At 54.3% G+C, this 68,405-nt stretch overlaps 4 protein-coding genes across 13 annotated transcripts; all 4 read right to left on the reverse strand.

The window, feature by feature from the left end:
• Nucleotides 1-4,027: 4,027 nt before the first annotated feature.
• Nucleotides 4,028-16,176, reverse strand: LOC135977681 (fibrinogen-like protein 1-like protein). 6 transcript variants are annotated; one of them, XM_065578917.1, is made up of 3 exons: nucleotides 15,113-16,176; nucleotides 6,549-6,659; nucleotides 4,028-5,180 (listed from the first exon to the last, which is right to left on the reverse strand). In XM_065578917.1, exons 2-3 carry the CDS (start codon nucleotides 6,616-6,618, stop codon nucleotides 4,483-4,485), a joined length of 768 nt encoding a protein of 255 aa, XP_065434989.1. In that variant the 5' UTR covers nucleotides 6,619-6,659; nucleotides 15,113-16,176; the 3' UTR covers nucleotides 4,028-4,482. The 6 variants fall into 6 exon arrangements, with proteins under 6 accessions (XP_065434989.1, XP_065434988.1, XP_065434987.1 ...); XM_065578916.1 differs by lacking the exon at nucleotides 15,113-16,176 and adding an exon at nucleotides 9,224-10,020; XM_065578915.1 differs by lacking the exon at nucleotides 15,113-16,176 and adding an exon at nucleotides 8,146-8,645.
• Nucleotides 16,177-20,215: 4,039 nt separating this feature from the next.
• Nucleotides 20,216-23,726, reverse strand: LOC135977680 (maestro heat-like repeat-containing protein family member 1). Its single transcript, XM_065578913.1, has 5 exons — nucleotides 23,584-23,726; nucleotides 23,056-23,161; nucleotides 22,752-22,847; nucleotides 22,514-22,618; nucleotides 20,216-22,077 (listed from the first exon to the last, which is right to left on the reverse strand). Exons 2-5 carry the CDS (start codon nucleotides 23,155-23,157, stop codon nucleotides 21,850-21,852), a joined length of 531 nt encoding a protein of 176 aa, XP_065434985.1. The 5' UTR covers nucleotides 23,158-23,161; nucleotides 23,584-23,726; the 3' UTR covers nucleotides 20,216-21,849.
• Nucleotides 23,727-30,209: 6,483 nt separating this feature from the next.
• Nucleotides 30,210-37,862, reverse strand: LOC135977677 (fibrinogen-like protein 1-like protein). Of its 5 annotated transcripts, XR_010595108.1 has the most exons (3): nucleotides 37,285-37,862; nucleotides 31,599-34,720; nucleotides 30,210-30,521 (listed from the first exon to the last, which is right to left on the reverse strand). XR_010595108.1 is itself a non-coding variant. In XM_065578906.1 (2 exons), exon 2 carries the CDS (start codon nucleotides 34,239-34,241, stop codon nucleotides 33,642-33,644), a length of 600 nt encoding a protein of 199 aa, XP_065434978.1. In that variant the 5' UTR covers nucleotides 34,242-34,720; nucleotides 37,285-37,862; the 3' UTR covers nucleotides 30,210-33,641. The 5 variants fall into 5 exon arrangements, 4 of the variants coding, with proteins under 4 accessions (XP_065434978.1, XP_065434980.1, XP_065434982.1 ...); XM_065578906.1 differs by having other exon boundaries at nucleotides 30,210-34,720; XM_065578908.1 differs by lacking the exon at nucleotides 37,285-37,862 and adding an exon at nucleotides 35,894-35,963 and having other exon boundaries at nucleotides 30,210-34,720.
• Nucleotides 37,863-48,649: 10,787 nt separating this feature from the next.
• LOC135977659 (maestro heat-like repeat-containing protein family member 1) lies at nucleotides 48,650-54,350 on the reverse strand. The gene is made up of 6 exons (XM_065578857.1): nucleotides 54,331-54,350; nucleotides 52,224-52,303; nucleotides 51,696-51,801; nucleotides 51,392-51,487; nucleotides 51,154-51,258; nucleotides 48,650-50,717 (listed from the first exon to the last, which is right to left on the reverse strand). Exons 3-6 carry the CDS (start codon nucleotides 51,795-51,797, stop codon nucleotides 50,490-50,492), a joined length of 531 nt encoding a protein of 176 aa, XP_065434929.1. The 5' UTR covers nucleotides 51,798-51,801; nucleotides 52,224-52,303; nucleotides 54,331-54,350; the 3' UTR covers nucleotides 48,650-50,489.
• Between the last annotated feature and the right edge of the window lie 14,055 nt (nucleotides 54,351-68,405).

Here is a 68,405-nt window from a genome sequence, read left to right on the forward strand (position 1 = left end):
TCCTTGCCTCCCCAAACTGCTGACTAGATAAAGCCATCAGCTCACAAGACTGCCTAGGCTCATCCAAAATCTCCTTGTTCTCCTCTCCCTTCGCTTGATCTAATTCCAGATTTACTTCTGAGACATTAGATAGACATTCAGAAACTTCATTCACAGCCAAACAGCTACTTTCCAAAGACAAACTTTTGGAGAAACCCTCCCTAGGCACAACCTTAGGATCAATCCTCTCTTGTGCTTGGTTTGTATTAACTTGACTGACCATAGCTTTAATATCATTTCCAATCATAATATCCTTAGGGATTATGTCTTTTACTCCCACAACCATGGTGCCCTCCAATCCCTTCCATTTCAGGTGGATTTTAGCCAAAGGCACCCTGACAAAATACTTAGATAAGGCTACAACAGTTACATCTTCACCTGGCAAATAATCTTCCTTCCTGACAAGACTTGCTTTAACCAGAGTAATATCTGCTGCGGTGTCCCTCCATGCCATACACCTCACTCCATTCACTTCTGCACTGCTAATAAACTCTGCATTATTTCCCCCATATTTAGCTTTAATGTGAGTTTTAAGGTCAAATTCTTCCGAGACCACAGAAACAGCATTTGCACACAGGGCACCAATGCTGGGCTCTGTGTGGCTTGCCTGTGAGTTTACAACAACAGGGTTAGCATTGGCCAGGGCATTTGGGGTTGCTGGTTTTGGGCTGCCCTTCAGTGTCGGGCAGTCTGGTCTCATGTGGCCCAGGATACCACAGTGATAGCATGTAACCTGTTCTGTCCTGGGATGTGAGTTCCTACCCTCCGGGCCCCCTTGAACTCCTTTAGAAGAGTCAGGTTTATTTTTAAATCCTTCCCTCCTCTTGAACTGGGGAGAATGGTGATCAGTTTTCCCCGGGGTTTTACACCCTTCTCGAGCCCTGTTTTGGGTATGGGCATCCGCAATCTCTGCTGCCCGTAGGACTGACTCAGGGTCCCTGTCACACACAGCTGCTCTCACATTGTCAGGCACAATATCTAAGAACTGTTCCAAAGTTATTAAATCCAGCAGTTTTTCAAAACTCCCATGCGCCTTGGCTCCCATAACCCACTTTTTAACAAAACCCATCAGCTTATGAGCACATTCTACAAAAGTACAATCCTTAGACATTTTAAACTCTCTAAACTTAACTCTATAAGATTCAGGAGTAACCTTGAACCGCCTTAACACAGAATCCTTAAACCGCTCATAATCTAAGGCTTCTTGTTCCCCCAAGTCATTGAATACCTCCCTGGCTTTTCCAGTCAGTCTGGTCAGCAGGACAGGCATTCGCTGACCCTCGGGGATCTGGTACAGATTGCAGAGGCGTTCAAAGGTAGACAAAAACATCTCTATATCCTCAGTATCATTGTAAATGGGACACATCCTTTCCCAGTTTTTCTCATGGCGGGGGGGAAGTGGAGTACCAGGTGGGGATGACTTTCTCCGCTCTTCCATTACTTGGAGCTGAAGTCTGGCCGTCTCCTGTTCCATCTTGTGAGTCTCCTGTTCCATCCTGTGAGTCTCCTGCTCAGCAGCGAGCAGCTCTAGACGCCCCTTACGCGCTCTCTCTTCTCTCTCATCAGCCTCCTTCTTTCTTTGATCGGCTTCTTTCTCTCTCTCTCAGCAGCCTCCTTCTCTAATTCTGCTATTTTTTGCTTCTCCAGCAATCGAAGATCTGCTAGCTTCTGTTCATGCTCAAATTGCAGTTTACTTGTCACCCTTTGCATCCTAATTTTTTCTGCATCTTCTGCAGCCTCAGGTAAGGGCTGTGCTCTTGCCCCCTGATCACTGGCTATTAACAGATTTCTCAGTTCTTGATTTGTAGCTTTCTTTCTAAAACTTATCCTCTTTTCTGAACACAAATTTTCCAGGGCTTTTTTGCCAAGTCCCTCATATGCTCTTTGCTCAGCCATTGCAGCAGCTCTTTAACCAACAAAACTCTCAATTCCAAAATTCAAATTTGGATAGCGTGGGGTTCTGACCCAAAGCTTAATTGACCTGGTTCTGTGGATCCTGCCGACTACGCCACTGTGACAATGCGGTTCTGGCGGAACCCAACTGAGAGTGCCAACTCAGGACAAATTGCTTAAACAGGGCAGTTGCAGCCCAAGGCTGGGGTATTTTCCACCTCTAAGGCAAACCAAACCAGCCAGATTAAGGGAACTTCGGTCTCACCCCACTGGCTAACCGCAAGTCTCTCAAGCAATCTCCTTAGACACTCCAGTTTCCCAGTATAACCACCAGTGCCACTCGTACGGGGACAAATGGTTATGAAAACCAGTACCCAAGTAAAAGAAAAAGGTTCTCCTGATCCCAAAGGACCAAGCCCCAGACCCAGGTCAATATACAAATCAGATCTTTCCCACAAATCACGCTGTTGCCAATCCTTTAGAATCTAAAATCTAAAGGTTTATTTATAAAAGGAAAAAGATAGAGATGAGAGTTAGAATTGGTTAAATGGAATCAATTACATACAGTAATGGCACAGTTCTTGGTTCAGGCTTGCAGCAGCGATGGAATAAACTGCAGGTTCAAATCAAGTCTCTGGAATACATCCCCCGCTGGGATGGGTCCTCAGTCCTTTGTTCAGAGCTTCAGTTTGTAGCAAAGTTCCTCCAGAGGTATGAAGCAGGATTGAAGACCAGATGGAGATGAGGCATCCGCCTTATATAGTCTTTTCCAGGTGTCAGAATACCTCTTTGTTCTTACCATGGAAAATTACAGCAAAATGGAGTCTGGAGTCACATGGGCCAGTCCCTGCATACTTTGCTGAGTTACAAGGCGTATCTGCCTTCTCTCAATGGGTCCATTGTATAGCTGATGGTCCTTAATGGGCCATCAAGCAGGCTAGGCAGAGCTAATCTCAGCTTGTCTGGGATGTCACCCAGAAGCATAGCATAAGTTTGCCATACAGACAGTATAGAGCCAATATTCATAACTTCGACCACAAAACTGATACACACATATAGACAGCATAATCATAACCAGCAAACCATAACCTTGTCCTAGACACCCCATTTGACCCCCTTTATACCAGATTTGGGTGCCACTACAGGACCTTGGTTGCAACAATGATCTATACGGTCCCAGTTTATGTCAATAACGTCACACCCAGATACGTCCGTAATTGGTGAGAAGGGCTGACTTTACAAGGGGAGAGGGATAGCTCAGTGGTTTGAACATTGGCCTGCTAAACCCAGGGTTGTGAGTTGAATCCTTGAGGGAGCCATTTAGGGATCTGGGGCAAAAATCTGTCTGGGGATTGGCCCTGCTTTGAGCAGGGGGTGGGACTAGATGACCTCCTGAGGTCCCTTCCAATCCTGATATTCTATGATAAGATTTCCAGACCACCCACATCCTACTTATCTTGAGACAAGTACCAACAGTTTGGACGCCTGTCCCAGCTGAACCTCTGCACTATGGAAATTCAGCACCAGTAGGGCTCCCAGCTTCCCTCCCCCTGAAAAAATCCCTCTTTCCAAACCTGCCCCCCAAACTCCCCCCTACGCACGCTCTCCATGCAGGTTCTGTCAGGAAGGCCAATTGGACAGGGCCTTGTGTCCTGGGGATGCACTGAAGGGCCATGGTCAGGAGGGGAATGGAAAGATGCAGTTTGGGGGGGGGCAACGCCCCTTCACATTCCCCCCCATCTTCACCCCTGCCAGTGGACCAGCCAGGACTACATCTTGGGAGGAGCATAGAGAGCTTTTGGGCCAGGTGCTGGCTAAAGAGGCTTGGAGCTGAGAGCAGGGAGGCTAATCCCTGCTGTTGGCTCCTGCTGTGTTTGGAGAAGCAGGACTCTGTATGTTCCTTGTAAATAAACAAGACATCAAAAAATTACCAGACTCCACTGCCAATTTCTGCTCCCCACTGGAACATCCCCAGGGCCCCAAACTTTGACTAGCCCCTTGGGTTGAAGAGGGACACCAATATCTTTATTGTGTGGTTTCGTTGCACGTCTATCTAATCTCAGTGGTTTATCAGCAACTAATTACTGTTGCAATGTTTTCTCATGTAATAACCATATTTATTAAAAACACAGAGGCCAGGTTTTTGAACCCAAACTCACCACAGCTAATACATGCAGGATTCAGATGTAAAGTCCTGGCTTTGAGTCATCCCCCATTTAAATGCTCAATGACAGTTGCTAGAAATCCAGTGTCATGATTCATTGATCACTAATGCCAAGGGGCAGTGGCAGGGCTGGGAGAAGCAGAGGTTAATGTGGGTCTAAAGTCGTAGTGAGTGACATGGCTTCCAGCGAGGCAGAGTGGAAGTGGGGGTCCAGTTATACACACCAATCACACTCTTTGTGTCATTCGAACGCACCGGCGGGGTCAGCTCTCAGCATTTATTCCAGGGGATTTACCGTGCAGAAGCCAACAGGGAAGGGGGTGAGCAGAGTGGAGGCATTGCAGGGACTGCACTGATTAGGTGGGGGATGGCGCGCCGTGTCTGATCTAATATTGTCTCCCCTTCTCAGCGGCGCTGCTCCCAAGGAGGATGGGCTCCTCCTGCCGGACCCAGCACACGTCTGTTGGCTTAACCAGGATGAGGGAAGACTTGCACTCCCCACTCTTACAGAACCCTGCCCAGTAGATGTAGCCTTTCCTATTGAGCAGGACGTTCTGACACTTGTCGTACCACCAGCCTCCATAGCTACTTGCGCAGTTCCCACTGGTCTGGTCCTGATCCTTGTCACTTGTGCTGAACTTCATGTTGTCGTGTATGCCCCCCAGGCCGGAGTGGTAGGTGGTGAGATAGTCCTCGCCGTCCCCAGAGTACCTGCCCAGCCTCAGAGGGTACCCGCTGGGCTCATCCTCGACACTGAAGATGTCGTACTCTGCGTAGCGGGTGTTGTTGGATTTGTCCTCCACGACAAAGCGGACCTTGTAGATGTTCTGCCGCGTGAGCAGGGACAGGTACTCGTTGCCCAGCCAGTAATCCTGCTGCACGTTCCCAAAGCCGTACTTGTAGGTGCTCCAGGACTCCTTCCAGGTGATCTCTGTGTTGTAAGAATTTCTCTGGACAACGGTCCAGCCCTTGCCTTCGGTGTCCATGTCACACCACACCACTCGAGGGGGAGAGCCTGCTGGCTGGATGACCTGGACCCCGCTGGGGCTGTCCCTGGGAATGTTGCTGCAGTCTTTGGGGAACCCTGAAATGCCACGAACATCAGGTTAAGGGGGCAGGTGGGGAGGGGGGGAGAGAGCGCTAGCTAGCTCGATCAAATCAGCCTGGGGTAACTGGAGGCTGGGTTTTTAGAGGCAGGTCCTGTGTATTTCACAATACTACAGCCACAGAATCCGCCCCGGCCATTCCTGGCCACAGAATCCCGCTCCAGATCTTACACTTTCATTTTACCAATAAAATAAAATAAGAATAGTTTCTTGCTCTGCTGGTTTTGAAGAAACCTTGAAGAGATGAATCAACTGTAAACCAAGGCTCTGTATCCTTCCTGAGTCCGTACTGCTGAAGAAATCGTTTGGCGAGGGTGGGGGAGACGCTGCCAGATCCATCTCAGCGAATGTTAATTATGAAACCCATCGGTGACAATTTAAATGGGAGTTTTCAAAGAGCCTAAGGGAGTTTGACACCCGACTGTGATTGGAATTCAGTGGGATTTAGGCACCCAACTCCCTGTGGTGCCTTTGAAAATTGCAGACATCCTATCGAGGGGCTTGTCTTTGGAGCGGAAATTGTCCCGAACTATCCTGGTAGAATGAGAGCACTGTGGTTATACTGCCCCTCCCCTCCCCAGGGTCCTCCCTCGAGCCTGAGCCCCCCAGCTCCCCTACCCCCCAGACAATCCCCCTGTGTGCCCCTCCCCCATAGCTGAGCCGAGGGGGAGGAGCTGCTGAGCACTGCGGGGGCAGGGGCTCAGGGCCACCTCTGGAGCTGGCTCGGCCCCTGGCCTGCCTGGGCAAGCCCCTGAGCAGCTCCCAGAGCCGCTGGAGGTGTGGGGAGAAGGGAATGAAAACCCCTGACAAGGAGCAACTGGCTCTCCCTGCTGCCTGGACTCTGGGGGCAAGGCTTCTAGGCATGAGCGAGAGATCCCCAGCTGTTAGCCGGGGCTAGCCCTAGTATAGGAGTTGGTGAGATGGAAGGGTAGAACTCCCAGCCAATTTGGGGGGGGTGCCTGGTTCTCACACGCTGCCCTGCGGTTGGCACCAGCGCTCTTCAGTCACTGCCGGGGGCTTGGCAGCCGTTACCGGAGAAAGGGATAACGAAGCTGTGTAAAGCAAACAGGCAATCGAGCAGCACCTCCCCCACCCCGGCGGGCCCATTCCCAGGCGCTGGAGGCCTGCGAATGGGAGTAGTGGGCTCACTAGCGCAGACCGGCCTTGCGATCCCTTCGGAGAACTCAGCGTTTCTTTGGGCCCAGCGCTGGCGGGGGGGCTGGAAGGTGCATTCAGTGGATAAGTGGATCTAGGGGTGACCCCGGCATGGGGGAGAGGAGCAGAATCAGGCCCATGATCTCGGATATGGCAGATGATAGAAGCTCTCCGACGGGTTCTCTACTCACCCCTCTCGACCTTCTTGTGGGCCAGGGTCCCGTTGCCCTGCACGGGGGCTACGCAAAGGAGCACCATCATGGACAGCGCAGACAGAAGCAGGAGAGAGCTGGACTGGAACCCTGCAGGGGACAGAAACCGCTGGACATGAGACCAGGAGAGAGTTTCACAAGTGCCTAAATCCCACTAGACGTCACTGGGATTTAGGCACTTAAGTGACTTAGCCACTCTTGAAAATGTTACCCTTAGACGCTAAGGCCAGAGTTTTCAGAGGGCTCAACTACTGGGCCAGATTTTCAGAAGAGCTCAGCTCCCAGGTAGGCACCGCAGGACATGGCTGCATGTTCAAAGGGGCTCAGCATGGGCGGGGTGGGCCCAAGTCTCTGGAGACGGGGTGAAGCCCACCATTCACCTCTCCCCCGGCCCGGCCACTGTCTCCATCTCTGCAGCCGGCCCGATTAGCACACAGCTGGGACCCAGCTGCATGGTAAAAACCATTCAAAGATTGCGGCTCCGATGGCCTGGCTCCCGGGTCCCGGGCGGGTCAGGGCCGGCTGGAGCGCTCCCTGTGGTGAGGAAGGAGCTGCCGCCTCTCTCCCCGCGCTGCACCGCTGCAAGGGGAGTGCTGCTCGGAGCAACTCCCTCTGTCCCAGCTCCCCCCGTCCACAGTCACTACCACCAGCCGGAGGGCAGTGCCCGCTCACCCACACAGAGACAGCAGCTGGGCAGCCTCCGGCAGGGCTCTGCCCCCCTCAGATGAGTGCCAGGTGAGAGGGGCCCAGGGCACAGAGCTGCTGTGTGCCCCACGCCAGGCATGCTGCCCCCTGCACTGCAGCCCAGCAGCCCAGAGGGGGACACGCTGCTGACACTGCAGCTGTTCTGTGGGCCCAGCTCAGGCCAGGCTTAAAGTGGGCAGAGTCGCCAGGGGCCACAGTCCTGGCCAAAAAAGAGTTCAAAATGGAGCCGGGTCCCTGAGGGGTGCACTGTAAGCGCTGCCCTAGCAAGGGCATGGCCATTTATTTCAGCCGGGATTAACATAGACACCCCTCCCCCGCCCCACACATGCTTTTCCCAGGCCACCTTCAGCACTCAGCGCAGGGATTCACAATGACCTTGCCGGGATCAGCAGCCCAGAGCAATCCAGACTCTTGGACAGAAACCGGCTCATTCACCCCCGGCCCCGCCCCCAGGTATATCTATCCTGGCCCTGGTATTACATCTTGTGTAGCTACAGCCCACATAACGCAGAGCACGGCATATGCAGCCCCCAATGGTAAATAGGTTGAGAACCCTACAGCAGAGGCTCACGTGTGAAGCTCCAGAGGTCCCAAGTTTGATTATAGCTGCTGCCGGCCCGTGACAGGTGCAAAATGGCAGCTTTTTGTGGGGTGAGGCGGGGTGGGGCAGGCAGGGTGTGTGTGTGTGTGTGTCAAACCAGAACAGGCTAAAGCCGCACTGGAGTCCGGCACCGTGCTTTCTGTCAGCCATCATTGTATTCATATGGTGTTGCAAAGTTAGAAAGTCCACAACTAACCCCAAAAGTGACCGTGATACAAACGTGCAAATGAATTAGAGAGAGCGAGAGAGAACACCGTGTAAACGACACACCGAAACACACTGTTGCAATGGAAACACTTTGCCCAGACATCATCCCCAGACAGATTTCATTGGAAACACCTTCTTTTTGGAGCTGCCTGGACCCCAAATTCTTCAGACAATGTCACAGCCCAAGTAACTGTGACACGCTGCCAGCAATCTCAGGTATCCTTGTGAGAGAGAGGAGAGAGGCGTAACCCCATGGCAGGCAAAGGGTTAAAGCTTTAAAGGAGAAGGATTTCAGTGAGTCTGACAAGCCAGAACTACAATGTTTGGAACTGAAGTGAAATACCAATCTGGAGTCACTCATCCTTGAAAACACGCCTCCCCTTCTCCTGACGCCCCAGAGGAGCGGGGACGCTGCCAGCTAGCAGCCGTTCACACACTCTAATAGTCTAAGACACAGAGGGCCTGAGTTCGACCTGTGACCTTGGAAAACTCATTACACTGCACCATACCTCAGTTTCCCCATTTTTAAAACATGGTTTATGCTAGTTCCTTTGTGTTCTAAAGTGCTTTGGCCCCAATGCCTAAAGGAACCTGGGGCAGGGCGGGAGGATTCCTGCCTAGGGTCCAGCAGAGCGCTGGGCAGGGGATCCCCGCCAGGCTCCTGGTACCCCATGGCCCCGGGGGCACTCTTTACCCACCAGGAGGCACTGCCAGACTCCTAGCTAGCCAGGCTCATGCTGCAGCATGCACTTGCTGGGGGAAATGCTGCTCCGTTTCAAAGGAAAAGCAGCATGTACCTCACTGCGCCCCCATCCCTTGTGCCTCGGCCAGGCAGGGTCGGGAAAGCAGAGGATGCACCAGGGCTCCCCTCCCCCTTGTGCACCTGCCCGGGCTGAGGGGCGGCACTGAGAGGAGTGCAGGCTGCCCCTCTCTATGCGGTAGTTACTGCATCTGTCTGGGCACGTTCCTTCCTGTGCCCGGGCACTCAGGGCACATGGTGTCCCACAGGGGCCACATAGCATGCCCTGCCACTGCACCTCCCCCACGTGCCCACACCGCCTGGGGCTCTGGTGCCCACCACCAGGCTCTGGCCCTACATCTCCAGGCTGTGTGAAATACTGGGCATTTCAATAAAACTCACCCATCCCGACGCTGCAGCTGAGCGGGCGAGTTAGCAACCTGAAGCGTCCCCCACTTCCACATCAGAAACCAGAGCCGGGGCTCCATGCCTTTATGGACATTGTCCCGACAGGTCACGGCCGGGTGAGGAGATACCTGAGTGGGATGGGCTGGAGCGAGACTGCGCTGCTGCTGCATCTGTCCCACAGGGAAGAGGATCAAACTGGATTCATTCAGCGACTGTCAAGGCAGCTGCTCTCTGTGTCCCAGCTCTCCGGCTGGGATACAGGGGGCAGGAACTGGTGCATTAGAGGGAACAGCTCCACGTCCGTATAGTTCTGGAAAAGAGCACCCAGGCCATCGAAATGTGCAACAAAGGACACGAGATGGGACCTGTTTATTTTGTTGAACGTGGCACCAGTTTGCTTAGTGTGATGTGCTCCAGTCTGCTCATTTGGGGACCAGGTTTTGGGATGAGGGGGAGTTTGTGCTGTCACACAAACAACGAATGAATCTCCCACATGCAATTCATGCTGCCTCCTCCCTCCCGCCCGCACACCCCGAATGCCAGCTGCAGCCGGCCCCATAAGTCTGGCTGCCCTGGTAAAGCAGCTTCCAGTGGATTCTGGCTGATTCTGGCTATGCATCTGTGACGAACTGGGACTGTTCTTACTGTGGTCTTTGAATGCTGGCAGGGGAGTGTGGCTAGGATAGTCTGCATTGGGGGATGGGAGACTGACCGGAGAATACCTGAGCATGTAACATGAGAACCCAGGAAGGGGTTAGAGGCCAGGTGACACCTTTGCCCGGGAAACTGAACAAAGGCTGTGGGAGGGGTCGCTAAAGGGAGAGTTTCAGGAGCTGGCTGGTGGAATGGCTGGGAGGCAGACAGGGCTCTGTACTCCCAAGGGGCTGGGGTGCCCGAGGACCCCAAGATGGACCTAACTGAGGGGGTCCTGTTTTCTGTGCCTGCGGGACCTGTCTTGAACTGTGTTCCTGTCGTCTAAATAAACCTTCTGCTTTACTGGCTGGCTGAGAGTCATGGTGAATCGCAGGAAGCCGGGGGTGCAGGACCCTGAGTCCCCCCACACTCCGTGACAGGATCACCCCCATCAGCTGGGCGTGCTGGGCCGACCCCATGCACAACAGGGGCAGCAGCGCGGCCGCCCTCGCGCTCTGATTGTGACTCGGGATTGCGGGGGCTTCTCACCTGTCCCATGGAAACGTGGCCAAAGGCGCCAATTGTCCCTTCATCAAAATGGCGCCATCTCCCACTGCTGCCAGCGGGGCTGAGGCCTGCGCGAGGGCCGCCCCGTCCCCACGCTCTGTCTGCATGTGGCAGGCAGGCTGCCCTCCTGACGCTGGCTGCCACCTCCCGCTGGGCTCCAGGAGGCTGAAGCCGAGCCCACAGGCAGACTGGCTGAGGCCATGGTTCAGGGCCTGGACAGCGCATGGGGACTGTGAGGGGATGTGGGGGGAAGGCTGAGCGGGTTGCAGGGGGGTGTGGGGGCAGGGATAGGGGGCAGGCTGAGGGGGACAGAGGGATATGGGCATGAGGGAGACAGAGTGTGCAGGGGGAACGCTGACAGGGGTAGTAGGTGTGGAGGGCAGGAAGAAGGCTGAGGGGGCCAGGGAGTGTGGGGGGCAGGGGGAAGGCTGAGGGGGGCATGGGGATGGGGCAGAGGGGAGGCTGTGGGGGTTGGAGGTGATCATGTGGGATATAAGAGCGGCTGAGGGAGGTGCAGGGCATGTGGGGGCAGGGGGCAGAAGAATGTGCGGGAAGGTTAAGGGGGCCGGGGTGTGGGGAGCCGAGGGAGGCTGAGGGGGGTACAGGGGGATGGGGACAGGAAGGAGGCTAAGGGAGGCAGGAGGGAGGCTCAGGGAGATGTGGGGGGCAGGGGAGAGGCTAGGGTTTGTGCGCAGAGGACAGTCGTAGAATCATAGAATCATAGAATATCAGGGTTGGAAGAGACCTCAGGAGGTCATCTAGTCCAACCCCCTGCTCAAAGCAGGACCAATTCCCAACTAAATCATCCCAGCCAGGGCTTTGTCAAGCCGGGACTTAAAAACCTCCAAGGAAGGAGACTCCACCACCTCCCTAGGTAATGCATTTCGGTAGGGCTTAGGGGCCACAAACGAGACCAGGGCCCCCTGGTGCTAGGCGCTGTCCAAACACATGATGAGAGATTGGCCCCACCCCAGAGAGCCTACAGTCTACACAGACAAAAAGTGGGTGGGGAAACAGAGGCACGGAGAAATGAAGTGACCAAAGCTAAAGAGCAGGTCAGGAATAGAACCCAGGTGTCCTGACGCCCAGGCCTGTGCCCTCAACCAAACCTATACGGCTATCCTGAGGTCAGCACATCCTTCAAACGGGGACCTGTGCTCGGAACCAAATACAGGGCACGTTCCTTTTGGCTTCTTTCTGATGAATAAAGGGTAGTTGTTTTTAAAGCCCTGTGGGGTTTGATTTGCTTTTACATTAGAAATGCAGATCTTGTCCACCCTTCTTTTTTCGTGGCTGGCTCTATGGGTGACGACAGAACTACTGGGTTGACGAGGTCGGTTTATTATTATTTAACATTTCTCTCGTGGTAGTGCTGAAAGACCATTATCAGCTGGGCCCTACTTTTGCTGGGGCTGTACAGACATACCTCAAGTGTCACTCCCGTGCTATTCTGTTGTGTGCAGGTCATTATACCACGTTCACCACCACAGTATCACAGCACCTTCCAGTGGTGCATTACGCTACATGACTAACACCCATCACGTATTTGTTCCCTTGTCCTCTCCCAAGGGTGAGAAGTGTGCCCGATCAAGAGGGCTTTTTAATAATACACACACACACGTTGCTGTGTGTGTATATCAGAGAAGGCGCTGTAAAGAAATGCCTTGCATTGGAGCGGATGGTGGGGCGGTTTGGGATGGTCCTTAGTGGCACCTTAGAGACTAACAGGTATATACATAGCACATGAAAAGATGGGAGTTGTCTTACCAAGTGGGAGGTCAGTCTAATGAAGTCATCTGATGAAGTGGGTTCTAGCCCACTGTGACAATGCGGTTCTGGCGGAACCCAACTGAGAGTGCCAACTCAGGACAAATTGCTCAAATAGGGCAGTTACAGCCCAAGGCTGGGGTTTTCTCCACCTCTAAGGCAAACCAAACCAGCCAGACTAAGAGGACTCCAGTCTCACCCCACTGGCTAACTGCAAGTCTCACAAGCAATCTCCTTAGACACTCCAGTTTCCCAGTATTACCACCAGTACCACTCGTTATGGGGACAAATGGTTATGAAAACCAATACCCCAGTAAAAGAAAAAGGTTCTCCTGATCCCAAAGGACCAAGCCCCAGACCCAGGTCAATATACAAATCAGATCTTACCCACAAATCACGCTGTTGCCAATCCTTTAGAATCTAAAATCTAAAGGTTTATTCATAAAAGGAAAAAGATAGAGATGAGAGTTAGAATTGGTTAAATGGAATCAATTACATACAGTAATGGCAAAGTTCTTGGTTCAGGCTTGCAGCAGCGATGGAATAAACTGCAGGTTCAAATCAAGTCTCTGGAATACATCCCCCGCTGGGATGGGTCCTCAGTCCTTTGTTCAAAGCTTCAGCTTGTAGCAAAGTTCCTCAAGAGGTATGAAGCAGGATTGAAGACAAGATGGAGATGAGGCATCAGCCTTATATAGTCTTTTCCAGGTGTAAGAACACCTCTTTGTTCTTACTGTGGAAAATTACAGCAAAATGGAGTCTGGAGTCACATGGGCCAGTCCCTGCATACTTTGCTGAGTTACAAGGCGTGTCTGCCTTCTCTCAATGGGTCCATTGTATAGCTGATGGTCCTTAATGGGCCATCAAGCAGGCTAGGCAGAGCTAACACCAGTTTGTCTGGGATGTCACCCAGCAGCATAGCATAAGTTTGAAATACAGACAGTATAGAGCCAATATTCATAACTTCAACTACAAAAGTGATACACACATATAGACAGCATAATCATAACCAGTAAACCATAACCTTGTCTTAGACACCCCATTTGACCCCCTTTATACAAGATTTGCGTGCCACTACAGGACCTTGGTTGCAACAATGATCTATATGGTCCCAGATTATATCAATAACGTCACACCCACGAAAGCTTATGCCCAAATATATTTGTTAATCTCTAAGGTGCCACAAGGACTCCTCGTTGTTTTTGCTGATACAGACTAACATGGCTACCACACTGAAACCTGTCTCTTGCTATAGCGTCCTACTGTGCCAGAGAAGCAAAACTATCACCCACAGTCTGTGCCCCAGAGAACTTACAGTCCAAACAGGGTGACAGAGAAGTATACTAAGACGTGCACAGTACACTCAGTGTGATCACAGATTTGCACAGCTTTCTCACAAGTACCAAGGATATGAAACCTGAGTGATCAAGGGAGGAAGGAAGGGGGTTTTGATCAGGCTGCTTGAAACAGGTGCATGGGGAGGAGGTCGGTTGTTCTGGTTGGCACCCATTTCACTCAAATGCCGAACACACAGTAGGGAGAAAAGCTCTCTTTGCTAAATATTCAGTGGTCATGCTCCTTTGGTTTGAGGCATTAGAAAACTCCCTCTGGAGCCCACCAGCAGAAACAGGGAAGCTAAGACTGGGTATGTCTAAAGTGAAAAACAAGAAAGAAACAATTTAAAAATAAAAAGCCTTTTCATGCTTTCTTTATCCACCATAAAGTAGAAAAAAATAAGAGCTCAAACCCAATTGTTTAGCATGTCACCTTTAATGAGCGGAGGTGAACTTTGTTGAGATCCTAGGAACAGAGTGATGCACTGTATGATTATAGATGTATCACTGTGTGTTTGTGTGTGAGTGCACCTTTGCTTACTCACCTATATCCACGCACATTTCAGAGGAGAGGGGAGGGGAAGGCAAAGCCGCCTCGGAAAGGTGAGCGGCGTCTGATATGGATTTTATTTGTGTGAACAGTTTGGGTGGCCGGCGCTCTCTTCCTTTCAGGCAGTATTTGCTAAATTAATGAGATGTCTCTGAGATGAATCACCGTGCAGCCTGGTGGCAGTACCTGCATTGCCGGCCGGCTTTGAACATTACTAGCGCACCTTTCACAGGAGTTTTACCTTCTAATACATCAGGGCTCAATAGAGAGAGAAGAACATTACTGTTCTGAGAACTCGGCCGTGGACGGATCAGCTTTGCATGCTTGTCAGGGAGGGGAACGTGCGCACACACTCATGAGAACATTGTTCCTGCCGAGGAAATCAAGGAGCCTAACGCATCTTTAAATTCATAGGGAACAACTGGGGCTGGCAGATGGGGGGATCATGGCAGCTCTCCCAGCCAGGGAGGTGGGGTGGCCTTCCTCTCCCAGCAGCCGGGGCTGGGCTGTGCTGCAAAGTTCCCAACTCTCAGGCAGGGCTGGCTCTAATTTTTTTGCCGCCCCAAGCAAAAAAAAAAGAGTGCCGCCCTCCATAGCGCCACCATAACACACGCCCTCAGCACCGCGACGCCACCCCACCTCCGCGGAGCGCCGCGGAGCCGAACACCCCCCCTCACGGAGCACCGCCAAATGCCGTGCCGTCGAACCCCCCCACCGAGCGCCACCGAACACCCCCCCGCGGAGCGCCGCGCCGTGCTGCTGAACCCTCCCACCGCCACACATATCTCCCACTGAGCGCCGCGCCACCAAACACCCCACCGTTGAGCCGTGCTGCCAAACAGCGCCCCCGCCCCCGCGGAGCGCCCTGCCGTGCCGCCACCCCCCCCACGGAGCACTGCTGCCGAATCCCACCCCCCAGTGACACCTACACGCCCAGCCGACGAAACAAAAACAACCCACCCCACCCCCAGCGACCAAACTCCCTCCCCCCCAAAAAAAATCCCCACCACCCCAAGATTGGCCGCCCCTTACCAGGTGCCGCCCCAAGCACGTGCTTGGTCGGCTGGTGCCTGGAGCCGGCCCTGCTTTCAGGGGCTGAGTGCGAGTCCCGGGCTTTGGGCACCAACAGGAGGGGCTGCCGTGATAGTGGGAGAAGCTCCTCTGACGCCGTGATGTTCAGGGCTGGGCCTGCGGGCAGAGCTCTGTGTGAGAGCCCCGGGGCTCTGCTGAGGCTACAGGACAGAGGCCTCTTCAGTTTGCAGAAAGAAAGAAATCTCTGGGGTGAGCACACAGCAGATGTCTGTTTTCCCAGGGCCAGATGCTGCCACCTTGTCACTGGAAGGGCCCGTGTGAGCTCTGACCACAGATGAGGGAGGACGCCCAGCCTGGATAGACAGATTCCTTAATGCCATGGCTGGGGACAGAAGCCTGCAGCCAAAGCTCACACTGCAGGAAACAACCTGCAGAGGCCTTTCATCTCCCCAGGGTCAGACGTCACCACTAGGAGAATGTGAGTGCCGGAGCACTGGGGGAGCTGGCCTGAGATGGCATCCCAGGGCACAACCACCTGTGTCAAGTCCATTCTGTTTCCATGCTCAGCAAAGATGCAGGGAGCTATGCGGTCAGGAGAGGCGCTGGTCAGAATTTGCCAGTGGAACTGTTTTTCCATCAGAAATTGCCAGCTTGTCAAAATCCAAACGTTTCATGGGAACACGTCGATTTGGACAAACCTTCCGACAGAAAGCAGGCAGGTTTTGCACGGAAAGCTGCTTGGCTCCCTGCCAGCTCGCCCGCCTGCCCACCTGCTTGACAGGCTGATGGGGGGCCTGGGCTTCCAGGCTGCAGAGAGAAGGCCCTGGCTCCCAAGATCCCAGGGTCCCCGAAATCCTCTCCTTGCAGGGGTAATGTTCTGGTTACTGCACAGCTCTAGGAGGAGGGGAGGTATCCGATGCCCCACAAGCCACCAATCCTCCCTGCCAAGGTCCCAGTAACTACGATAGCCTGTGAGAACATCCTAACCTTTAGGTCACTTTCCCTGCCAGGTAAAAGGGTGTGACCTGGACCCCTCCCTGCCACCGGAGTCCAGCACTGCCGAGAAAGCCAAGTGTGGACTAAACTAAGCCCCTGGTTAACCCTTTCCCAGAGGAATCCAGAAGCCACTGATAATTGCAGGCTACATGGTGACCTCTCTCTCAGGTTACTCCCCCATCCTGGAATAGAGGTTGGTGAGTCCTGGACGAACGCCGTTCAGCTGGGAACATGCTCCCCCTTCTCGTGCCGAGGACTACATGAGATGGGTGTAGTGGGCACTCCCGATAAAGGGGACAGTGTGACAGCTGCCTTTCAAATAGGCCCCAGGCATGGGTGGGCCACAGCACCCAATTCCTCTGCCCCCGCAACTTTCTTTGCTGCTTTAACGTACAATCACAACCTGCTCCGCTGACACCTCTGACTCCTGAAAGCCCTAATGCTCCTGGGGAGCAGGCCATGCCCTGCCCTGCCCTGGCTGCCCCGGGTGTTACCTCGGAGGGAATCGTTCTAGATTCCAATGAGTGGCAGGTCCAGGGAAGAGCCTTATCTGGGGGGAGGCTGTACCAGACCCCCCCCGACCCAGGCAGGCTCCCAGGTACTCTCTGCTCGGGGCTGATAAGGCTCCTTAGCAGTTTCTCTCCAAACAAATTCCAGTTCAAGACACCTGAGAGCTCCACAGCAGGGCAGCATCCCCAGAGCGCAGCAGGACGCGGGTTAGGGGGAGCAGTCGGTAGCAGCACCTGCCCCTCGTACGGCAGGAGCGAGAAGTGCCAGCCTCTCTGCACAGAGCAGCAGTGTTCAGCCTGGGCCAGACGTGCTGCGGTGATGGGTAAGAGCGGGCTCGGAGAGCCAGAGGGTCTGTGGGGCAGCGCTGGGCCCTTCTGCTCCGCACTAGGGCTGAGTGGGCATGTTCAGCTGGGATTGGAACCCACCAGCACTTGTGGGTGCGAATGTGGGGCTGGAACGCAACGTGGGGCGCTCCCACCTCGCCCGGGGACGACTGGGGGGAAGGGCAGAGAGTCACCTGGGCTGAGACCCCAGCTCCAGGGAGACAGTCACCCCGGCCCAGCCGGGTTAAATTGCCCAGCTGTGTGACAGCCCCCCCATCCCCGAGGGGTTCCCGCCCCCCCGGTATGTCACAGCAGGGTACGGTGTACCGGCAAGAGCCGGTGCGCTGTACCAGGGTGGCCCAGCTTCCCCAGGGGGCAATTTAAAGGACCTAGGGCTCCCAGCAGGGGCCGGAGCCCCAGGCCCTTTAAATTGCCACCAGACCCCCACTGCTGGAGCTCTGGGATAGGGCTGCGGGGCTCTGGGGGCTATTTAAAAAGTCCGGGGCTCCCGTTGCCTCTACCGCCCTGGCCCTTTAAATAGCCACTGGAGCCCCGCTGCTTCCCCAGGGCTCCCGCGGCTATTTAAAGGGCAGGGGCGGTAGAAGCAGGGGAGCCCTGGGCCCTTTAAATAGCCCCCAGAGCCCTGGGATAGCGGGGGACTTGGGGGCTATTTAAAGGGCCGGGGCTCCAGCTGCCTCTGCTGCACCCCGTCCCCGCACCAGCCCCGCACCCCCTGCTCTGCCCGCAGCCAGCCCCGTCTCCAGCCAGCCCTGCACCCCCTGTCCGCAGCCAGCCCCTGCTGCACCCCTGCCCTACCTCCAGCCCCGCCCCCCTGCCCTGCTTGCAGCCAGCCCTGCACCTCCTGCCCACAGCCAGCCTCTGCCGCACCCCCTGCCCTGTCTCCAGGCAACCCCTGCCGCACCCCCCTGCGGCCCTGCGCAAAGCCAGCCAGTCCCACACACCCCTGTCTCCAGCCAGCCCCGCACCCCTTGCCCTGCCTGCAGCCAGACCCTACCTCCAGTGAGCCCCTGCCCTGCCTCCAGCCAGCCCCATGTCCACTGGTGCCCTGCAGTTCCCAGGGCAGTAACCCTGCACACCTGCTTCAATGAGGGGGGCAGGGAGCAGCTGGGACCCACACATGTGCACACCACTAGGGTGACCAGACAGCAAGTGTCAAAAATCGGGACAGCGGGTGGGGGATAATAGGATCCTATAAGAAAAAGACCCCAAAATCGGGACTGTCCCTATAAAATCAGGACATCTGGTCACCCTAGCACACCCCCAGGGAATGGCGGGGACCCACACACGTGAAATGGAGCTCATTAATAACCGATCAACAGCATATATGATGCAATGTACATAATATATAATTTTATTATTTATATAGTTATGAAAAGTAAATAATACATGGAAGAAATGAAAGGCTTTTTTTTACATTATTTTTTTTGTTAGTCATCCCTGCTGGGGCCCCGCCAAAAATGTTCGAATTGGGCCCCGCCCTTCCTAAAGCCGGCCCTGCTGGAGAGAACAGGAGGATTCAGTCAGCAGGGGCTGCCGATCCGTCCCATTCACCAGGGCTGCCATCCTGCGGCTTCAGCATTAGTGGCTGGGGTGACTTGGGGAAAGGTCTCAACCTCCCCACATCCCACTTCACTGCTGCCAGAATCCCTCCTGCCCCCCCGCTACAGTCCCCTCCCTACCCAACCTGGGTGGGGCTGGAGGAGAGGGGTCTGAGAACTTGAGCTGTGGATTGGAGGTGGAACAGCTGTCAGGGGCACTGAGGGGGAGGTGGCAGGAGCTCCCCGTACAAGGAGGGGGGTTGCCACTGGAGGTCACTAGGAAGGACAAAAAGACTCCATCCTGGGGGTCAGGAGGGGTAATCCATCCCTCAGAGGTGGGCAGGGGCTGGGTGGAAATGCTGCTGGTTCCAGGGGCCGTTAATCCCCCCTGATTCCTCGGAGGTGTCTGAGTCTCAGACAGGTTCTCGTTCCCTTGCAGCAGGAGGACGTCACGGCCAATGTGATGCGCCAGCTCCGTATCATGCGGCACTTGCGCCAGGTGCCCGAGGTGCTGCAGGGCCTGTGCCTCTGAGGCCACCAGCAACTCCTGCTCCCTGCTGCGGGTACTGCTCTGGCTCTCTGTAAATGGGGAGCTAGTGGAAGGAGAAATGGAGCCCCCTGGCACTCACAGAAAGCTGATTACAGAATGAGCCCGAAGTGAGAGGCACCATATCCGCCCCCCTAAATAGCCAGACTTCAGTGGTGATACACCCCAGCTGGGGTAGCAACAGGATTGAGAACGAGGTAGGAAATTCAGAGCAGCAAGGAAAGCCTGGAGGGGAACTTGAGAAGAGAGGTTGGAAAAGTGCAGCAAAGAGAAAGGTGCAGACCTAGCTGTTGGGTCCAGGGCCCTGAGCTGCTATCAATGTCAGGGTGGGACTGGGTTCCCCTACCGGCCCCAGAGGAGGCGGCGTACACGCACCTGGAGAGGGTTCCCAAGCCCAGCAAGGGGGCTACAGGCTGAGCAAGTGCCCCAGCGATGGCAGAAGGACTTCTGTCTGTGGAAAGATCCCTTTGGACTTTTAGTGTGAGGCAAGCTGGGCCCCAGAAGGGTGGACTAAAGGTGGTGACCTGGCCGGAGTTACCAGGCAGAGAAACTGCCGTGGTGCTGGAGCGACCATGGATGGGGGACGCTAGCCCAGCAAGAGGGCTGTGACGCTGCTCCCAATGCTACACTCAGTTTCTCAGAAATGAGTAGACTTTATGGGCAGAAGAGACAGTTAGAGCATCTAATCTAACCCCCTGCATATCACAGGCCTTTCTGCACCATATGGGGCAGGCAGAGCTCTGCCTGGGCGCAGGGGGAATGGGATGGGGGTAGATCAAGGAAAGCGGGGAGGGGAATGGGTGAGAGGGAAAGAGCTCCTGTCCCAGATGAAGGAATTTGGGGGCAGAGGAAAGGACCCTGCTCCACAGAGAGGGGAGAGAGTTTCTGTGAGTGCCAGGGGGCTCCATTTCCCCTTCCACTAGCTCCCCATTTACAGAGAGCCAGAGCAGTACCTGCAGCAGAGAGCGGGAGTTGCCGGTGGCCTCAGAGGCACAGGCCCTGCAGCGCCTCGGTCACCTGGTGCAAGTGCCGCATGATACGGAGCTGGCGCATCACATTGGCCGTGACGTCCTCCTGCTGCAAGGGAACGAGAACCTGTCTGAGACTCAGACGCCTCCGAGGAATCAGGGGGGATTAACGGCCCCTGGAACCAGCAGCATTTCCACCCAGCCCCTGCCCACCTCTGAGGGATGGATTCCCCCTCCTGACCCCCAGGATGGAGTCTTGTTGTCCTTCCTAGGGACCTCCAGTGGCAACCCCCCTCCTTGTACAGGGAGCTCCTGCCACTTCCCCCTCAGTGCCCCTGACAGCTGTTCCACCTCCAATCCACAGCTCAAGTTCTCAGACCCCTCTCCTCCAGCCCCACCCAGGTTGGGTAGGGAGGGGACTGGAGCGGGGGGGCAAGAGGGATTCTGGCAGCAGTGAAGTGGGATGTGGGGAGGTTGAGACCTTTCCCCAAGTCACCCCAGCCACTAATGCTGAAGCCGCAGGATGGCAGCCCTGGTGAATGGGACGGATCGGCAGCCCCTGCTGACTAGGGTTACCATACGTCACGTTTTTCCCGGACATGTCCTGCTTTTCGGCAATCAAACCCCCGTCTGGGGGGAATTGCCGAAAAGCCAAACATGTCCGGCAAAATGCCGGCCAGGCACTTCCCCTCCCGCAGCTGCTCTGCTCCGCTCCTTCCCTCTCAGACTTTAAGAGCCGAGCTGCCCGAGCCAGCGCTACCGGCTTCCGGCAGCCCCCCCGCCTCCGGACCCCGAGCAACGGGCCAGGCACTTCCCTTCCCGGGCTCCAGCTGAGCTGCTCCGCTCCTCCCCTCTCAGACTTTAAGGCTCTAGCTGCGCTGGGGAAGCGCCGGCCGGGGGCGCAGGGTCTGGGGGCTGCCCGGCAAACCGTGAAGCCGGTAGCGCTGGGGCAGCCCTTTCCCCATGGCTGGGAGTGGGAGGGAGCGGAGTTAGGGCGGGGAAGGAGCGGAGTTGGGGCGGGGCTAGGGGTGAGGAAATGGGCGGGGCCAGGGCCCGTGGAGGGTCCTCTTTTTTTATTTATTAGACATGGCAACCCTACTGCTGACTGAATCCTCCTGTTCTCTCCAGAACAGGTCCAGCCTTGCCAGCAGCAGGACAAGCGTCCCCTGCCCATGTGCCTCAGCCCTGCCTGGTCAGACGCCATCACCCATCAGTCCTTGGCCTCCCAGGCTGCCAGTGATGGGAGCAACTCTGGGTGGTGGCTCGGGTGACACAGACACCAGACCACTAGGAATTGGGTGCGGCCCTGTGGGACAGGAGAGTCTCGCAGGGGGCACTTGGGGGACTCTCCTGCCCTTCCCAAGAGCGATAGCACCCTGTCCTAAGAACGTAAGTCTGGGATGAGGCAAAGCTTGTCATTAATTAGCCTGGCTAAAGAGCTGGGTGGAGCTGCTCCGCGGACAAGCTGGCTCGCTCCTGCTCATGGAGGTGAATTCATCTCCCTTCCCAGGAGCACCTGCTCTCCCTTTCATTCGACACCAGGCTCCTTGTGCCAGGCCAGCGAATGGCCACAGGATGGGAATGAGGCCTGGGCCCCGCCCCAATCTCCTGAGTCTAATGCAGCTGCTCACCTTGTCCCCCATCAGCTGCTGGGTTTCCCCCAGGAGGGAGTAGGTGACAGGGAGAGAGACGCACACACATTTGTCCTTCTGGTTGCAGGGCTTGTGTCCTTCCAATCCCATTGGTGGCTGCACAGTGGGCAGAGTCCTCGCTGCGTGCCCGGCCCAACAGAATTGCAGGGCATGGTGTGGAACACAGAAAGAGATAGAGAGACTCATCCTCCAGCCGGCGTCAGTCTGAGAGAAATTGGCTGGGGTCCCAGTCTCAGTCTTCTAGCGGGTGCCATTTCCCAGCTGGGTTCCTTACCCCTCTGGTGCAGCAGCAGCTGGTAGAGCCGGTAAACCCCCTCCCTGGCCTGCCAGCTGATGTCCTTGGCTGGGTCACTGACGGAAAGAGCCAGCTGTGCCATGTGGTGACCCATCCTGGGGAATTCCGCTGAGTTCTAATGGACGGGAGAGGGAGAGGGGACTCCATCAGCATTTTCATGTCAGCTCCCAGTCCCCCCCCGGGCCAGGACTCTCCTTCCCCTCAGCCCCTCTGCAGGAGCTGCTAGAGCCAGACCCTTAATTTCCTCTGCCCCCAAGGAAGCCTGGAGCACAGGGCTGTGGGCAGGGCCCTCCATGAGAACTTGCTTCCCCAGCTGCTCCAGGATGACAGGGAGCCATGAACCTGGAGCACAGTCCCCTTAAAAGCCCAGAGTCACCACTTAACTAGGACAAGAAGAACTTGACTCAAGCCAGGCTCACTCTCTGCTCTGACTCTGCCTCCCCAAGAGGAACACTCCTAACCCACAGCCCCTGCAGCAGCAGATCCTACAGCCCGTCGGAGCCAGCCCACCTACCCCTGGAGTCAGGAAGCTGGGGTCAGAGGTCACTTACGTCAAACTCAGGGAGGGTGATGGTGGATCTGAGCAGGGCCGTGCTGCTCTTAACGGCCCTGGCTCTCTCTCGCGGCACCCTGGACACGATCCAGTAGTTAATGTGCTGTGGGGAAAGGAGGCATTGCACTGACTGCCCTGACCAAGGACGCCCACTGGGGGCCCGGCTAGGAGGACTGACTGGAAAATGGATCTAAGAGTGAAGGTAAAATTGCCCCCACCCCTCTCATCGGGCTCACCTCCAAGATGTACTGGAGCCTGTCGGTGTCTGGGGACTCTGCCAGCAGGTTCCCCAGCATGGCGTCCAGGAGGTCTGGCAAGACCCTAGGCAGATCCTGAAAGCAAGGGAGAGCCATGGGTCAGAGTTAGGGAAACTGGGGCTACATCTGCCACAGGATGGGAAGTGGGGTCTCTGGGAAGCACTGGTGAGACCCCAAACACATATCCTGGCCTCTCTCATTCACATCCCACTGCAGGCAATTAGCAAGGATTCATGGCAGGATGACAGCTGGCTCTTCAATCCATGACTTTAGCATGATCTACCTGCACTTGGGTGGTGTCCTTCTCCATGCCCAGGGTGAAGACGGCGTGCAGGGCAGCTCGGAGGAGGTGGGTCTCCAGCTCTGGCTCCAGGGCAGGCGTCATGGTGCTGGCAAGAGAGAGGAGCCGATATTAGACTGTGCAGTGCGGGGATGGGACTGGCACCAACACGCAGGTGAAACTGCAGCAAAATAGGCACAGGCTGGCAAGAATGGAAACAGAGGCACCGAGCCAGGGAATGACAAGGCCAAGGTTTCTCAGAAAGACAGTGGCAGGGCAGGAATAGCACCTGTTCCCTGGACCCTGCTGCCCCTCCTGTATCTGATCCTGGGAGTGAGCCTCTCCCCAAAGCCGTTGCAATGTTACTGGAGTGAAAAGAACAGCCCAGCCAGGAGAGAGTGACCTTTCCCCGCACCTCTGCCAGAGGAGCCACCCTTGGGCGGTGACCTGGGAGTGGGAGGGGCAGTGACTCCCAGCCCTGGGCCTGAGCAGCACTGGGGTTAGGGGAACCGGGTCGGAGGGTCTCGGTACCTGAGGTTGCCCACAGCAATCAGGGAGTTAGCGAGGACGGCGCCGGGTGGAGAGTTATCAGGCAGCTCCTCAATGAGCTCCTGTGAGACCCAAAGGAGACAAAGGAGCGTGTGAGATTCGGGCCTCACTGACACTTCCCAGTGAGGAGATTACACAGCCAGGGCCCCACACAGCCAGCAGGATCCCCCCCACCTGCCTCCCGCTCCTCCGATTCCTGCCCAATAGTGACCACTCTCCGAATTTCTCCCATCTCTTCGCCCCGACCATTTCTGGTTTCTGCAGACTAGATGTTTTAGCAAAGTTTAGAATTCCTTGGTGCTCAACACCGTGAAACTCCCCTTTCTCCTTCACAAAGGGTTTTAACGCCCCTTATCTCACCCAGGCTCTCGACTGCCCAAAGTTGGAGAATTGTCCCTGTTCCCACTGCAGAGCACCCCCCACGACACACACACAGAGTCCTCCTGGTGGTGGGAGGGGAACAGAGGAAAGGACAAAAGAAGTAAGAGATGAAGAGAAAGGAGGGAGGGATGGAGGAAAAGGTAAAAGAAAAAGGACAAACCCTAATGTCCCCAGTGATTCTAAGGGACAAAATCCCAGGTGGGGAATAAAATTCGACCACCTTAAGCTAGTGTTTTCCAGGCCTAGAATTCAGCTGGCGCCAGATGCATCAGACTGAACAGGTTCCAAACCTCTCGGAGGCTCTTACCTTCTAAACAGGGACGTCTGTTTTCCAGTAAAATCAGGAAAAAGAAAAGAGAAAACTCAAAAGAGGTTCCTCCTGGCGCTCATGTACGTGAACCTAAATACTCTCTCAGTCCTCAAAGAGAGACCTCGAGAAGGAGACTTGCTGAAGCAAAGCTACAGGGGTCTCTGAGGTTTCCCTGGCCCTGCGCCCCTGTCCTGCCTGGCTGATGTCAGCATCTCTCTGTGAGGTCACCACCTCCCCAGCACCTTTGACCAATAGGCGGAGGTCCTGCAAAAGGCCTTTGTGATGTCACTGCCACACCCACCCCTCCCCTGCAGTGCTAATGTCCTGCCACAGGGCAGACACTTTGGAGGTTTGAGCTACTCCCTGTGGATCTTTTTTCAGAGTAACAGCCGTGTTAGTCTGTACCACACTCAGTGTTCATTCTAGGAACTAAGCCGGCTAGACAGTAAAACATCACGAGTTGCTCCCAATGCTACACTCGGTTTCTCAGAAATGAGTAGACTTTATGGCCAGAAGAGACAGTTAGAGCATCTAATCTAACCCCCTGCATATCACAGGCCTCCTGTCTACCACAATAGCTACTTTTGGGGCAAACACATTCCGGAAAGGCATCTAGTCTTTATTAATGACATCAAGAGATGGAGAATCCACCACTTTCCTTGGTAGCTTCTTCCTGTGTTCAATCATCCTTGGTGTTGAATATTTGTGACTTATTTGTCATAGGAATTTGTCTCTTTTCACCTTCCAGCCATTGGGTCTTGTTCTGCCTTTCTCTGCTCGATTAAAGAGCCCTTTAATACCCAATATTTTCTCTCCATTAAGGCATTTCAACACTTCAGTGAAGTCCCCTTTCAATCTTCTTTTGATAAGCTAAACAGGTTGAGCTCTTTCAATAGCTCACTAGAAGGCATTTTTCTCCAGCCCTCAGAACATTTGGTGGCTCTTTGCTGCCCCAGCTCCAATTTCTAGGACCATCTTTTTCAAAGGAGGACACCAAGACTGGAGGCAGTATTCCAATAGCAGTCTCACTGCTGCTGTGTCACCTCCCTATCCTACTCACGGCTCTGCTCCTACGTCTAATGATGGCTTTAGCCCTGTTCACCACAGCATCACACTGGGAGCTCATGTTGAGTGGCTTCTCCACTCTGGCCCCTAAATCCTTTTCAGACTCACGGCTTTCCTGGATCCACGTCCCCATTCTGGAGGTGTGGCCGGCGTGCCTTGTGGCTACGTATAGGACCTTGCATTGGGCTCTGCTCAAACTTGTTTTCTTTGAATGGGTCCAGCTGGCCGAATGAGCCAGATCGCTCTGTATCACTGCCCTCTCCCCATCAGGAATTACCACTCTGCCTGTATTTTGTCACCCCCCAATCTTATCCGCAGTGATTTTATGGTTTTCTCCCAAGTCATTGATAACAATTATTTTAAAAAATTAGTCCTTGAGAGCTTCTTCAGACCCTTAGTACCCAGGACCTGCTCCCCACATCACAGTGAGAAATGCTGTCCAGCCCTGCTGGTACATAGGGGATAAACACAGAACAAACGTACCTTTAGGAGCTGTGTTGTCCATAGGCTCTGAACAACATGTGGGGGTCATCAGATTACAAACGCACGACAGACCTGTAGTGTAGACAGGTCCCAACTGTGTCTCGCTTTCCCACCCTGTAAAATGGGGAGAAGAAACAAAACCTTGATTAGCTCCATTTGATAGCTGGGGAAACCGAGGCACCCAGCGGTGCAGAGACTCGCTCATGGTCCCAAAGCCAGGAATAGAAAACAGCAGATCTGATAGCCAGGCCTGGGACCTAACCCTGGTTTTCCTGGCCTTGCTGCTCTAAATTTAGTCACAGCCTCCATGTCTTTTCCCCCGTGTCCCTTAACCCCACGTCACTGCAGAAGAGAGATTTTCTGGTAGCCAGCTGGCTCTCCTGCATGTGGATGTCGTTCCAAAAGACATGCTCTGGCTCAGTCCCATGCTATGGTTGGCTGAAGGAACCACTTGGTCACATTCTAGGCCCTGAGTTATACAGGAGGGGTGACTAGATGCACATAATGGTCCTTTCTGACCTGAACCTCTATCAATCGCTACATTTTCTGCTGCTAGGAAGAGAACTCTGGACCTATTTTCTCTCATTCACTTTCAGTCGGAATAATTTCAATCCAGGCCAAAGGATTTCCTCTTCCATTGTGTCTTCAGCACCTTTGCGAGCAACCAGTTACTGTTACCCACAGGTTACCAGTTTCAACCTGTCCCTGGGTGAGATGGCCAGGAAAGGGGTTGGAGCTCAACTGCACCTGGCCCAGGTGATGCAGCTCCCTAGGGTGAAGGGAATAAGTGTGGGGGTCACGTGACAAGACGCAGCCTGTGACTAGGACCCCGGCCTGCTGAGAGATAGAAGGGCAGCCTGTGCTCCGCCAGGAGAGAGACCCCAAAGGAAGCAGGCATGGGAGGGGCTTGGAGAGTCCTTTAAAGGTCAGGGACAAGCTGGGAAGGGGCCAGGCTGAGCACTAAGGACCAGGCCCTAGGAGGGAAAGACAGGGCATTTTAGGAGATGGGGCAGATAGTCCAGTTGGTTTCGGCTCCCAGGACCAGACACCCAGAGGTGAAGGTGATTGTCGGGGCTTCTGTCCTTCTTCCCCAGTGTAGATTTGATAGTGGAGAAGACTGATGCCGTAAGGGGGAAGTGAGTTACCCCAAGGTCACCCAGTGAGTTTATATCACGAATGCATACTCGGAAGGATCCAATAGAAACATGGATTTTCCAGTCTCTTCTTTCTAGGAGTCCCCAGGGCTAAGGTAAAACCCCTGCGGCCCCTCCCCATTCTGCTCACCTCCAAGATGTGCTGGAGTTTGTCTGTGCTGGGGGGTGCTGTCAGCAGGATCGAGAGCTCGTCATCCATGTTCTCTGGGCAGGCCTTGCTCAGAGCCTGCCAGCGGAGGGAGAGCAGGGGTCAGGAGCCTGCATTAGCACCGGTGTGCCATTGACCAGGAGCTGGCTGAGGTAAGCGCCGCCTGGCCGGAGCTCGCACCCAGAAACCCTGCCCCAGGTCGGAACCCCCTCCCACACCCAAATTCCCTCCCAAACCTCACACCTGGCACCCCAACCCCCTACCCCAGGTCAGAACCCCCTCCTGTACCTTAATCCCTCCCAGACCCCACACCCCCACCCGCACCCCAATCCCCTACCCCAGCCCTGAGCCCCCTCCCGCACCCAAGCTCCCCCCAGAGTCCGCACCCCAACCCTCTGCCCCAGCCCGGATCCCCCTCTGGCACCCCAAACCCCTAATCTCCAGCCCAATCCCAGAGCCCGCATCCCCACCGGAGCCCTCACCCCTCCCTGCACTCCAACCCCCAGCCCCAGCCCAGTGAAAGTGAGTGAGGGTGTGAGAGCAAGCGACTGAGGGAGGTGGGCTGGGCTGGAGTGAGTGGGGGTGGGGCCTTGGGGAAGGGCATGAAAGGGGTTGGGTCAAGGGCGTTTGGTTTTGTGCAAGTAGAAAGTTGACAACCCTACTTAAGGACTTTTGAAAAGCAGCCTCCTTAGCACCGCTCCTGATACCAGGGCCAAGGCGCCCCCGGACATGAGAACCACAATAGGCCAGAGCAAAACGCTGCGTTAGAAATCGGAGCTCAGGCTGCCAAGCGAACGATAGCTGACAGACAGGAGATGCGGGAATTAAGGTTGTGCCTTCAGCCAGCAACTGGTGTTCATCCATTTGCACCACACACACACCTGTAGGCAGGGCCACTATTTCCTTGTCTGTCTGCCTGCCTGTTTAGCATCTCTCGGTCCTTACTGTGCCCATCACCGTGGTGTCTGAGTGGCAAACCAAGGGTTTGACGTGTGCATATGAAACTGCCTGACTGGAAGGACGTGGTTTGGTGTGGATCAGTGACTGCTGGGGCGATTGGTGGCAGAAGGCTCTGAGGGCCTGGCTCATTCCGACCTGGGTCATTCCAATGGCTTCTACAGCTGAGAGCAGCCCAGTCTCCTGCCTGGGTCCGACGCAAACCAGGAAGTACAGGACCACGGTTAATAAGAGCAGCTCAAAAGATCATTTTCGCTGAGCCCAGCCCTGCACAGATTTCCAGCTTAGGTTTGCATTTTCAGCAAAAGTTCTTCTTGATTATTTTCTCCCAACCCCTTTGTGCCTCCATAATAGCCAGCCACCCCGTCAGTCGAATCCTGGGGCGCTCCAGGGACAGCGTGTGTGCGTGTATGTGTACGTCTATATATATATGTGTACGTGTACATGTGTGTGTACGTGTATGTGCACGAGTGTGTGCACGTGAGTGTGCGTGTGTACATGTACCCCAGTCAGATGTATACATCTGGATTTCCTTTGAAAGAATTTTCAAATTGAGCTGATCAAGTGCAATGGCAAAGCACCCAATTCCTCTGCCCCCCAACTGCCTTCGCTGCTTTAACGTACAACCTGCTCTGCTGGCACCTCTGACTCCTGAAAGCCCTAACGCTCCCGGGGAGCAGGCCGTGCCCTGCCCTGCCCTGGCTGCCCCGGGTGTTACCTCGGAGGGAATCATTCCAGATTCCAATGGGTGGCAGGTCCAGGGAAGAGCCTTATCTGGGGGGAGGCTGTACCAGACCCGCCCGACCCAGGCAGGCTCCCAGGTACTCTCTGCTCGGGGCTGATAAGGCTCCTTAGCAGTTTCTCTCCAAACAAATTCCAGTTCAAGACACCTGAGAGCTCCACAGCAGGGCAGCATCCCCAGAGCGCAGCAGGGCGGGGGTTAGGGGGAGCAGTCGGTAGCAGCACCTGCCCCTCGTACGGCAGGAGCGAGAAGTGCCAGCCACGTGCTGCCTCCATCCCCAGAGGCCAGGTGAGAGTGAATTCCCACGTCCCCGCACGATTGGTTCCGTCACTCTTCTACACTTATATGGATTTCCAATGTCAATGTTTCTAACATCAGCTTTGCCAGCTCTCCTTACACCTTTGTCTGCTAGAGCAAAAACCTGAAATGCAGCTACCTCCTCCTGCTGGGTGACTATAGACCTTAATGACAGAGCTCGGAACTGCTTAGTCAAGCTGACTAGCTGCAGCCCCTCGGGTTGCCTGCTCGAAGGTGTGCTGGCCAGGCCACAAGTCGTTTCTGTGCCTCTTCCCTGCTCCTTCTCAGCATTTGAACATCATTTGACTAGTGTGAACAAGAGTCTATACTGGGGAGAGCCCAGGGTGAGAGAGTCACTAGACCCTGGTTATACAGTGCTCTGTCACGGCTCTGAGGTGCAGTTAACTTCACTTGCTGCACAAGGAACCAGTCCCAGAATCTGAACCAATTGTCCATCAGCGAGTATTTGACTCCCTCTGTCCGGGATGGATGAATTGGGATTCTTGGCCCCTGCATTTGTGTTTCAAGCTTCACTCCAGCTCATCCCTTTTCAGCTGCCCCATGCGCTCATCTCCTGCTCCTCACCCAGGAGAGCCGCCAGCTTTTTTGCCGCCCTAGGCGGCGGAAGGTCCCGCCCCCTAAATGCCACCCCCGACAGAGGCGGCGGAAAGTCTCGCCCCCGAAATACTGCCGACGACCGGGGCGGCCTGTAACGATGCTGGTTCTGGTGGGACCCAACTGAGAGTGCCAATTCAGGACAAATTGCTCAAACAGGGCAGTTACAGCCCAAGGCTGGGGGTTTTCCACCTCTAAGGCAAACCAAACCAGCCAAACAGTGAAGTCTTGGGTCTCACCCCACTGGCTAACCACAAGTCACACAAGCAATTCCCTTAGACACTCCAGTTTCCCAGTATCACCACCAGTGCCACTCGATATGGGGACAAATGGTTATGAAAACCAATACCCCAGTAAAAGGGAAAAAAAGGTTCTCTCGATCCCGAAGGACCAAGCCCCAGACCCAGGTCAATATACAAATTAGATCTTACCCACAAATCAAGCTGTTGCCAATCCTTTAGAATCTAAAGGTTTATTCATAAAAGGAAAAGATATAGATGAGAGTTAGAATTGGTTAAATGGAATCAATTACATACAGTAATGGCAAAGTTCTTGGTTCAGGCTTGCAGCAGCGATAGAATAAACTGCAGGTTCAAATCAAGTCTCTGGAACATCCCCAGCTGGGATGGGTCATCAGTCCTTTGTTCAGAGCTTCAGTTTGTAGCAAAGTCCCTCCAGAGGTAAGAAGCAGGATTGAAGACAAAATGGAGATGAGGCATCGGCCCTTTTATAGTCTTTTCCAGGTGTAAGAACACCTCTTTGTTCTTACTGTGGAAAATTACAGCAAAATGGAGTCTGGAGTCACATGGGCACGTTCCTGCATACTTTACTGAGTTACAAGTCGTATCTGCCTTCTCTCCATGGGTCAGTTGTATAGCTGATGGTCCTTAATGGGCCATCAAGCAGGCCAGGCAGAGCTAACACCAACTTGTCTGGGATGTTTCCCAGAAGCATAGCATAAGTTTGAAATACAGACAGTACAGAGCCAATATTCATAACTTCAACTACAAAATTGATACACACATATAGACAACATAATCATAACTAGTAAACCATAACCTTGTCTTAGACACCTCATTTGACCCCCTTTATAGAAGATTTGGTGTCACTACCGGACCTTGGTTGCAACCATGTTCTATATGGTCCCAGATTATATAAAAAACATCACACGGCCGAAGATCCAGCTGCCGCAGTCGCCGCCCCCCAAATGTTAGCGCCCTAGGCGACCGACTAGGTTGCCTAATGGGTTGCGCCAGCACTGTCCTCACCTGCCTGCTGGACCTGACAGCCCCACTTCTCACCACAGACAAACAAAACCCGCCCATCTGAACGGGATTCATCCATGCAATCAGGAACTTCCACCCAAAGGAACTGAAGACAGGTGTGTCGTGTATCTGCTCCTCTATCCCTCACCCCTGTCCCTGGAGCGCCCCAGGATGCAACTGACGGGGTGGCTGGCTATTATGGAGTCTGTGATCTGCGTTGACCCACCTACCCGTTAGGGGGCGGTGGGGAGCTATGAGGTCACTGGCCGGCCTGGGTCACGCCTCCGTCAGCGGGGAATTAGCGGCGGGGCGGCCGCCAGCCAGAGTCTGTAGCGCGCCCCTCAGGCAGGGGAGCGCCGGCAAAGGTCAGTAGCGCGCCCCTCAGGCAGGGGAGCGCCGGCAAAGGTCAGTAGCGCGCCCCTCAGGCAGGGGAGCGCCGGCAAAGGTCCCGGTGTGGCTCAGCCGGGTAGGGGAACGCAGGCCCACCCTACACCACTGCGTTCCAGCCCAGGACCCTGGCAGTGGCAGGACGAGGGTCCCGCCACAGGATCAGCGGCGTCCTTCCGCAATACAGACTCACCACTGCGCAGCTCTGTCCCTGGGCTACTTCCTACCCAATTGCTCGTCCGAATCCCTCTGGTCCCGCCGGTGCAGTCCGCTGCTGGCAGCTCCAGCTCCCGCTCAGGCTCAGGCTCAGGCTCCTCCAGCTCCTCTGGGTACTCGGCTGCTGGCAGCTCCAGCTCCCCCTCCGGCTCCTCCAGTTCCTCTGGGTACTCGGCAGCGGGCAGTCCTGGCAGCCCCAGTCCGTCCTCCAGGTGAGGTCTCCACTGGTCCAGGGCCTCCCCTGGCGTGGCAGCAGGGTCTGAAGGGAGCAGCCCACAGTCTGCGTCTGCCTCCCTCCCTGGTGCTGCTCCAACTGAGCTAAGGGCCCCGCCCTTTATACTTCCTGTTCCACCCCTCCCCTTCCGGGGGGTGGAGCGAGCTTGGGCTGGCCCCGCCCACTCAGGCTGAGGGAAAGGCCCTTTACCCTCAGGTTCGGAGGGCAGCCACCCTGGCCCCCTACAGAGGCACAAAGGGGTTGGGAGAAAATAATCAAGAAGAACTTTTGCTGAAAATGCAAACCTAAGCTGGAAATCTGTGCAGGGCTGGGCTCAGCGAAAATGATCTTTTGAGCTGCTCTTATTAACCGTGGTCCTGTACTTCCTGGTTTGCGTCGGACCCAGAAGCAGCAGTAGCATGAGGCTTTCTCCCAGGATTTCCATTAAGGCCAAACCCCAGATACGTCCGTAATTGGTGAGAAGGGCTGACTTTACAAGGGGAGAGGGATAGCTCAGTGGTTTGAACATTGGCCTGCTAAACCCAGGGTTGTGAGTTGAATCCTTGAGGGAGCCATTTAGGGATCTGGGGCAAAAATCTGTCTGGGGATTGGCCCTGCTTTGAGCAGGGGGTGGGACTAGATGACCTCCTGAGGTCCCTTCCAATCCTGATATTCTATGATAAGATTTCCAGACCACCCACATCCTACTTATCTTGAGACAAGTACCAACAGTTTGGACGCCTGTCCCAGCTGAACCTCTGCACTATGGAAATTCAGCACCAGTAGGGTTCCCAGCTTCCCTCCCCCTGAAAAAATCCCTCTTTCCAAACCTGCCCCCCAAATTCCCCCCTACGCACGCTCTCCATGCAGGCTCTGTCAGGAAGGCCAATTGGACAGGGCCTTGTGTCCTGGGGATGCACTGAAGGGCCATGGTCAGGAGGGGAATGGAAAGATGCAGTTTGGGGGGGGGCAACGCCCCTTCACATTCCCCCCCATCTTCACCCCTGCCAGTGGACCAGCCAGGACTACATCTTGGGAGGAGCATAGAGAGCTTTTGGGCCAGGTGCTGGCTAAAGAGGCTTGGAGCTGAGAGCAGGGAGGCTAATCCCTGCTGTTGGCTCCTGCTGTGTTTGGAGAAGCAGGACTCTGTATGTTCCTTGTAAATAAACAAGACATCAAAAAATTACCAGACTCCACTGCCAATTTCTGCTCCCCACTGGAACATCCCCAGGGCCCCAAACTTTGACTAGCCCCTTGGGTTGAAGAGGGACACCAATATCTTTATTGTGTGGTTTCGTTGCACGTCTATCTAATCTCAGTGGTTTATCAGCAACTAATTACTGTTGCAATGTTTTCTCATGTAATAACCATATTTATTAAAAACACAGAGGCCAGGTTTTTGAACCCAAACTCACCACAGCTAATACATGCAGGATTCAGATGTAAAGTCCTGGCTTTGAGTCATCCCCCATTTAAATGCTCAATGACAGTTGCTAGAAATCCAGTGTCATGATTCATTGATCACTAATGCCAAGGGGCAGTGGCAGGGCTGGGAGAAGCAGAGGTTAATGTGGGTCTAAAGTCGTAGTGAGTGACATGGCTTCCAGCGAGGCAGAGTGGAAGTGGGGGTCCAGTTATACACACCAATCACACTCTTTGTGTCATTCGAACGCACCGGCGGGGTCAGCTCTCAGCATTTATTCCAGGGGATTTACCGTGCAGAAGCCAACAGGGAAGGGGGTGAGCAGAGTGGAGGCATTGCAGGGACTGCACTGATTAGGTGGGGGATGGCGCGCCGTGTCTGATCTAATATTGTCTCCCCTTCTCAGCGGCGCTGCTCCCAAGGAGGATGGGCTCCTCCTGCCGGACCCAGCACACGTCTGTTGGCTTAACCAGGATGAGGGAAGACTTGCACTCCCCACTCTTACAGAACCCTGCCCAGTAGATGTAGCCTTTCCTATTGAGCAGGACGTTCTGACACTTGTCGTACCACCAGCCTCCATAGCTACTTGCGCAGTTCCCACTGGTCTGGTCCTGATCCTTGTCACTTGTGCTGAACTTCATGTTGTCGTGTATGCCCCCCAGGCCGGAGTGGTAGGTGGTGAGATAGTCCTCGCCGTCCCCAGAGTACCTGCCCAGCCTCAGAGGGTACCCGCTGGGCTCATCCTCGACACTGAAGATGTCGTACTCTGCGTAGCGGGTGTTGTTGGATTTGTCCTCCACGACAAAGCGGACCTTGTAGATGTTCTGCCGCGTGAGCAGGGACAGGTACTCGTTGCCCAGCCAGTAATCCTGCTGCACGTTCCCAAAGCCGTACTTGTAGGTGCTCCAGGACTCCTTCCAGGTGATCTCTGTGTTGTAAGAATTTCTCTGGACAACGGTCCAGCCCTTGCCTTCGGTGTCCATGTCACACCACACCACTCGAGGGGGAGAGCCTGCTGGCTGGATGACCTGGACCCCGCTGGGGCTGTCCCTGGGAATGTTGCTGCAGTCTTTGGGGAACCCTGAAATGCCACGAACATCAGGTTAAGGGGGCAGGTGGGGAGGGGGGGAGAGAGCGCTAGCTAGCTCGATCAAATCAGCCTGGGGTAACTGGAGGCTGGGTTTTTAGAGGCAGGTCCTGTGTATTTCACAATACTACAGCCACAGAATCCGCCCCGGCCATTCCTGGCCACAGAATCCCGCTCCAGATCTTACACTTTCATTTTACCAATAAAATAAAATAAGAATAGTTTCTTGCTCTGCTGGTTTTGAAGAAACCTTGAAGAGATGAATCAACTGTAAACCAAGGCTCTGTATCCTTCCTGAGTCCGTACTGCTGAAGAAATCGTTTGGCGAGGGTGGGGGAGACGCTGCCAGAAGCAGGAGAGAGCTGGACTGGAACCCTGCAGGGGACAGAAACCGCTGGACATGAGACCAGGAGAGAGTTTCACAAGTGCCTAAATCCCACTAGACGTCACTGGGATTTAGGCACTTAAGTGACTTAGCCACTCTTGAAAATGTTACCCTTAGACGCTAAGGCCAGAGTTTTCAGAGGGCTCAACTACTGGGCCAGATTTTCAGAAGAGCTCAGCTCCCAGGTAGGCACCGCAGGACATGGCTGCATGTTCAAAGGGGCTCAGCATGGGCGGGGTGGGCCCAAGTCTCTGGAGACGGGGTGAAGCCCACCATTCACCTCTCCCCCGGCCCGGCCACTGTCTCCATCTCTGCAGCCGGCCCGATTAGCACACAGCTGGGACCCAGCTGCATGGTAAAAACCATTCAAAGATTGCGGCTCCGATGGCCTGGCTCCCGGGTCCCGGGCGGGTCAGGGCCGGCTGGAGCGCTCCCTGTGGTGGGGAAGGAGCTGCCGCCTCTCTCCCCGCGCTGCACCGCTGCAAGGGGAGTGCTGCTCGGAGCAACTCCCTCTGTCCCAGCTCCCCCCGTCCACAGTCACTACCACCAGCCGGAGGGCAGTGCCCGCTCACCCACACAGAGACAGCAGCTGGGCAGCCTCCGGCAGGGCTCTGCCCCCCTCAGATGAGTGCCAGGTGAGAGGGGCCCAGGGCACAGAGCTGCTGTGTGCCCCACGCCAGGCATGCTGCCCCCTGCACTGCAGCCCAGCAGCCCAGAGGGGGACACGCTGCTGACACTGCAGCTGTTCTGTGGGCCCAGCTCAGGCCAGGCTTAAAGTGGGCAGAGTCGCCAGGGGCCACAGTCCTGGCCAAAAAAGAGTTCAAAATGGAGCCGGGTCCCTGAGGGGTGCACTGTAAGCGCTGCCCTAGCAAGGGCATGGCCATTTATTTCAGCCGGGATTAACATAGACACCCCTCCCCCGCCCCACACATGCTTTTCCCAGGCCACCTTCAGCACTCAGCGCAGGGATTCACAATGACCTTGCCGGGATCAGCAGCCCAGAGCAATCCAGACTCTTGGACAGAAACCGGCTCATTCACCCCCGGCCCCGCCCCCAGGTATATCTATCCCGGCCCTGGTATTACATCTTGTGTAGCTACAGCCCACATAACGCAGAGCACGGCATATGCAGCCCCCAATGGTAAATAGGTTGAGAACCCTACAGCAGAGGCTCACGTGTGAAGCTCCAGAGGTCCCAAGTTTGATTATAGCTGCTGCCGACCCGTGACAGGTGCAAAATGGCAGCTTTTTGTGGGGTGAGGCGGGGTGGGGCAGGCAGGGTGTGTGTGTGTGTGTGTCAAACCAGAACAGGCTAAAGCCGCACTGGAGTCCGGCACCGTGCTTTCTGTCAGCCATCATTGTATTCATATGGTGTTGCAAAGTTAGAAAGTCCACAACTAACCCCAAAAGTGACCGTGATACAAACGTGCAAATGAATTAGAGAGAGCGAGAGAGAACACCGTGTAAACGACACACCGAAACACACTGTTGCAATGGAAACACTTTGCCCAGACATCATCCCCAGACAGATTTCATTGGAAACACCTTCTTTTTGGAGCTGCCTGGACCCCAAATTCTTCAGACAATGTCACAGCCCAAGTAACTGTGACACGCTGCCAGCAATCTCAGGTATCCTTGTGAGAGAGAGGAGAGAGGCGTAACCCCATGGCAGGCAAAGGGTTAAAGCTTTAAAGGAGAAGGATTTCAGTGAGTCTGACAAGCCAGAACTACAATGTTTGGAACTGAAGTGAAATACCAATCTGGAGTCACTCATCCTTGAAAACACGCCTCCCCTTCTCCTGACGCCCCAGAGGAGCGGGGACGCTGCCAGCTAGCAGCCGTTCACACACTCTAATAGTCTAAGACACAGAGGGCCTGAGTTCGACCTGTGACCTTGGAAAACTCATTACACTGCACCATACCTCAGTTTCCCCATTTTTAAAACATGGTTTATGCTAGTTCCTTTGTGTTCTAAAGTGCTTTGGCCCCAATGCCTAAAGGAACCTGGGGCAGGGCGGGAGGATTCCTGCCTAGGGTCCAGCAGAGCGCTGGGCAGGGGATCCCCGCCAGGCTCCTGGTACCCCATGGCCCCGGGGGCACTCTTTACCCACCAGGAGGCACTGCCAGACTCCTAGCTAGCCAGGCTCATGCTGCAGCATGCACTTGCTGGGGGAAATGCTGCTCCGTTTCAAAGGAAAAGCAGCATGTACCTCACTGCGCCCCCATCCCTTGTGCCTCGGCCAGGCAGGGTCGGGAAAGCAGAGGATGCACCAGGGCTCCCCTCCCCCTTGTGCACCTGCCCGGGCTGAAGGGCGGCACTGAGAGGAGTGCAGGCTGCCCCTCTCTATGCGGTAGTTACTGCATCTGTCTGGGCACGTTCCTTCCTGTGCCCGGGCACTCAGGGCACATGGTGTCCCACAGGGGCCACATAGCATGCCCTGCCACTGCACCTCCCCCACGTGCCCACACCGCCTGGGGCTCTGGTGCCCACCACCAGGCTCTGGCCCTACATCTCCAGGCTGTGTGAAATACTGGGCATTTCAATAAAACTCACCCATCCCGACGCTGCAGCTGAGCGGGCGAGTTAGCAACCTGAAGCGTCCCCCACTTCCACATCAGAAACCAGAGCCGGGGCTCCATGCCTTTATGGACATTGTCCCGACAGGTCACGGCCGGGTGAGGAGATACCTGAGTGGGATGGGCTGGAGCGAGACTGCGCTGCTGCTGCATCTGTCCCACAGGGAAGAGGATCAAACTGGATTCATTCAGCGACTGTCAAGGCAGCTGCTCTCTGTGTCCCAGCTCTCCGGCTGGGATACAGGGGGCAGGAACTGGTGCATTAGAGGGAACAGCTCCACGTCCGTATAGTTCTGGAAAAGAGCACCCAGGCCATCGAAATGTGCAACAAAGGACACGAGATGGGACCTGTTTATTTTGTTGAACGTGGCACCAGTTTGCTTAGTGTGATGTGCTCCAGTCTGCTCATTTGGGGACCAGGTTTTGGGATGAGGGGGAGTTTGTGCTGTCACACAAACAACGAATGAATCTCCCACATGCAATTCATGCTGCCTCCTCCCTCCCGCCCGCACACCCCGAATGCCAGCTGCAGCCGGCCCCATAAGTCTGGCTGCCCTGGTAAAGCAGCTTCCAGTGGATTCTGGCTGATTCTGGCTATGCATCTGTGACGAACTGGGACTGTTCTTACTGTGGTCTTTGAATGCTGGCAGGGGAGTGTGGCTAGGATAGTCTGCATTGGGGGATGGGAGACTGACCGGAGAATACCTGAGCATGTAACATGAGAACCCAGGAAGGGGTTAGAGGCTAGGTGACACCTTTGCCCGGGAAACTGAACAAAGGCTGTGGGAGGGGTCGCTAAAGGGAGAGTTTCAGGAGCTGGCTGGTGGAATGGCTGGGAGGCAGACAGGGCTCTGTACTCCCAAGGGGCTGGGGTGCCCGAGGACCCCAAGATGGACCTAACTGAGGGGGTCCTGTTTTCTGTGCCTGCGGGACCTGTCTTGAACTGTGTTCCTGTCGTCTAAATAAACCTTCTGCTTTACTGGCTGGCTGAGAGTCATGGTGAATCGCAGGAAGCCGGGGGTGCAGGACCCTGAGTCCCCCCACACTCCGTGACAGGATCACCCCCATCAGCTGGGCGTGCTGGGCCGACCCCATGCACAACAGGGGCAGCAGCGCGGCCGCCCTCGCGCTCTGATTGTGACTCGGGATTGCGGGGGCTTCTCACCTGTCCCATGGAAACGTGGCCAAAGGCGCCAATTGTCCCTTCATCAAAATGGCGCCATCTCCCACTGCTGCCAGCGGGGCTGAGGCCTGCGCGAGGGCCGCCCCGTCCCCACGCTCTGTCTGCATGTGGCAGGCAGGCTGCCCTCCTGACGCTGGCTGCCACCTCCCGCTGGGCTCCAGGAGGCTGAAGCCGAGCCCACAGGCAGACTGGCTGAGGCCATGGTTCAGGGCCTGGACAGCGCATGGGGACTGTGAGGGGATGTGGGGGGAAGGCTGAGCGGGTTGCAGGGGGGTGTGGGGGCAGGGATAGGGGGCAGGCTGAGGGGGACAGAGGGATATGGGCATGAGGGAGACAGAGTGTGCAGGGGGAACGCTGACAGGGGTAGTAGGTGTGGAGGGCAGGAAGAAGGCTGAGGGGGCCAGGGAGTGTGGGGGGCAGGGGGAAGGCTGAGGGGGGCATGGGGATGGGGCAGAGGGGAGGCTGTGGGGGTTGGAGGTGATCATGTGGGATATAAGAGCGGCTGAGGGAGGTGCAGGGCATGTGGGGGCAGGGGGCAGAAGAATGTGCGGGAAGGTTAAGGGGGCCGGGGTGTGGGGAGCCGAGGGAGGCTGAGGGGGGTACAGGGGGATGGGGACAGGAAGGAGGCTAAGGGAGGCAGGAGGGAGGCTCAGGGAGATGTGGGGGGCAGGGGAGAGGCTAGGGTTTGTGCGCAGAGGACAGTCGTAGAATCATAGAATCATAGAATATCAGGGTTGGAAGAGACCTCAGGAGGTCATCTAGTCCAACCCCCTGCTCAAAGCAGGACCAATTCCCAACTAAATCATCCCAGCCAGGGCTTTGTCAAGCCGGGACTTAAAAACCTCCAAGGAAGGAGACTCCACCACCTCCCTAGGTAATGCATTTCGGTAGGGCTTAGGGGCCACAAACGAGACCAGGGCCCCCTGGTGCTAGGCGCTGTCCAAACACATGATGAGAGATTGGCCCCACCCCAGAGAGCCTACAGTCTACACAGACAAAAAGTGGGTGGGGAAACAGAGGCACGGAGAAATGAAGTGACCAAAGCTAAAGAGCAGGTCAGGAATAGAACCCAGGTGTCCTGACGCCCAGGCCTGTGCCCTCAACCAAACCTATACGGCTATCCTGAGGTCAGCACATCCTTCAAACGGGGACCTGTGCTCGGAACCAAATACAGGGCACGTTCCTTTTGGCTTCTTTCTGATGAATAAAGGGTAGTTGTTTTTAAAGCCCTGTGGGGTTTGATTTGCTTTTACATTAGAAATGCAGATCTTGTCCACCCTTCTTTTTTCGTGGCTGGCTCTATGGGTGACGACAGAACTACTGGGTTGACGAGGTCGGTTTATTATTATTTAACATTTCTCTCGTGGTAGTGCTGAAAGACCATTATCAGCTGGGCCCTACTTTTGCTGGGGCTGTACAGACATACCTCAAGTGTCACTCCCGTGCTATTCTGTTGTGTGCAGGTCATTATACCACGTTCACCACCACAGTATCACAGCACCTTCCAGTGGTGCATTACGCTACATGACTAACACCCATCACGTATTTGTTCCCTTGTCCTCTCCCAAGGGTGAGAAGTGTGCCCGATCAAGAGGGCTTTTTAATAATACACACACACACGTTGCTGTGTGTGTATATCAGAGAAGGCGCTGTAAAGAAATGCCTTGCATTGGAGCGGATGGTGGGGCGGTTTGGGATGGTCCTTAGTGGCACCTTAGAGACTAACAGGTATATACATAGCACATGAAAAGATGGGAGTTGTCTTACCAAGTGGGAGGTCAGTCTAATGAAGTCATCTGATGAAGTGGGTTCTAGCCCACTGTGACAATGCGGTTCTGGCAGAACCCAACTGAGAGTGCCAACTCAGGACAAATTGCTCAAATAGGGCAGTTACAGCCCAAGGCTGGGGTTTTCTCCACCTCTAAGGCAAACCAAACCAGCCAGACTAAGAGGACTCCAGTCTCACCCCACTGGCTAACTGCAAGTCTCACAAGCAATCTCCTTAGACACTCCAGTTTCCCAGTATTACCACCAGTACCACTCGTTATGGGGACAAATGGTTATGAAAACCAATACCCCAGTAAAAGAAAAAGGTTCTCCTGATCCCAAAGGACCAAGCCCCAGACCCAGGTCAATATACAAATCAGATCTTACCCACAAATCACGCTGTTGCCAATCCTTTAGAATCTAAAATCTAAAGGTTTATTCATAAAAGGAAAAAGATAGAGATGAGAGTTAGAATTGGTTAAATGGAATCAATTACATACAGTAATGGCAAAGTTCTTGGTTCAGGCTTGCAGCAGCGATGGAATAAACTGCAGGTTCAAATCAAGTCTCTGGAATACATCCCCCGCTGGGATGGGTCCTCAGTCCTTTGTTCAAAGCTTCAGCTTGTAGCAAAGTTCCTCAAGAGGTATGAAGCAGGATTGAAGACAAGATGGAGATGAGGCATCAGCCTTATATAGTCTTTTCCAGGTGTAAGAACACCTCTTTGTTCTTACTGTGGAAAATTACAGCAAAATGGAGTCTGGAGTCACATGGGCCAGTCCCTGCATACTTTGCTGAGTTACAAGGCGTGTCTGCCTTCTCTCAATGGGTCCATTGTATAGCTGATGGTCCTTAATGGGCCATCAAGCAGGCTAGGCAGAGCTAACACCAGTTTGTCTGGGATGTCACCCAGCAGCATAGCATAAGTTTGAAATACAGACAGTATAGAGCCAATATTCATAACTTCAACTACAAAAGTGATACACACATATAGACAGCATAATCATAACCAGTAAACCATAACCTTGTCTTAGACACCCCATTTGACCCCCTTTATACAAGATTTGCGTGCCACTACAGGACCTTGGTTGCAACAATGATCTATATGGTCCCAGATTATATCAATAACGTCACACCCACGAAAGCTTATGCCCAAATATATTTGTTAATCTCTAAGGTGCCACAAGGACTCCTCGTTGTTTTTGCTGATACAGACTAACATGGCTACCACACTGAAACCTGTCTCTTGTTATAGCGTCCTACTGTGCCAGAGAAGCAAAACTATCACCCACAGTCTGTGCCCCAGAGAACTTACAGTCCAAACAGGGTGACAGAGAAGTATACTAAGACGTGCACAGTACACTCAGTGTGATCACAGATTTGCACAGCTTTCTCACAAGTACCAAGGATATGAAACCTGAGTGATCAAGGGAGGAAGGAAGGGGGTTTTGATCAGGCTGCTTGAAACAGGTGCATGGGGAGGAGGTCGGTTGTTCTGGTTGGCACCCATTTCACTCAAATGCCGAACACACAGTAGGGAGAAAAGCTCTCTTTGCTAAATATTCAGTGGTCATGCTCCTTTGGTTTGAGGCATTAGAAAACTCCCTCTGGAGCCCACCAGCAGAAACAGGGAAGCTAAGACTGGGTATGTCTAAAGTGAAAAACAAGAAAGAAACAATTTAAAAAAAAAAAGCCTTTTCATGCTTTCTTTATCCACCATAAAGTAGAAAAAAATAAGAGCTCAAACCCAATTGTTTAGCATGTCACCTTTAATGAGCGGAGGTGAACTTTGTTGAGATCCTAGGAACAGAGCGATGCACTGTATGATTATAGATGTGTCACTGTGTGTTTGTGTGTGAGTGCACCTTTGCTTACTCACCTATATCCACGCACATTTCAGAGGAAAGGGGAGGGGAAGGCAAAGCCGCCTCGGAAAGGTGAGCGGCGTCTGATATGGATTTTATTTGTGTGAACAGTTTGGGTGGCCGGCGCTCTCTTCCTTTCAGGCAGTATTTGCTAAATTAATGAGATGTCTCTGAGATGAATCACCGTGCAGCCTGGTGGCAGTACCTGCATTGCCGGCCGGCTTTGAACATTACTAGCGCACCTTTCACAGGAGTTTTACCTTCTAATACATCAGGGCTCAATAGAGAGAGAAGAACATTACTGTTCTGAGAACTCGGCCGTGGACGGATCAGCTTTGCATGCTTGTCAGGGAGGAGAACGTGCGCACACACTCATGAGAACATTGTTCCTGCCGAGGAAATCAAGGAGCCTAACGCATCTTTAAATTCATAGGGAACAACTGGGGCTGGCAGATGGGGGGATCATGGCAGCTCTCCCAGCCAGGGAGGTGGGGTGGCCTTCCTCTCCCAGCAGCCGGGGCTGGGCTGTGCTGCAAAGTTCCCAACTCTCAGGCAGGGCTGGCTCTAAGTTTTTTTGCCGCCCCAAGCAAAAAAAAAAGAGTGCCGCCCTCCATAGCGCCACCATAACACACGCCCTCAGCACCGCGACGCCACCCCACCTCCGCGGAGCGCCGCGGAGCCGAACACCCCCCCTCACGGAGCACCGCCAAATGCCGTGCCGTCGAACCCCCCCACCGAGCGCCACCGAACACCCCCCCGCGGAGCGCTGCGCCGTGCTGCTGAACCCTCCCACCGCCACACATATCTCCCACTGAGCGCCGCGCCGCCAAACACCCCACCGCCGAGCCGTGCTGCCAAACAGCGCCCCCGCCCCCGCGGAGCGCCCTGCCGTGCCGCCACCCCCCCCACGGAGCACTGCTGCCGAATCCCACCCCCCAGTGCCCCCTACACGCCCAGCCGACGAAACAAAAACAACCCACCCCACCCCCAGCGACCAAACTCCCTCCCCCCCCAAAAAAATCCCCACCACCCCAAGATTGGCCGCCCCTTACCAGGTGCCGCCCCAAGCACGTGCTTGGTCGGCTGGTGCCTGGAGCCGGCCCTGCTTTCAGGGGCTGAGTGCGAGTCCCGGGCTTTGGGCACCAACAGGAGGGGCTGCCGTGATAGTGGGAGAAGCTCCTCTGACGCCGTGATGTTCAGGGCTGGGCCTGCGGGCAGAGCTCTGTGCGAGAGCCCCGGGGCTGAGGGCACAGACCTGCCCTGCTCTCCCCGCGTGTCTGACCCCATAGCAGAGAGGGTGCCAGGGCAGGGCACGGGGGACCTCAGCAGAGGAGAGGGCGGCGGGAGGCAGACGAGTGTTGCTGCTGGGTGCAGACAGTACCAGGCAGTGGCTGGCAGTTCCCCTGCCTTACGGGGAGGAGAGGGGAAGTGGAGTCTCCATTGGGGCAGCCAGCAGGAGCCGGGCATTACAGGCTGACTTTTCTACCTGGGATGATCACACCCGTTGGCCGGGGAGTCAAAAGCCGGATGTAAAAACATGCTCTGATTTGTTTTCTTTTTAGAAGAAGGAGCCCACCAGCCTCACTGTTCCTTCTCCCCACTCTGGTGAATACTGGGTCAGCCGCACAGACAAGCCAGTCTGGTGCCTTGCTTCAGGGCTCAGTTTCTTCTTCAGCTGAGGAGAAAGGAACCATGGAACAGCAACGTAACATCACAGTCCCGTTCCCCACCTGTCCAGTGGGGTCTTCTGGCCTTTAGAGCTACTGGTCAGGGCCTCCCCCAGTCTGCGGGGGGCCACAGGGCCTGCTGGCCTCCTCCCAGCCTCTGCTGAGGCTACAGGACAGAGGCCTCTTCAGTTTGCAGAAAGAAAGAAATCTCTGGGGTGAGCACACAGCAGATGTCTGTTTTCCCAGGGCCAGATGCTGCCACCTTGTCACTGGAAGGGCCCGTGTGAGCTCTGACCACAGATGAGGGAGGACGCCCAGCCTGGCTAGACAGATTCCTTAATGCCATGGCTGGGGACAGAAGCCTGCAGCCAAAGCTCACACTGCAGGAAACAACCTGCAGAGGCCTTTCATCTCCCCAGGGTCAGACGTCACCACTAGGAGAATGTGAGCGCCGGAGCACTGGGGGAGCTGGCCTGAGATGGCATCCCAGGGCACAACCACCTGTGTCAAGTCCATTCTGTTTCCATGCTCAGCAAAGATGCAGGGAGCTATGCGGTCAGGAGAGGCGCTGGTCAGAATTTGCCAGTGGAACTGTTTTTCCATCAGAAATTGCCAGCTTGTCAAAATCCAAACGTTTCATGGGAACACATCGATTTGGACAAACCTTCCGACAGAAAGCAGGCAGGTTTTGCACGGAAAGCTGCTTGGCTCCCTGCCAGCTCGCCCGCCTGCCCACCTGCTTGACAGGCTGATGGGGGGCCTGGGCTTCCAGGCTGCAGAGAGAAGGCCCTGGCTCCCAAGATCCCAGGGTCCCCGAAATCCTCTCCTTGCAGGGGTAATGTTCTGGTTACTGCACAGCTCTAGGAGGAGGGGAGGTATCCGATGCCCCACAAGCCACCAATCCTCCCTGCCAAGGTCCCAGTAACTACGATAGCCTGTGAGAACATCCTAACCTTTAGGTCACTTTCCCTGCCAGGTAAAAGGGTGTGACCTGGACCCCTCCCTGCCACCGGAGTCCAGCACTGCCGAGAAAGCCAAGTGTGGACTAAACTAAGCCCCTGGTTAACCCTTTCCCAGAGGAATCCAGAAGCCACTGATAATTGCAGGCTACATGGTGACCTCTCTCTCAGGTTACTCCCCCATCCTGGAATAGAGGTTGGTGAGTCCTGGACGAACGCCGTTCAGCTGGGAACATGCTCCCCCTTCTCGTGCCGAGGACTACATGAGATGGGTGTAGTGGGCACTCCCGATAAAGGGGACAGTGTGACAGCTGCCTTTCAAATAGGCCCCAGGCATGGGTGGGCCACAGCACCCAATTCCTCTGCCCCCGCAACTTTCTTTGCTGCTTTAACGTACAATCACAACCTGCTCCGCTGACACCTCTGACTCCTGAAAGCCCTAATGCTCCTGGGGAGCAGGCCATGCCCTGCCCTGCCCTGGCTGCCCCGGGTGTTACCTCGGAGGGAATCGTTCTAGATTCCAATGAGTGGCAGGTCCAGGGAAGAGCCTTATCTGGGGGGAGGCTGTACCAGACCCCCCCGACCCAGGCAGGCTCCCAGGTACTCTCTGCTCGGGGCTGATAAGGCTCCTTAGCAGTTTCTCTCCAAACAAATTCCAGTTCAAGACACCTGAGAGCTCCACAGCAGGGCAGCATCCCCAGAGCGCAGCAGGGCGCGGGTTAGGGGGAGCAGTCGGTAGCAGCACCTGCCCCTCGTACGGCAGGAGCGAGAAGTGCCAGCCTCTCTGCACAGAGCAGCAGTGTTCAGCCTGGGCCAGACGTGCTGCGGTGATGGGTAAGAGCGGGCTCGGAGAGCCAGAGGGTCTGTGGGGCAGCGCTGGGCCCTTCTGCTCCGCACTAGGGCTGAGTGGGCATGTTCAGCTGGGATTGGAACCCACCAGCACTTGTGGGTGCGAATGTGGGGCTGGAACGCAACGTGGGGCGCTCCCACCTCGCCCGGGGACGACTGGGGGGAAGGGCAGAGAGTCACCTGGGCTGAGACCCCAGCTCCAGGGAGACAGTCACCCCGGCCCAGCCGGGTTAAATTGCCCAGCTGTGTGACAGCCCCCACATCCCCGAGGGGTTCCCGCCCCCCCGGTATGTCACAGCAGGGTACGGTGTACCGGCAAGAGCCGGTGCGCTGTACCAGGGTGGCCCGGCTTCCCCAGGGGGCAATTTAAAGGACCTAGGGCTCCCAGCAGGGGCCGGAGCCCCAGGCCCTTTAAATTGCCACCAGACCCCCACTGCTGGAGCTCTGGGGTAGGGCTGCGGGGCTCTGGGGGCTATTTAAAAAGTCCGGGGCTCCCGTTGCCTCTACCGCCCTGGCCCTTTAAATAGCCACTGGAGCCCCGCTGCTTCCCCAGGGCTCCCGCGGCTATTTAAAGGGCAGGGGCGGTAGAAGCAGGGGAGCCCTGGGCCCTTTAAATAGCCCCCAGAGCCCTGGGATAGCGGGGGACTTGGGGGCTATTTAAAGGGCCGGGGCTCCAGCTGCCTCTGCTGCACCCCGTCCCCGCACCAGCCCCGCACCCCCTGCTCTGCCCGCAGCCAGCCCCGTCTCCAGCCAGCCCTGCACCCCCTGTCCGCAGCCAGCCCCTGCTGCACCCCTGCCCTACCTCCAGCCCCGCCCCCCTGCCCTGCTTGCAGCCAGCCCTGCACCTCCTGCCCACAGCCAGCCTCTGCCGCACCCCCTGCCCTGTCTCCAGGCAACCCCTGCCGCACCCCCCTGCGGCCCTGCGCAAAGCCAGCCAGTCCCACACACCCGTCTCCAGCCAGCCCCGCACCCCTTGCCCTGCCTGCAGCCAGACCCTACCTCCAGTGAGCCCCTGCCCTGCCTCCAGCCAGCCCCATGTCCACTGGTGCCCTGCAGTTCCCAGGGCAGTAACCCTGCACACCTGCTTCAATGAGGGGGGCAGGGAGCAGCTGGGACCCACACATGTGCACACCACTAGGGTGACCAGACAGCAAGTGTCAAAAATCGGGACAGCGGGTGGGGGATAATAGGATCCTATAAGAAAAAGACCCCAAAATCGGGACTGTCCCTATAAAATCAGGACATCTGGTCACCCTAGCACACCCCCAGGGAATGGCGGGGACCCACACACGTGAAATGGAGCTCATTAATAACCGATCAACAGCATATATGATGCAATGTACATAATATATAATTTTATTATTTATATAGTTATGAAAAGTAAATAATACATGGAAGAAATGAAAGGCTTTTTTTTACATTATTTTTTTTGTTAGTCATCCCTGCTGGGGCCCCGCCAAAAATGTTCGAATTGGGCCCCGCCCTTCCTAAAGCCGGCCCTGCTGGAGAGAACAGGAGGATTCAGTCAGCAGGGGCTGCCGATCCGTCCCATTCACCAGGGCTGCCATCCTGCGGCTTCAGCATTAGTGGCTGGGGTGACTTGGGGAAAGGTCTCAACCTCCCCACATCCCACTTCACTGCTGCCAGAATCCCTCCTGCCCCCCCGCTACAGTCCCCTCCCTACCCAACCTGGGTGGGGCTGGAGGAGAGGGGTCTGAGAACTTGAGCTGTGGATTGGAGGTGGAACAGCTGTCAGGGGCACTGAGGGGGAGGTGGCAGGAGCTCCCCGTACAAGGAGGGGGGTTGCCACTGGAGGTCACTAGGAAGGACAAAAAGACTCCATCCTGGGGGTCAGGAGGGGTAATCCATCCCTCAGAGGTGGGCAGGGGCTGGGTGGAAATGCTGCTGGTTCCAGGGGCCGTTAATCCCCCCTGATTCCTCGGAGGTGTCTGAGTCTCAGACAGGTTCTCGTTCCCTTGCAGCAGGAGGACGTCACGGCCAATGTGATGCGCCAGCTCCGTATCATGCGGCACTTGCGCCAGGTGCCCGAGGTGCTGCAGGGCCTGTGCCTCTGAGGCCACCAGCAACTCCCACTCCCTGCTGCGGGTACTGCTCTGGCTCTCTGTAAATGGGGAGCTAGTGGAAGGAGAAATGGAGCCCCCTGGCACTCACAGAAAGCGGATTACAGAATGAGCCCGAAGTGAGAGGCACCATATCCGCCCCCCTAAATAGCCAGACTTCAGTGGTGATACACCCCAGCTGGGGTAGCAACAGGATTGAGAACGAGGTAGGAAGTTCAGAGCAGCAAGGAAAGCCTGGAGGGGAACTTGAGAAGAGAGGTTGGAAAAGTGCAGCAAAGAGAAAGGTGCAGACCTAGCTGTTGGGTCCAGGGCCCTGAGCTGCTATCAATGTCAGGGTGGGACTGGGTTCCCCTACCGGCCCCAGAGGAGGCGGCGTACACGCACCTGGAGAGGGTTCCCAAGCCCAGCAAGGGGGCTACAGGCTGAGCAAGTGCCCCAGCGATGGCAGAAGAACTTCTGTCTGTGGAAAGATCCCTTTGGACTTTTAGTGTGAGGCAAGCTGGGCCCCAGAAGGGTGGACTAAAGGTGGTGACCTGGCCGGAGTTACCAGGGAGAAACTGCCGTGGTGCTGGAGCGACCATGGATGGGGGACGCTAGCCCAGCAAGAGGGCTGTGACGCTGCTCCCAATGCTACACTCAGTTTCTCAGAAATGAGTAGACTTTATGGGCAGAAGAGACAGTTAGAGCATCTAATCTAACCCCCTGCATATCACAGGCCTTTCTGCACCATATGGGGCAGGCAGAGCTCTGCCTGGGCGCAGGGGGAATGGGATGGGGGTAGATCAAGGAAAGCGGGGAGGGGAATGGGTGAGAGGGAAAGAGCTCCTGTCCCAGATGAAGGAATTTGGGGGCAGAGGAAAGGACCCTGCTCCACAGAGAGGGGAGAGAGTTTCTGTGAGTGCCAGGGGGCTCCATTTCCCCTTCCACTAGCTCCCCATTTACAGAGAGCCAGAGCAGTACCTGCAGCAGAGAGCGGGAGTTGCCGGTGGCCTCAGAGGCACAGGCCCTGCAGCGCCTCGGTCACCTGGCGCAAGTGCCGCATGATACGGAGCTGGCGCATCACATTGGCCGTGACGTCCTCCTGCTGCAAGGGAACGAGAACCTGTCTGAGACTCAGACGCCTCCGAGGAATCAGGGGGGATTAACGGCCCCTGGAACCAGCAGCATTTCCACCCAGCCCCTGCCCACCTCTGAGGGATGGATTCCCCCTCCTGACCCCCAGGATGGAGTCTTGTTGTCCTTCCTAGGGACCTCCAGTGGCAACCCCCCTCCTTGTACAGGGAGCTCCTGCCACTTCCCCCTCAGTGCCCCTGACAGCTGTTCCACCTCCAATCCACAGCTCAAGTTCTCAGACCCCTCTCCTCCAGCCCCACCCAGGTTGGGTAGGGAGGGGACTGGAGCGGGGGGGCAAGAGGGATTCTGGCAGCAGTGAAGTGGGATGTGGGGAGGTTGAGACCTTTCCCCAAGTCACCCCAGCCACTAATGCTGAAGCCGCAGGATGGCAGCCCTGGTGAATGGGACGGATCGGCAGCCCCTGCTGACTAGGGTTACCATACGTCACGTTTTTCCCGGACATGTCCTGCTTTTCGGCAATCAAACCCCCGTCTGGGGGGAATTGCCGAAAAGCCAAACATGTCCGGCAAAATGCCGGCCAGGCACTTCCCCTCCCGCAGCTGCTCTGCTCCGCTCCTTCCCTCTCAGACTTTAAGAGCCGAGCTGCCCGAGCCAGCGCTACCGGCTTCGGGCAGCCCCCCCGCCTCCGGACCCCGAGCAACGGGCCAGGCACTTCCCTTCCCGGGCTCCAGCTGAGCTGCTCCGCTCCTCCCCTCTCAGACTTTAAGGCTCTAGCTGCGCTGGGGAAGCGCCGGCCGGGGGCGCAGGGTCTGGGGGCTGCCCGGCAAACCGTGAAGCCGGTAGCGCTGGGGCAGCCCTTTCCCCATGGCTGGGAGTGGGAGGGAGCGGAGTTAGGGCGGGGAAGGAGCGGAGTTGGGGCGGGGCTAGGGGTGAGGAAATGGGCGGGGCCAGGGCCCGTGGAGGGTCCTCTTTTTTTATTTATTAGACATGGCAACCCTACTGCTGACTGAATCCTCCTGTTCTCTCCAGAACGGGTCCAGCCTTGCCAGCAGCAGGACAAGCGTCCCCTGCCCATGTGCCTCAGCCCTGCCTGGTCAGACGCCATCACCCATCAGTCCTTGGCCTCCCAGGCTGCCAGTGATGGGAGCAACTCTGGGTGGTGGCTCGGGTGACACAGACACCAGACCACTAGGAATTGGGTGCGGCCCTGTGGGACAGGAGAGTCTCGCAGGGGGCACTTGGGGGACTCTCCTGCCCTTCCCAAGAGCGATAGCACCCTGTCCTAAGAACGTAAGTCTGGGATGAGGCAAAGCTTGTCATTAATTAGCCTGGCTAAAGAGCTGGGTGGAGCTGCTCCGCGGACAAGCTGGCTCGCTCCTGCTCATGGAGGTGAATTCATCTCCCTTCCCAGGAGCACCTGCTCTCCCTTTCATTCGACACCAGGCTCCTTGTGCCAGGCCAGCGAATGGCCACAGGATGGGAATGAGGCCTGGGCCCCGCCCCAATCTCCTGAGTCTAATGCAGCTGCTCACCTTGTCCCCCATCAGCTGCTGGGTTTCCCCCAGGAGGGAGTAGGTGACAGGGAGAGAGACACACACACACATTTGTCCTTCTGGTTGCAGGGCTTGTGTCCTTCCAATCCCATTGGTGGCTGCACAGTGGGCAGAGTCCTCGCTGCGTGCCCGGCCCAACAGAATTGCAGGGCATGGTGTGGAACACAGAAAGAGATAGAGAGACTCATCCTCCAGCCGGCGTCAGTCTGAGAGAAATTGGCTGGGGTCCCAGTCTCAGTCTTCTAGCGGGTGCCATTTCCCAGCTGGGTTCCTTACCCCTCTGGTGCAGCAGCAGCTGGTAGAGCCGGTAAACCCCCTCCCTGGCCTGCCAGCTGATGTCCTTGGCTGGGTCACTGACGGAAAGAGCCAGCTGTGCCATGTGGTGACCCATCCTGGGGAATTCCGCTGAGTTCTAATGGACGGGAGAGGGAGAGGGGACTCCATCAGCATTTTCATGTCAGCTCCCAGTCCCCCCCCGGGCCAGGACTCTCCTTCCCCTCAGCCCCTCTGCAGGAGATGCTAGAGCCAGACCCTTAATTTCCTCTGCCCCCAAGGAAGCCTGGAGCACAGGGCTGTGGGCAGGGCCCTCCATGAGAACTTGCTTCCCCAGCTGCTCCAGGATGACAGGGAGCCATGAACCTGGAGCACAGTCCCCTTAAAAGCCCAGAGTCACCACTTAACTAGGACAAGAAGAACTTGACTCAAGCCAGGCTCACTCTCTGCTCTGACTCTGCCTCCCCAAGAGGAACACTCCTAACCCACAGCCCCTGCAGCAGCAGATCCTACAGCCAGTCGGAGCCAGCCCACCTACCCCTGGAGTCAGGAAGCTGGGGTCAGAGGTCACTTACGTCAAACTCAGGGAGGGTGATGGTGGATCTGAGCAGGGCCGTGCTGCTCTTAACGGCCCTGGCTCTCTCTCGCGGCACCCTGGACACGATCCAGTAGTTAATGTGCTGTGGGGAAAGGAGGCATTGCACTGACTGCCCTGACCAAGGACGCCCACTGGGGGCCCGGCTAGGAGGACTGACTGGAAAATGGATCTAAGAGTGAAGGTAAAATTGCCCCCACCCCTCTCATCGGGCTCACCTCCAAGATGTACTGGAGCCTGTCGGTGTCTGGGGACTCTGCCAGCAGGTTCCCCAGCATGGCGTCCAGGAGGTCTGGCAAGACCCTAGGCAGATCCTGAAAGCAAGGGAGAGCCATGGGTCAGAGTTAGGGAAACTGGGGCTACATCTGCCACAGGATGGGAAGTGGGGTCTCTGGGAAGCACTGGTGAGACCCCAAACACATATCCTGGCCTCTCTCATTCACATCCCACTGCAGGCAATTAGCAAGGATTCATGGCAGGATGACAGCTGGCTCTTCAATCCATGACTTTAGCATGATCTACCTGCACTTGGGTGGTGTCCTTCTCCATGCCCAGGGTGAAGACGGCGTGCAGGGCAGCTCGGAGGAGGTGGGTCTCCAGCTCTGGCTCCAGGGCAGGCGTCATGGTGCTGGCAAGAGAGAGGAGCCGATATTAGACTGTGCAGTGCGGGGATGGGACTGGCACCAACACGCAGGTGAAACTGCAGCAAAATAGGCACAGGCTGGCAAGAATGGAAACAGAGGCACCGAGCCAGGGAATGACAAGGCCAAGGTTTCTCAGAAAGACAGTGGCAGGGCAGGAATAGCACCTGTTCCCTGGACCCTGCTGCCCCTCCTGTATCTGATCCTGGGAGTGAGCCTCTCCCCAAAGCCGTTGCAATGTTACTGGAGTGAAAAGAACAGCCCAGCCAGGAGAGAGTGACCCTTCCCCGCACCTCTGCCAGAGGAGCCACCCTTGGGCGGTGACCTGGGAGTGGGAGGGGCAGTGACTCCCAGCCCTGGGCCTGAGCAGCACTGGGGTTAGGGGAACCGGGTCGGAGGGTCTCGGTACCTGAGGTTGCCCACAGCAATCAGGGAGTTAGCGAGGACGGCGCCGGGTGGAGAGTTATCAGGCAGCTCCTCAATGAGCTCCTGTGAGACCCAAAGGAGACAAAGGAGCGTGTGAGATTCGGGCCTCACTGACACTTCCCAGTGAGGAGATTACACAGCCAGGGCCCCACACAGCCAGCAGGATCCCCCCCACCTGCCTCCCGCTCCTCCGATTCCTGCCCAATAGTGACCACTCTCCAAATTTCTCCCGTCTCTTCGCCCCGACCATTTCTGGTTTCTGCAGACTAGATGTTTTAGCAAAGTTTAGAATTCCTTGGTGCTCAACACCGTGAAACTCCCCTTTCTCCTTCACAAAGGGTTTTAACGCCCCTTATCTCACCCAGGCTCTCGACTGCCCAAAGTTGGAGAATTGTCCCTGTTCCCACTGCAGAGCACCCCCCACGACACACACACAGAGTCCTCCTGGTGGTGGGAGGGGAACAGAGGAAAGGACAGAAGACGTAAGAGATGAAGAGAAAGGAGGGAGGGATGGAGGAAAAGGTAAAACAAAAAGGACAAACCCTAATGTCCCCAGTGATTCTAAGGGACAAAATCCCAGGTGGGGAATAAAATTTGACCACCTTAAGCTAGTGTTTTCCAGGCCTAGAATTCAGCTGGCGCCAGATGCATCAGACTGAACAGGTTCCAAACCTCTCGGAGGCTCTTACCTTCTAAACAGGGACGTCTGTTTTCTAGTAAAATCAGGAAAAAGAAAAGAGAAAACTCAAAAGAGGTTCCTCCTGGCGCTCATGTACGTGAACCTAAATACTCTCTCAGTCCTCAAAGAGAGACCTCGAGAAGGAGACTTGCTGAAGCAATGCTACAGGGGTCTCTGAGGTTTCCCTGGCCCTGCGCCCCTGTCCTGCCTGGCTGATGTCAGCATCTCTCTGTGAGGTCACCACCTCCCCAGCACCTTTGACCAATAGGCGGAGGTCCTGCAAAAGGCCTTTGTGATGTCACTGCCACACCCACTCCTCCCCTGCAGTGCTAATGTCCTGCCACAGGGCAGACACTTTGGAGGTTTGAGCTACACAAAGAAGAGACACTTAGATCTCAAAAATTAGATGAGATGTTTCAGTCTGAGCTAAGTAGTTGCTGCTCTTAACAATTGCAACATAATAAAATACAAATAAAATAGACTATTTCAGCCATTCTATTATGTCATAATCTGATCTGAGTAAACATGATAGGACACCTCATCTTATGCACTGCTCCTAGTGACACTCTCCAATAGATCCCCATCCTCCACCCGCCAGGAGGTAGGTAGAGGCGGATTGTTATCCCTACTTGAAAGAGGGAGAAGCTAAGGCTGAGAAAGGAGAATTGACTTGTCTTAGGTCACACAGCCAGTCCGTGGCAGAGTTAGGAATAGGACCCAAGAGCCCTGATTTTCAAACTAACCATCGGATCTTGAATTTCAGACATTGAATGACCTGAATAAAGCGCTCTCAAGTGAGTTCCAGACCAGCAAGAGTTCATAGTAATTATTCAGCAAGTATTTTAGGAGAACTGGAATGGTAGAGAAAATAATGAACTGCAGAGAAGCAGCAAAATTTGTCGAACATATGACTGGTTATGACTATTTACTTGGTCTTAAAAGAAAACAACAGGGACCTGAGTCTCCTCCCTGTCAATAACCCCCTGCTCAGCCAATCAGGGTAGAGACCGAGGGGCGGGAGGATGAGGGTTCTCACCAGAGAGTCAAAGGATGGCCCAGGTCACCGCTGGGGATCACTGTCTGAGCACTATTTCAGCCCCACATTTTTCGGTGGACCTCCCACAATGGGAGTTGTAGAGCACCCCCCACGACACACACACCCCCCTCCTGGTGGTGGGAGGGGAAGAGGGAAAGGACAAAAGAAGTAAGAGATGAAGAGAAAGGAGGGAGGGATGGAGGAAAAGGTAAAAGAAAAAGGACAAACCTTAATGTCCCCAGAGAGTCTAAGGGACAAAATCCCAGGTGGGGAATAAAATTTGGCCACCTTAAGCTAGTGTTTTCCATGCCTAAAATTCAGCTGGCGCCAGATGCAGCAGACTGAACAGGTTCCAAACCTCTCGGAGGCTCTTACCTTCTCAACAGGGACGTCAGTTTTCTAGTGAAATCAGGAAAAAGAAAGGAGAAAACTCAAAAGAGGTTCCTCCTGGTGCTCACATACATGAACCCAAATACTCTCTCAGACCTCAAAGAGAGATCTCGAGAAGGAGACTTGCTGAAGCAAAGCTACAGGGGTCTCTGAGGTTTCCCTGGCCCTGCGCCCCTGTCCTGCCTGGCTGATGTCAGCATCCCTCTGTGAGGTCACCACCTCCCCTGCACCTTTGGCCAATAGGCGGAGGTCCTGCAAAAGGCCTTTGTGATGTCACTGCCACACCCACCCCTCCCCTGCAGTGCTAATGTCCTGCCACAGGGCAGACACTTTGGAGGTTTGAGCTACTCCCTGTGGATCTTTTTTCAGAGTAACAGCCGTGTTAGTCTGTACCACACTCAGTGTTCATTCTAGGAACTAAGCCGGCTAGACAGTAAAACATCACGAGTTGCTCCCAATGCTACACTCGGTTTCTCAGAAATGAGTAGACTTTATGGCCAGAAGAGACAGTTAGAGCATCTAATCTAACCCCCTGCATATCACAGGCCTCCTGTCTACCACAATAGCTACTTTTGGGGCAAACACATTCCGGAAAGGCATCTAGTCTTTATTAATGACATCAAGAGATGGAGAATCCACCACTTTCCTTGGTAGCTTCTTCCTGTGTTCAATCATCCTTGGTGTTGAATATTTGTGACTTATTTGTCATAGGAATTTGTCTCTTTTCACCTTCCAGCCATTGGGTCTTGTTCTGCCTTTCTCTGCTCGATTAAAGAGCCCTTTAATACCCAATATTTTCTCTCCATTAAGGCATTTCAACACTTCAGTGAAGTCCCCTTTCAATCTTCTTTTGATAAGCTAAACAGGTTGAGCTCTTTCAATAGCTCACTAGAAGGCATTTTTCTCCAGCCCTCAGAACATTTGGTGGCTCTTTGCTGCCCCAGCTCCAATTTCTAGGACCATCTTTTTCAAAGGAGGACACCAAGACTGGAGGCAGTATTCCAATAGCAGTCTCACTGCTGCTGTGTCACCTCCCTATCCTACTCACGGCTCTGCTCCTACGTCTAATGATGGCTTTAGCCCTGTTCACCACAGCATCACACTGGGAGCTCATGTTGAGTGGCTTCTCCACTCTGGCCCCTAAATCCTTTTCAGACTCACGGCTTTCCTGGATCCACGTCCCCATTCTGGAGGTGTGGCCGGGGTGCCTTGTGGCTACGTATAGGACCTTGCATTGGGCTCTGCTCAAACTTGTTTTCTTTGAATGGGTCCAGCTGGCCGAATGAGCCAGATCGCTCTGTATCACTGCCCTCTCCCCATCAGGAATTACCACTCTGCCTGTATTTTGTCACCCCCCAATCTTATCCGCAGTGATTTTATGTTTTCTCCCAAGTCATTGATAACAATTATTTTAAAAAATTAGTCCTTGAGAGCTTCTTCAGACCCTTAGTACCCAGGACCTGCTCCCCACATCACAGTGAGAAATGCTGTCCAGCCCTGCTGGTACATAGGGGATAAACACAGAACAAACGTACCTTTAGGAGCTGTGTTGTCCATAGGCTCTGAACAACATGTAGGGGTCATCAGATTACAAACGCACGACAGACCTGTAGTGTAGACAGGTCCCAACTGTGTCTCGCTTTCCCACCCTGTAAAATGGGGAGAAGAAACAAAACCTTGATTAGCTCCATTTGATAGCTGGGGAAACCGAGGCACCCAGCGGTGCAGAGACTCGCTCATGGTCCCAAAGCCAGGAATAGAAAACAGCAGATCTGATAGCCAGGCCTGGGACCTAACCCTGGTTTTCCTGGCCTTGCTGCTCTAAATTTAGTCACAGCCTCCATGTCTTTTCCCCCGTGTCCCTTAACCCCACGTCACTGCAGAAGAGAGATTTTCTGGTAGCCAGCTGGCTCTCCTGCATGTGGATGTCGTTCCAAAAGACATGCTCTGGCTCAGTCCCATGCTATGGTTGGCTGAAGGAACCACTTGGTCACATTCTAGGCCCTGAGTTATACAGGAGGGGTGACTAGATGCACATAATGGTCCTTTCTGACCTGAACCTCTATCAATCGCTACATTTTCTGCTGCTAGGAAGAGAACTCTGGACCTATTTTCTCTCATTCACTTTCAGTCGGAATAATTTCAATCCAGGCCAAAGGATTTCCTCTTCCATTGTGTCTTCAGCACCTTTGCGAGCAACCAGTTACTGTTACCCACAGGTTACCAGTTTCAACCTGTCCCTGGGTGAGATGGCCAGGAAAGGGGTTGGAGCTCAACTGCACCTGGCCCAGGTGATGCAGCTCCCTAGGGTGAAGGGAATAAGTGTGGGGGTCACGTGACAAGACGCAGCCTGTGACTAGGACCCCGGCCTGCTGAGAGATAGAAGGGCAGCCTGTGCTCCGCCAGGAGAGAGACCCCAAAGGAAGCAGGCATGGGAGGGGCTTGGAGAGTCCTTTAAAGGTCAGGGACAAGCTGGGAAGGGGCCAGGCTGAGCACTAAGGACCAGGCCCTAGGAGGGAAAGACAGGGCATTTTAGGAGATGGGGCAGATAGTCCAGTTGGTTTCGGCTCCCAGGACCAGACACCCAGAGGTGAAGGTGATTGTCGGGGCTTCTGTCCTTCTTCCCCAGTGTAGATTTGATAGTGGAGAAGACTGATGCCGTAAGGGGGAAGTGAGTTACCCCAAGGTCACCCAGTGAGTTTATATCACGAATGCATACTCGGAAGGATCCAATAGAAACATGGATTTTCCAGTCTCTTCTTTCTAGGAGTCCCCAGGGCTAAGGTAAAACCCCTGCGGCCCCTCCCCATTCTGCTCACCTCCAAGATGTGCTGGAGTTTGTCTGTGCTGGGGGGTGCTGTCAGCAGGATCGAGAGCTCGTCATCCATGTTCTCTGGGCAGGCCTTGCTCAGAGCCTGCCAGCGGAGGGAGAGCAGGGGTCAGGAGCCTGCATTAGCACCGGTGTGCCATTGACCAGGAGCTGGCTGAGGTAAGCGCCGCCTGGCCGGAGCTCGCACCCAGAAACCCTGCCCCAGGTCGGAACCCCCTCCCACACCCAAATTCCCTCCCAAACCTCACACCTGGCACCCCAACCCCCTACCCCAGGTCAGAACCCCCTCCTGTACCTTAATCCCTCCCAGACCCCACACCCCCACCCGCACCCCAATCCCCTACCCCAGCCCTGAGCCCCCTCCCGCACCCAAGCTCCCCCCAGAGTCCGCACCCCAACCCTCTGCCCCAGCCCGGATCCCCCTCTGGCACCCCAAACCCCTAATCTCCAGCCCAATCCCAGAGCCCGCATCCCCACCGGAGCCCTCACCCCTCCCTGCACTCCAACCCCCAGCCCCAGCCCAGTGAAAGTGAGTGAGGGTGTGAGAGCAAGCGACTGAGGGAGGTGGGCTGGGCTGGAGTGAGTGGGGGTGGGGCCTTGGGGAAGGGCATGAAAGGGGTTGGGTCAAGGGCGTTTGGTTTTGTGCAAGTAGAAAGTTGACAACCCTACTTAAGGACCTTTGAAAAGCAGCCTCCTTAGCACCGCTCCTGATACCAGGGGCCAAGGCGCCCCCGGACATGAGAACCACAATAGGCCAGAGCAAAACGCTGCGTTAGAAATCGGAGCTCAGGCTGCCAAGCGAACGATAGCTGACAGACAGGAGATGCGGGAATTAAGGTTGTGCCTTCAGCCAGCAACTGGTGTTCATCCGTTTGCACCACACACACACCTGTAGGCAGGGCCACTATTTCCTTGTCTGTCTGCCTGCCTGTTTAGCATCTCTCGGTCCTTACTGTGCCCATCACCGTGGTGTCTGAGTGGCAAACCAAGGGTTTGACGTGTGCATATGAAACTGCCTGACTGGAAGGACGTGGTTTGGTGTGGATCAGTGACTGCTGGGGCGATTGGTGGCAGAAGGCTCTGAGGGCCTGGCTCATTCCGACCTGGGTCATTCCAATGGCTTCTACAGCTGAGAGCAGCCCAGTCTCCTGCCTGGGTCCGACGCAAACCAGGAAGTACAGGACCACGGTTAATAAGAGCAGCTCAAAAGATCATTTTCGCTGAGCCCAGCCCTGCACAGATTTCCAGCTTAGGTTTGCATTTTCAGCAAAAGTTCTTCTTGATTATTTTCTCCCAACCCCTTTGTGCCTCCATAATAGCCAGCCACCCCGTCAGTCGAATCCTGGGGCGCTCCAGGGACAGCGTGTGTGCGTGTATGTGTACGTCTATATATGTGTATGTGTACATGTGTGTATGTATGTGTGTACGTGTATGTGCACGAGTGTGTGCACGTGAGTGTGCGTGTGTACATGTACCCCAGTCAGATGTATACATCTGGATTTCCTTTGAAAGAATTTTCAAATTGAGCTGATCAAGTGCAATGGCAAAGCACCCAATTCCTCTGCCCCCCAACTGCCTTCGCTGCTTTAACGTACAACCTGCTCTGCTGGCACCTCTGACTCCTGAAAGCCCTAACGCTCCCGGGGAGCAGGCCGTGCCCTGCCCTGCCCTGGCTGCCCCGGGTGTTACCTCGGAGGGAATCGTTCCAGATTCCAATGGGTGGCAGGTCCAGGGAAGAGCCTTATCTGGGGGGAGGCTGTACCAGACCCGCCCGACCCAGGCAGGCTCCCAGGTACTCTCTGCTCGGGGCTGATAAGGCTCCTTAGCAGTTTCTCTCCAAACAAATTCCAGTTCAAGACACCTGAGAGCTCCACAGCAGGGCAGCATCCCCAGAGCGCAGCAGGGCGGGGGTTAGGGGGAGCAGTCGGTAGCAGCACCTGCCCCTCGTACGGCAGGAGCGAGAAGTGCCAGCCACGTGCTGCCTCCATCCCCAGAGGCCAGGTGAGAGTGAATTCCCACGTCCCCGCACGATTGGTTCCGTCACTCTTCTACACTTATATGGATTTCCAATGTCAATGTTTCTAACATCAGCTTTGCCAGCTCTCCTTACACCTTTGTCTGCTAGAGCAAAAACCTGAAATGCAGCTACCTCCTCCTGCTGGGTGACTATAGACCTTAATGACAGAGCTCGGAACTGCTTAGTCAAGCTGACTAGCTGCAGCCCCTCGGGTTGCCTGCTCGAAGGTGTGCTGGCCAGGCCACAAGTCGTTTCTGTGCCTCTTCCCTGCTCCTTCTCAGCATTTGAAGATCATTTGACTAGTGTGAACAAGAGTCTATACTGGGGAGAGCCCAGGGTGAGAGAGTCACTAGACCCTGGTTATACAGTGCTCTGTCACGGCTCTGAGGTGCAGTTAACTTCACTTGCTGCACAAGGAACCAGTCCCAGAATCTGAACCAATTGTCCATCAGCGAGTATTTGACTCCCTCTGTCCGGGATGGATGAATTGGGATTCTTGGCCCCTGCATTTGTGTTTCAAGCTTCACTCCGGCTCATCCCTTTTCAGCTGCCCCGTGCGCTCATCTCCTGCTCCTCACCCAGGAGAGCCGCCAGCTTTTTTGCCGCCCTAGGCGGCGGAAGGTCCCGCCCCCTAAATGCCACCCCCGACAGAGGCGGCGGAAAGTCTCGCCCCCGAAATACTGCCGACGACCGGGGCGGCCTGTAACGATGCTGGTTCTGGTGGGACCCAACTGAGAGTGCCAATTCAGGACAAATTGCTCAAACAGGGCAGTTACAGCCCAAGGCTGGGGGTTTTCCACCTCTAAGGCAAACCAAACCAGCCAAACAGTGAAGTCTTGGGTCTCACCCCACTGGCTAACCACAAGTCACACAAGCAATTCCCTTAGACACTCCAGTTTCCCAGTATCACCACCAGTGCCACTCGATATGGGGACAAATGGTTATGAAAACCAATACCCCAGTAAAAGGGAAAAAAAGGTTCTCTCGATCCCGAAGGACCAAGCCCCAGACCCAGGTCAATATACAAATTAGATCTTACCCACAAATCAAGCTGTTGCCAATCCTTTAGAATCTAAAGGTTTATTCATAAAAGGAAAAAGATAGAGATGAGAGTTAGAATTGGTTAAATGGAATCAATTACATACAGTAATGGCAAAGTTCTTGGTTCAGGCTTGCAGCAGCGATAGAATAAACTGCAGGTTCAAATCAAGTCTCTGGAACATCCCCAGCTGGGATGGGTCATCAGTCCTTTGTTCAGAGCTTCAGTTTGTAGCAAAGTCCCTCCAGAGGTAAGAAGCAGGATTGAAGACAAAATGGAGATGAGGCATCGGCCCTTTTATAGTCTTTTCCAGGTGTAAGAACACCTCTTTGTTCTTACTGTGGAAAATTACAGCAAAATGGAGTCTGGAGTCACATGGGCACGTTCCTGCATACTTTACTGAGTTACAAGTCGTATCTGCCTTCTCTCCATGGGTCAGTTGTATAGCTGATGGTCCTTAATGGGCCATCAAGCAGGCCAGGCAGAGCTAACACCAACTTGTCTGGGATGTTTCCCAGAAGCATAGCATAAGTTTGAAATACAGACAGTACAGAGCCAATATTCATAACTTCAACTACAAAATTGATACACACATATAGACAACATAATCATAACTAGTAAACCATAACCTTGTCTTAGACACCTCATTTGACCCCCTTTATAGAAGATTTGGTGTCACTACCGGACCTTGGTTGCAACCATGTTCTATATGGTCCCAGATTATATAAAAAACATCACACGGCCGAAGATCCAGCTGCCGCAGTCGCCGCCCCCCAAATGTTAGCGCCCTAGGCGACCGACTAGGTTGCCTAATGGGTTGCGCCAGCACTGTCCTCACCTGCCTGCTGGACCTGACAGCCCCACTTCTCACCACAGACAAACAAAACCCGCCCATCTGAACGGGATTCATCCATGCAATCAGGAACTTCCACCCAAAGGAACTGAAGACAGGTGTGTCGTGTATCTGCTCCTCTATCCCTCACCCCTGTCCCTGGAGCGCCCCAGGATGCAACTGACGGGGTGGCTGGCTATTATGGAGTCTGTGATCTGCGTTGACCCACCTACCCGTTAGGGGGCGGTGGGGAGCTATGAGGTCACTGGCCGGCCTGGGTCACGCCTCCGTCAGCGGGGAATTAGCGGCGGGGCGGCCGCCAGCCAGAGTCTGTAGCGCGCCCCTCAGGCAGGGGAGCGCCGGCAAAGGTCAGTAGCGTGCCCCTCAGGCAGGGGAGCGCCGGCAAAGGTCAGTAGCGCGCCCCTCAGGCAGGGGAGCGCCGGCAAAGGTCCCGGTGTGGCTCGGCCGGGTAGGGGAACGCAGGCCCACCCTACACCACTGCGTTCCAGCCCAGGACCCTGGCAGTGGCAGGACGAGGGTCCCGCCACAGGATCAGCGGCGTCCTTCCGCAATACAGACTCACCACTGCGCAGCTCTGTCCCTGGGCTACTTCCTACCCAATTGCTCGTCCGAATCCCTCTGGTCCCGCCGGTGCAGTCCGCTGCTGGCAGCTCCAGCTCCCGCTCAGGCTCAGGCTCAGGCTCCTCCAGCTCCTCTGGGTACTCGGCTGCTGGCAGCTCCAGCTCCCCCTCCGGCTCCTCCAGTTCCTCTGGGTACTCGGCAGCGGGCAGTCCTGGCAGCCCCAGTCCGTCCTCCAGGTGAGGTCTCCACTGGTCCAGGGCCTCCCCTGGCGTGGCAGCAGGGTCTGAAGGGAGCAGCCCACAGTCTGCGTCTGCCTCCCTCCCTGGTGCTGCTCCAACTGAGCTAAGGGCCCCGCCCTTTATACTTCCTGTTCCACCCCTCCCCTTCCGGGGGGTGGAGCGAGCTTGGGCTGGCCCCGCCCACTCAGGCTGAGGGAAAGGCCCTTTACCCTCAGGTTCGGAGGGCAGCCACCCTGGCCCCCTACAGAGGCACAAAGGGGTTGGGAGAAAATAATCAAGAAGAACTTTTGCTGAAAATGCAAACCTAAGCTGGAAATCTGTGCAGGGCTGGGCTCAGCGAAAATGATCTTTTGAGCTGCTCTTATTAACCGTGGTCCTGTACTTCCTGGTTTGCGTCGGACCCAGAAGCAGCAGTAGCATGAGGCTTTCTCCCAGGATTTCTATTAAGGCCAAACCCCAGTGTGACAATGCGGTTCTGGCGGAACCCAACTGAGAGTGCCAACTCAGGACAAATTGCTTAAACAGGGCAGTTGCAGCCCAAGGCTGGGGTATTTTCCACCTCTAAGGCAAACCAAACCAGCCAGATTAAGGGAACTTCGGTCTCACCCCACTGGCTAACCGCAAGTCTCTCAAGCAATCTCCTTAGACACTCCAGTTTCCCAGTATAACCACCAGTGCCACTCGTACGGGGACAAATGGTTATGAAAACCAGTACCCAAGTAAAAGAAAAAGGTTCTCCTGATCCCAAAGGACCAAGCCCCAGACCCAGGTCAATATACAAATCAGATCTTTCCCACAAATCACGCTGTTGCCAATCCTTTAGAATCTAAAATCTAAAGGTTTATTTATAAAAGGAAAAAGATAGAGATGAGAGTTAGAATTGGTTAAATGGAATCAATTACATACAGTAATGGCACAGTTCTTGGTTCAGGCTTGCAGCAGCGATGGAATAAACTGCAGGTTCAAATCAAGTCTCTGGAATACATCCCCCGCTGGGATGGGTCCTCAGTCCTTTGTTCAGAGCTTCAGTTTGTAGCAAAGTTCCTCCAGAGGTATGAAGCAGGATTGAAGACCAGATGGAGATGAGGCATCCGCCTTATATAGTCTTTTCCAGGTGTCAGAATACCTCTTTGTTCTTACCATGGAAAATTACAGCAAAATGGAGTCTGGAGTCACATGGGCCAGTCCCTGCATACTTTGCTGAGTTACAAGGCGTATCTGCCTTCTCTCAATGGGTCCATTGTATAGCTGATGGTCCTTAATGGGCTATCAAGCAGGCTAGGCAGAGCTAATCTCAGCTTGTCTGGGATGTCACCCAGAAGCATAGCATAAGTTTGCCATACAGACAGTATAGAGCCAATATTCATAACTTCGACCACAAAACTGATACACACATATAGACAGCATAATCATAACCAGCAAACCATAACCTTGTCCTAGACACCCCATTTGACCCCCTTTATACCAGATTTGGGTGCCACTACAGGACCTTGGTTGCAACAATGATCTATACGGTCCCAGTTTATGTCAATAACGTCACACCCCCAACGCAAAATTGATGCAGGAAGGGATGACACAAACATCACTGACTGCATCCCAAGAGCTCCCCATCCTGGGTTCTGTCTCACTACAGCTAGTATTGGGTTAGAAGCCATACCAGTGTATAACAGAAACGGTTTATCAAAATTATGTTCAACCACATGATTGAACCTCTTTACAAACCCAAGGTAAAACTTAGTTAGAACAATAGTGGATTGGATCTGCTCTGGCAGCATCGTCCCTGTATGTCTCATGTGATCTTTCCAAGAGCTAAAGGAAACCGTTACTTTATCCACACAAGCTCGGGCAAATGTTCGGAACCCAATTAACATTAAATAAATGCAGATATTAATGTTCTTCATAGTACAGGAATCTTGGCATTTAGCCATGAAAGCAATATGGTAGTGTGCCTCAGTCTTCCTTTTCATACAGCACATTAGGTCTGGAATGTCTTTTCCCCTGTGAAAAGTTCCCATATTGTTTACAGGCATCAACTGTGAAACATCAATATAGCAAGGCCTTTTAACATAACGTGTGTTTTTATGTATTCCTTTTAACACATTTAAGGGATTCTCCAAAAGATTAGGCACATTGTACATTTTTACAGTTTGTGGCAATAGCAACACATTCATTACAAAATTTAGCAATAACAACAAGTTTATTGCAAGTGTCCATCTACAATCGTTTTTGACATGCCACACCTTTGGCTCAATACCATCGGAGTTTGGGCATTTTAGGGTTAACCTGTGGCTTCCCTTTGCAAAATTCAGTTTTCTCTTTCCTCCTTGTCCTGCAGGATCAAACCCTGATTTCTCTTGCTTAACAGAATTCACTGGCTGATGGGGTGGGCCCTCTGTGCTAACAGCTATTAGCAAGTCCTTCCCCTCCCAGCCAGACAAGTAATTTGCACTACCCCGGACCAGAGCCAGTCCACCAGTTTTCACATTTGTAACTGCTATCATTTCCAAGGCTGGACTCTGTCTTAAAGAGATACCACACAAATCCAAAGAGTCTGCGGGTGAGAGTTTGCTTGCTCTCCCCCGCATCCTCAAGCATTTAGCCATAAAACTGCTCTGCTCTGACACATCAGTAACCAAATCTGTCCTCAAACCCTGAAGCACAAACTGCTCATTTAAAGAATTAGAAAGGAGACATTCCTGTTCCAACACCATTGTCTCCCCAACAAGTTGGCCCCACCCAGCCACTTGGTTATAGGGCTGCCTCAATTCCTTAACAACTTTTACTTCCTCTGAGACCTTCTCAAAGCTACCCACACTGGATCTTTTAAAAGGAAAGTCAGTGGATCCATTCACAACAGACAATTGTTTGCTGCTAGGAACTGAAACTTCCTTGATTAAATCACTCTCACACCCTTCAGTTGCAGGGAACTGCTTGCACCGAGTACCATGAGGATTCCTTTCTCCAGGAGCTTTTCTAAGCAGCAATTCACCCCTCACAGAAATTCTGCCCTTACCCTCTTCACCTAGGGCTTGCTCTAAAGGAACACTTTCCTGAGCAACAACAGACTTTATCCGGGTCTTACTTACATTCAGGATCACCTTTGGCCCATCAGGCAGATTTCTACACAATCCCCTTTCAGGCGAACCCATAGACTTCCTAGATAAAAGGTTAGAAATAGTTCCCTTCTCTTTGCCACACACAAGCTTAGGAATTTTTTCCTTTTTGCTACAAGTTGTTAAACTGTCCGTAGGTACCACAACCAAATTACCTCTCTGCTCTCCTTGTGCCCTGGCTAGGGTATCACCCTGATCAGACAGAGTTGTTACACCCTTCTCCAACCACACATGAGCAACAGGCAAAATACAAGCACCAGAATCTTCTGATCTCTGGGATTTTGCTAAGACACTAACTGGATGCAACCTAGTTACGGTGCCATTCTCCCCAGCAGATGCAAACTTAGGACCATTCCCTTCCTGGGCTTTAGTTGAATCCAGAACCAACTCTGAGACAACTAAATTACTCTCAACCATCACAGGCCAAAAGGCACCTTCTGTCTGCTCCACAGACAAAAAAGAGTTGGTGACGCATTTCCCTTTACTAGACATACAGCTTAGGATTTCATTTCCCTTGTCCCAGCACACCGGGCTGTTCACAGACAACTGCTTGGAGACTGGGGTAGCTTCCTCCATAGGCAAGTCAATACCCCTGACAGACACAGGCACATTTCCTTCACTGTCACTATTCTCCACACAGGAAACAGGTAAGGTATAGGGACACTCATCTTCCACTCTCCTTGCCTCCCCAAACTGCTGACTAGATAAAGCCATCAGCTCACAAGACTGCCTAGGCTCATCCAAAATCTCCTTGTTCTCCTCTCCCTTCGCTTGATCTAATTCCAGATTTACTTCTGAGACATTAGATAGACATTCAGAAACTTCATTCACAGCCAAACAGCTACTTTCCAAAGACAAACTTTTGGAGAAACCCTCCCTAGGCACAACCTTAGGATCAATCCTCTCTTGTGCTTGGTTTGTATTAACTTGACTGACCATAGCTTTAATATCATTTCCAATCATAATATCCTTAGGGATTATGTCTTTTACTCCCACAACCATGGTGCCCTCCAATCCCTTCCATTTCAGGTGGATTTTAGCCAAAGGCACCCTGACAAAATACTTAGATAAGGCTACAACAGTTACATCTTCACCTGGCAAATAATCTTCCTTCCTGACAAGACTTGCTTTAACCAGAGTAATATCTGCTGCGGTGTCCCTCCATGCCATACACCTCACTCCATTCACTTCTGCACTGCTAATAAACTCTGCATTATTTCCCCCATATTTAGCTTTAATGTGAGTTTTAAGGTCAAATTCTTCCGAGACCACAGAAACAGCATTTGCACACAGGGCACCAATGCTGGGCTCTGTGTGGCTTGCCTGTGAGTTTACAACAACAGGGTTAGCATTGGCCAGGGCATTTGGGGTTGCTGGTTTTGGGCTGCCCTTCAGTGTCGGGCAGTCTGGTCTCATGTGGCCCAGGATACCACAGTGATAGCATGTAACCTGTTCTGTCCTGGGATGTGAGTTCCTACCCTCCGGGCCCCCTTGAACTCCTTTAGAAGAGTCAGGTTTATTTTTAAATCCTTCCCTCCTCTTGAACTGGGGAGAATGGTGATCAGTTTTCCCCGGGGTTTTACACCCTTCTCGAGCCCTGTTTTGGGTATGGGCATCCGCAATCTCTGCTGCCCGTAGGACTGACTCAGGGTCCCTGTCACACACAGCTGCTCTCACATTGTCAGGCACAATATCTAAGAACTGTTCCAAAGTTATTAAATCCAGCAGTTTTTCAAAACTCCCATGCGCCTTGGCTCCCATAACCCACTTTTTAACAAAACCCATCAGCTTATGAGCACATTCTACAAAAGTACAATCCTTAGACATTTTAAACTCTCTAAACTTAACTCTGTAAGATTCAGGAGTAACCTTGAACCGCCTTAACACAGAATCCTTAAACCGCTCATAATCTAAGGCTTCTTGTTCCCCCAAGTCATTGAATACCTCCCTGGCTTTTCCAGTCAGTCTGGTCAGCAGGACAGGCATTCGCTGACCCTCGGGGATCTGGTACAGATTGCAGAGGCGTTCAAAGGTAGACAAAAACATCTCTATATCCTCAGTATCATTGTAAATGGGACACATCCTTTCCCAGTTTTTCTCATGGCGGGGGGGAAGTGGAGTACCAGGTGGGGATGACTTTCTCCGCTCTTCCATTACTTGGAGCTGAAGTCTGGCCGTCTCCTGTTCCATCTTGTGAGTCTCCTGTTCCATCCTGTGAGTCTCCTGCTCAGCAGCGAGCAGCTCTAGACGCCCCTTACGCGCTCTCTCTTCTCTCTCATCAGCCTCCTTCTTTCTTTGATCGGCTTCTTTCTCTCTCTCTCAGCAGCCTCCTTCTCTAATTCTGCTATTTTTTGCTTCTCCAGCAATCGAAGATCTGCTAGCTTCTGTTCATGCTCAAATTGCAGTTTACTTGTCACCCTTTGCATCCTAATTTTTTCTGCATCTTCTGCAGCCTCAGGTAAGGGCTGTGCTCTTGCCCCCTGATCACTGGCTATTAACAGATTTCTCAGTTCTTGATTTGTAGCTTTCTTTCTAAAACTTATCCTCTTTTCTGAACACAAATTTTCCAGGGCTTTTTTGCCAAGTCCCTCATATGCTCTTTGCTCAGCCATTGCAGCAGCTCTTTAACCAACAAAACTCTCAATTCCAAAATTCAAATTTGGATAGCGTGGGGTTCTGACCCAAAGCTTAATTGACCTGGTTCTGTGGATCCTGCCGACTACGCCACTGTGACAATGCGGTTCTGGCGGAACCCAACTGAGAGTGCCAACTCAGGACAAATTGCTTAAACAGGGCAGTTGCAGCCCAAGGCTGGGGTATTTTCCACCTCTAAGGCAAACCAAACCAGCCAGATTAAGGGAACTTCGGTCTCACCCCACTGGCTAACCGCAAGTCTCTCAAGCAATCTCCTTAGACACTCCAGTTTCCCAGTATAACCACCAGTGCCACTCGTACGGGGACAAATGGTTATGAAAACCAGTACCCAAGTAAAAGAAAAAGGTTCTCCTGATCCCAAAGGACCAAGCCCCAGACCCAGGTCAATATACAAATCAGATCTTTCCCACAAATCACGCTGTTGCCAATCCTTTAGAATCTAAAATCTAAAGGTTTATTTATAAAAGGAAAAAGATAGAGATGAGAGTTAGAATTGGTTAAATGGAATCAATTACATACAGTAATGGCACAGTTCTTGGTTCAGGCTTGCAGCAGCGATGGAATAAACTGCAGGTTCAAATCAAGTCTCTGGAATACATCCCCCGCTGGGATGGGTCCTCAGTCCTTTGTTCAGAGCTTCAGTTTGTAGCAAAGTTCCTCCAGAGGTATGAAGCAGGATTGAAGACCAGATGGAGATGAGGCATCCGCCTTATATAGTCTTTTCCAGGTGTCAGAATACCTCTTTGTTCTTAC

This window comes from Chrysemys picta, unplaced genomic scaffold (assembly GCF_011386835.1).
Source record: "Chrysemys picta bellii isolate R12L10 unplaced genomic scaffold, ASM1138683v2 scaf9, whole genome shotgun sequence".
Lineage (NCBI taxonomy): Eukaryota > Metazoa > Chordata > Testudines > Emydidae > Chrysemys > Chrysemys picta.

Bases quoted from the DNA above. Each gene is read 5' to 3' on its own strand.
- LOC135977681 (XM_065578914.1), bottom strand. From the start codon at position 7,353: ATGCCTGGCGTGGGGCACACAGCAGCTCTGTGCCCTGGGCCCCTCTCA. The intron at 6,660-7,241 runs GTGAGCGGGCAC...TGTCCCCTGCAG, and splicing joins CAGCTGCTGTCTCTGTGTGG to GGTTCCAGTCCAGCTCTCTC. The intron at 5,181-6,548 runs GTGAGTAGAGAA...GTGGCATTTCAG, and splicing joins CCACAAGAAGGTCGAGAGGG to GGTTCCCCAAAGACTGCAGC.
- LOC135977677 (XM_065578906.1), bottom strand. From the start codon at position 34,241: ATGGACACCGAAGGCAAGGGCTGGACCGTTGTCCAGAGAAATTCTTAC.
- LOC135977659 (XM_065578857.1), bottom strand. From the start codon at position 51,797: ATGACGCCTGCCCTGGAGCCAGAGCTGGAGACCCACCTCCTCCGAGCT. The intron at 51,259-51,391 runs GTGAGCCCGATG...CTTTCCCCACAG, and splicing joins GGCTCCAGTACATCTTGGAG to CACATTAACTACTGGATCGT. The intron at 50,718-51,153 runs GTAAGTGACCTC...CCCGTCCATTAG, and splicing joins TCACCCTCCCTGAGTTTGAC to AACTCAGCGGAATTCCCCAG.
- LOC135977680 (XM_065578913.1), bottom strand. From the start codon at position 23,157: ATGACGCCTGCCCTGGAGCCAGAGCTGGAGACCCACCTCCTCCGAGCT. The intron at 22,619-22,751 runs GTGAGCCCGATG...CTTTCCCCACAG, and splicing joins GGCTCCAGTACATCTTGGAG to CACATTAACTACTGGATCGT. The intron at 22,078-22,513 runs GTAAGTGACCTC...CCCGTCCATTAG, and splicing joins TCACCCTCCCTGAGTTTGAC to AACTCAGCGGAATTCCCCAG.